Raw genomic sequence first — 72,089 nt, forward strand, 5'->3', positions numbered from 1 at the left:
AGCGGCCGCTCCTGGTCTCGGCGGGCTGGAAGCACCGGCGCTCCTGCGGGGACTACTTCCAGCTGGAGCGCTCCCAAGAGCAGGCGCCGGCCCTGCGGCCTCCCCTAGCCACGGGAAGGGACGGCTCCTTCCAGGCGCTGGGGCTGGAGCCGGCGCTGGTGTCCGCCCTGCAGGCCCTCTCCATCACCCAGCCCACGGCCGTGCAGCGCCGCGCCATTCCCGCCCTGCTGCGCGGGGGCAACGCGCTCTGCGCCGCCGAGACGGGCAGCGGCAAGACCCTGGCCTATCTCCTCCCGCTGTTCCAGAAACTCCTGTCTCGGACCTCGCTGGGCCCGACCTGGCCGCCCTCCCCTCGCAGCCTGGTGCTGCTCCCCTCCCGGGAGCTGGCGGAGCAGGTGCGCACCGTGGCCTCCTCCCTGGGCCGTTCCGTGGGACTGCGGGTGCGGGAGATTGGCGGTGGCCGGGGCATGGCCAGCGTGAAAAACCAGCTCCGCTCGGATCCCGATGCCGACTTGCTGGTGTCCACGCCTGGGGCCCTGTGCAAGGCGCTGCGGAAGCGGATGGTGAGGCTGGAGCGGCTGTGCTGTCTGGTGCTGGATGAGGCTGACACCTTGCTGGACCCCACTTTCCTGGATCTGGTGGAGGAGGTGCTCATGCAAGCCCCCATCGCCCACAGCCCCAAGGAGGTGGCCGACCAGTGGGACACCAAAACCCAGCTAGTGATCGTCGGAGCCACCTTCCCTGAAGGGCTAGGTCAGTTGCTGAGCAAGGTCACCAGCCTGGGCCACTTCACCACCCTCACCAGCAAGAGCTTGCACCACCTCCTGCCCCATGTCCAGCAGAAATTCATCCGCATCAAAGGCAGTGACAAGGCATCTGAGCTACTGCAGCTCATCAAAGACCAGGGCCCCTCTAACGGAGCCCTTCTCATCTTCTGCAACAATGCCAGCACCGTCAACTGGCTAGGCTACATCCTAGATGATCACAAAATCAAGCACCTGAGGCTACAGGGACAGATGCCTGCAGCAATGAGAGCAGGCATTTTTAACACCTTCCAGAAGGGACAAAGGGATGTCCTCATCTGCACTGACTTAGCCTCCCGTGGACTGGATACCAGCCGTGTGGAGCTAGTAGTCAACTATGACTTCCCATCCACGTTGCAAGACTATCTCCATCGGGTAGGGCGGGTTGGGCGTGTAGGCAGCAAGGTGCCTGGGACTGTGGTTAGTTTTGTAACCCATCGTTGGGATGTTGATCTGGTGCGGAAGATAGAGACTGCAGCCCGGAGAAGGACCACTCTCCCTGGGATGGAGTCTGCCATTAAGGAGCCTTTGCCTAAAACAGACCTGACTCAGGCTGACAAACAATGAAATGCTAATGTTCAAATTGGATTTAGGGTGCTGATAATGACTTCTATTGAAGACTAAATCAGCTAAACTTCGTTTCATGAGTCAGAATGAGGATATGTGCAAAGAAACAACATAACAAAAGTGTTAAAGTTGCCAGTTCTGCCTGGTTAGTTACTGGCAAGTGCACTGATGCATATCAGTATGACCTGCTACTTCATGCTTTTCTAAATCTAAACAGATGTAACAGACCCCACGACTAACAAATAAATACTAAATTTTTCCTCTGTTTAGTAAGGGCTGCATTGCATTTGTTCTGTTCCTGAAATCTAGTAATTTTCATTTCAATTTAAATTGTGCATGAGTTGAAAGAATTACATATTAATTGATTTATTAGTCTTGAACATGGAACACGGTAAGGTATCTATGCGTAATTACAATATTCCCCATTATCCTCAAGTAGGCAGTGATTATTAGATGCAACTTATTTAAAAGTTGCAGAAATAACAGTTGACTTCTTTAGAGTGTTAATGTACTTTCTTTGAATGCATTATTTCATGGGTGAAGGTATTTGGCTTGACTGTGGAAATTAAGTCCTGTTTATTTACAGAATAGGTAAAACAGAGGTTGAGGTAGTGTAGCCTTGGTCTATTTTCTTTCTCAACCCTCATGGAAATACTCAGATCTGAATGTGGTTTTGTTTTGAGATCTTTCAGAGAAATGAGACCAGCTATTTCTAAGGGGAAGGAGCAACATAAAATAGGAAAGGAAGACACCTTTCAAGCTTGCGTTCTACATCACTTTTAGGTTACCTTCCAGTGGGGGAGGAATGAGGGGATGAATTTAAGTGCTATTTGTTGCACGAAGGTAAGGTGACCATATTTCCCTAAACTGAAAATGGGACAATGGTGTATTGCCACCTTTACTTATGTGCTGCTGCTGGTGGTGGCACTGCCTTCAGAGCTGGGCTGTTGGAAAGCGATGGCTGCTGGCCAGACACCTGGCTCTGAAGGTAGTGGCAACACCAGGTGGCTCAGGCCAGCCCTGCGGGGGCCGCTGACCTGAGAGGGCTGGCGTCACTACTGGCCAGAGGGGCTGCTGCAACTTTTTTTGCAAAACTGGGCATTTGTCCTGTTTGCTCTTGCCCAAACATTGATCTTACCCCACAGGGGCGCAGAGGAAATAGGACAAATGCCCAGATTTACCAAAAATGTCATGATGTCCGGGACAGAGCTTAAAAATGGGACTGTCCTGGCAAAAACAGGATGTATGGTCACTGTGGCAGGCCCTAATGCCCCCTGATTGAGACCTCGCGACCCTGCCACACCTCACCCTAGAGAAGGGCTATGGAGAGGGTCCTCCAAGCTGCTTAGAGTGGCTGTGTGGGAAACAGCCAATCAGAAAGGGGCTGCAGGGAGCAGCCCATCAGGGCCCAGCAGTCTAGTGTAAGAAGAGCTGCAGGGCCAGAGTGAGACTAGTTCCTTGCTGGAGTTGGAGGAGCGTAGATGGTGTGCCTGGCTGGCTGAAGGAGCTCTGTGCTGGTGGCTGAGACTCAACCAGGATAAGGTCCTGAGGTAAGGATGAAGAACGTGCTGGGCCGTGGGGAAGTGGCCAGGGAATCATAGCAGCAACGCATCTTAGTTAAAGGGGCACGGCGGACAGCTGCTATCTTTAGGTTCCCTGGACTGGGATCCGGAGTAGAGAATGGGCCTGGGTCCCCCCCCAGAATCCACTAGGAAAGTGTCCTCGACTTTGATGCATCCCATAAGGGGAAATGAACTCTTTTAGAGCCCCAGCAGGAGAGCTGGGGCCCAAAAGGGCAGAGAAGGCGAGGACATTGCCTCCAGGGAGAGAGCCTTAAAGCAGTGGTTCTCAGCCGGGGGTACGCAGAGATCTTCCAGGGGGTACATCAACTCATCTAGATATTTGCCTAGTTTTACAACAGGCTACATAAAACACACTAGCGAAGTCAGTACAAACTAAAATTTCATACAATCACTTGTTTATACTGTTCTACATACTATACACTGAAATGTAAGAACAATATTTTACAGTTTGTTGATTTATTTTATAATTATATGGTAAAAATGACAGCAGTTTTTCAGTAATAGTATTGTGACACTTTTGTATTTTTATGTCTGATTTTGTAAGCAAGTAGTTTAACAGATGAAATTTGGGGGGGTTCACAAGACAAATCAGACTCCTGAAAGGGGTACAGTAGTCTGGAAAGGTTGAGAGTCACTGCCCTAGAGTACGGCTCAATACCAGGGCCGAGGCCATTTTAAAGACTGATGGACTAATTAAGGGCCTGAGCCCAGGGAGGGCTACCAGGAAAGAGAGGCCAACTGAGGGGTACTGGGATAGGTCCCCCCGGTTGGACTGTTTTCCCAGAAGGGGTTTTTATTTCACGTACAGACTGTGTGAGACTTGGCCAGAGGGCTGAGTCACCATAGACCCACCACAAACTTAGAGAGTGAATGCAGTCACATGCACTTGGACATGGGGCGTTTGCAAGAGATGAATGCGACCCCCATTACAGTCGCCGTGCATAAAGAAAGCCTATAATTCTATGTTTCATGTCACAGTTTGTAATAATAATGTGGTTCTCTAAGATAAATAGGGTACCCCGATTCAAGTTTAATGATTTTTTAGATAAGGAAAATGCAGTTAATATAGTTGGACTTCAGTAAAGCATTTGTTGTGGTATCACATGGGAAACTAGTTACATTAGAGAAGATAGGGATTAGTGAACAAAATTATAAGGTGGGTAAGAAACTGGCTAACTGGCAGAAGGGAGTGTGTTGTGCTGAAAGGTGAACTGTTGGACTGGAGGGAAGTTACTAGTGGAGTTCCTCAAGGATTAGTCTTAGGGCCAGTCTTATTTAATGTTTTCATTAGTGATCTTGGTACAAAAAGTAGGAGTGAGCTGAGGCATTGTCAATACAGAAGAGAATCAGAATATTGTACAGGAGGAACTGGATGACCTAGAAGACTGGAGTAACAGAAATGGGATGCAACTTAATAGGCAAATGTGATCCTAGGATGTATCATGCAAGGCATTTCTAGTAAAGATAGGAAAGTCTTAATGCTGTTGTATAAGGTACTGGTAAGACCTCATTTGGAATACTGTGTACAATTCTGGTCACACATGTTCAAGAAACATGAATTCAAACTGGAACAAGTGCAGAGAAGGGCTACTTATGTTCAGGGGAATGGAAGGCCTGTCTTATAAGAGGAGACTGGAAAGAGCATGGCTTCTTTAGTCTAGCAAAAAGAAGGCTGAGAGGGGATATAATTGGTCTCTATAAATACATTGGGGGATAAACCTCAGAGACAGTGAAGAACTTTTTAAGCTAAATGACAACGTTGGCACAAGAACAAATAGGTATAAACTGGTCATGAACAAATTCAGGCTGGAAATTAGAAGGTTTCTAACCATCAGAAGAGTGAGATTCTGGAGTAGCCTCCTCAGAGGAGCTGTGGGGGCAAACAACTTAACTAGTTTTGAGAGAGCTGGACAAATTTATGAGTGGGATTGTGTGATGGTGGGAGGCAGCCCTGAGGGTTCCTTCTGGTTTATGTCTGATCCTAAAATCTCATGCTTCAGGGCTTCAGCCAGTCACGTACATGCTGGAGTTATCTCCATTCTCTGACGCATCAGATGGCCACAGCTGGCAGCGGGACTCTAGATGGGGTGGGCTGGTGTGCTGAGGTGGTAGTGAGCATTCACACTCTCAGGTGCTTAGCTGACTGGTTCTTGCTTGCATGCTCAAGATCTAATTGATCGTCATATGTGAAGTCGGGAAGTAATTTTCCTTCAGATGAGATTGGCAGTGACCTGTGGGGCGTTTTCACCTTCTTCTACAGGTTGGTGTGCGGGTTGCTTGTCAGGATCATCTGAGTATATCTCATTTAATCCCTTGTTACTGCAATGCCTCCAGCATTGGTGCTCCTCGGTCCTATTCTCTGCCTGTGGTACATAATAGTTTAGTCTTCTTGGGGGTGTAATTAACTTGGTCTAATTTTTGTTGCTGGCTCGGTGTGCAGATGCTAGAAGGTGTTGGTGGTTTCTGATACACGGGAGATCAGATTAGATGATCTGGAGGTCCCTTCTGGCCTTAGATTCTATTATTTGGTTTCAAACTTCTCCTTTTCAGATTCCTGTTTCCAGTGCTTTGTGCTCCATTAAAAGATTACAAGTCCTGTTCTACAGGACCGATGTACCATCAGCATTAGAATGTCTGATGCTAAAGAGGGAGGCTGTATATTTATTTGCTTGGACAATTACATGTCTCTGAAGGCAAAACGCTTAATTAGTACCTGATTCTCTATTACAGTCTATTGTCAGATGTTCACTGAGAAAGGGAGCCATATTCTGAAATTCATGTAGTATCTAAATGTCTTCGATGTAATACAAGACAAGGGACAAAGCTATATTGTAGCAGCTTACTTCATTAGCCTATATATTCAGTTGGCACCAGTCTAATGGAATGTGTTGTCCCCCTTAGGTTTAATGGCTATGTTTACCAGCTGAGCAGATGGAGCAGACTTTTTACTTTTAGTAAAGGCTTTTGTTTTGGATTTGTGATACCAGAGTTTGAATCTTCTTCCCATTATGTAGGTATTGCACACAATGGACTAAACTTCTCATTGTGGAATTAAGTTCTCAGGACAAAATTCATCATTCTTCACTGTTGCAAATCTTGGTTGTGTATAGAACATCTTGTATATTAGCTAAGGCTCTTGAAATTAACCAGTTTAAGCTCCCACCAGGCACTATGGAGGTATATATGGTAGCATCCCCATTGTTACAGGGGAAATTGAGCTACCCTGACTCTCAGTTTACATGAGTTTTGACTCTTGACTTCCAGTCCCATGCTGGAACTACTAGATAATGCTCTTTTTTCCTCATTACACACATTTCCTTGATATCAAGAGTTCTTCAAAGGAAATGAGCGAAGAAGTGTAATAAGGTATCCACTTGGTGGATCAGAGAAGATAATTCTGCCCTCAGGTTATGATGAGGGAAAGTGAAGAGAGCCTTAGTTTTTTGGTGTGGTCTTAAGATCCCAGTAAATTTATGAAGGATGTTTTGCTCCCATATTAAGGTATAAACTGTAAAGGGTTAAGTGATTGACAGGTATTATAACCATATTACAGACATTAGTATATGTTATGATTATAGCAGTAGAAGCTTTTATAGGTGGTTATAAGCAACCTGTTTGGCACATAGGTTAATAAATAAACCATTTATTAACCCTTTGAAAATCATACATGAAACCTTAATAAAGGTAGTTGTTAAAATAAAATCCTTTTCATGAAACATTGCAAGTCCCTTGAGCAGAATACCCTTCTCTTGGGTCATTTCAACACAGCTCAATCTGAATTGCAGGTCACAACGTTTAATGTAATAGTTTTCAAATTACATAACAATGAAAAAAATAAAATTTTCAGCCACACAATGTAAAAAATGAACTAGCATGGCACTTTATATATTTACAAACACCAGGTTTATACAGCAATAATGCTCAGTTCAAAGGCCTCAGAACGATGGTTGCTACGATACAGTTGATGCTTTGGCAAGGCATGCTCACAGTATGTGTACAAACAAAACCTTGTGTAAACAATACCTTTGAACAGAAAGACACTGACACTTAACAATATACTCTTTTAAGACTTTTAGTTTTAAATTTTGCGCTCTCCCCCTCGCTGGTACTAAACAAACCAGCATTAGAGACAATGATTGATAATGTTCTCCTGAATGTAACTGGTACTAACATTCAAGCCAGGAACTATACAGGGCGATAAGAAGCAGACAAATACAAATGCTCAGACCTCTGAGACATAATTTGTGACTTTGGTCAGTTACATGAATGCACTGAGCTCTTTTACTCTGGCAAAGAGGGCTAGGAAAACCTGTCATGAAGAATGGAGACCCAATCACAGCAAATTAATTAAAAATAAATCCAGTTCACATACACTAGAAACACTGACATCCAGATGTGATTTAAGATACAACAGTAACATTAGAGACTTTGCAACAAGACATTTTCCTAACTACTTCAAGCAATCGCTCCAAAATAAACCATACCCCGGTTTGTATTCAGCCCCATCAGTTTGACTGCTCTTTGAAGGACACAGAACTGGATTATTTTCTTATCAGATAAAACTCCACCTTCCATCTAAACTTATGCCTCAGCCTCTTTGTGTGAATCTGGAAGTATTTAGGAGCTTGTGTGGTGTGTCTGAGCACCGCTGCTGTATAGAATCTAGTGGTTAGCAGGCTACAACTGGACCAGCTGTTCCTGTGTGAAGTATGCTAACAGCTGCATTAAGGAATGGCTCATGATTCCATTGACATGATGAATGAGTCACTCTTGAGGCACTCTGCTCCATAATCATATCTATACAAGTGGGGCCCCCCTTACTCTCCCCATCTTCTGTTTTTCCAGTAGATTCTACTGAAATGTATTTTCATTTTTTATGCCCAGGTCACACATTAGTCGTTGAGTGGGTGGTAGAAAAGTTCTCCATGCGTATTCTCACAAGCTTCTCAGCCGGAGCTGGCTGCAGGAGGAACTTGCAGGTGAAGACTTGCCGGCAGGCTTTGCGGAAGTTCTCCGAGAGGAAAGCATAGATGATGGGGTTAATGCAAGAGTTCCCGTAGGCTAAGCAGTGAGAGATGATGCGAAAAGTGAAGGAGATGTTGTTCAGGGGAAACTGACCAAACTCTGCCCACATGGTGATGATGTGGTGCGGCAGCCAGGAAATCAAGAATACAGCAACCACGAGTAGCACTGTCTGCGCTGTCTGGAAAAGACAAAGCCACGTGTTAGATACAGTCAGTGCTGGAGATGATCTGTTGTGTGCATGAATTATAAGGTTTCTTTTCCCCCTGGCCTGCAGCACTGGCCAGTGCTGGACCAGTGATCAAATCCAGTAGGACAAATCCTATGCTTTCAAAATGCCAAAAACAATACCACATTTAGTTCTGTTTCATTTTCTTTGAACTCCGCAGAGCATTAATGAAGTGATACAAACCTGTATCATAAAATAAGCCAACCACATAAACTTAGGAAGAAATATACTGCCCTAATGGACAAGTTATTCTATAAAAATGCAAGAAAACATACAAGGTGCTTTCCTAGAACACATCTAGTACAAGACACTGTCAGAGACAGAATACTAGATTTGATGGAGAATTGGTCTGTTCCAGTACAGCAGTTCATATGGTATGCCAGCCCGCAATGACCTGTACACAAAGCCATTTCTCCCCAAAACTTTGAAATATCCTTGACCTCACTGAAAACAAGATATGGATAGTAAGTTGGTTATTCTGAATTACAAATAAGATAGGGCAGAGAGAGATATTTCCTCACTAGCTCACAGCATCATACATTAAGTAATACTAACTAAGAGAAAAAGATTACAAACAAAACAAAAGTAAAAATATGCTTTCCAGTATCTAAAACGTAGCAATTTACAATCCTGGTCTCAGGCAGTTTCTCGTCTACAACCAGTTTTCAGCATCCTTACCCCACCCTGGCTGAAGGATCTACGTTTACACAGATTCCAAGAGCGCTGGCCTCTTGTCCCTTAAGTGATGGATAACTCAGGGGTTCTCTTCACTTTAATAGTCCAATAAACCTTTCAAATGTATTCTTTTGAAGTGTATCACCAGATAAAATTCTCCCATGCTCATGTGCAATGTATTTTCATTGTCTCTGGCTTACAAAGTTTGACCTGGTAGACTGGTGAATCCACATTTCTTCGTTTAGGACAAACCTGTTTATACGCTATACTTGGAGTGCTCAGTCTAGGGTGACCAGACAGCAAGTGTAAAAAATTGGGACAGGGGTGAGGGATAATAGGTGCCTATATAAGAAAAAGCCCCCAAAATGGGGACTGTCTCTATAAAATCGGGACATCTGGTCACCCTAGCTTAGTCTGACCATATTTAAGGAACATATTTCCAGCACACTTATATAACTGTACATACATAATGCAATGTTGTTAATGATTAAGGCTACGATTTAGTCATGGAGGTCACGGAATCCACGGGCTCCCGCGAGGGCTGGGAAATGCGGGGGTTCCTCCGCTACCCCGAGCTTGGGGGTTCCCCAACCGCCCACAGGGGCAGGGAACTGCAGAGTACCCCCGCCACCTGTGGTGGTCCCCAGAGCTCCAAGCCTCTACTCTGCAGCTCCCTGCCCCTGTGGGCGGTTGGGGAACCCCCAAGCTCGGGGTAGTGGAGGAACCCCCGCATTTCCCAGCCCTCACGGGAGCCCGTGGGTATCCCCAGAGCTGGAGGTGGCAGAGGTACCCCTAGCCCCTGTGCAACTGCCGGGTTCAGGCAGTGGGGGGGGGACCCACAGATCCCCATTTTGTCCCAGATATTTTTAGTAAAAGTCTACTATGGTTTCCTATATGTATTACAAAGTAGGCACACTAGTTAAATATACATTTCTTTGTTTTAAAGTTTAGTAAGTAAGAGACAGGATCTTGTATTGTGTCTATGTTAAGGAGTTTTGAGGAACATTGAAGGCCTGGGCCCCAAAGTGAATTGTTTTGATTATAAGATTTAGGAAGTCTTAATTTATTATGTCTTTTGCTCAATATAAAATGCGGCTGTTTGTATTCTCAAAGGTCTCTGTCAAAGACTGTGTGAATGAGGAATGCATGCATCAGGAAAAGATAAGGTGTGAAGGCCATTGTTATCACCAAATGGTCACGGAAGAAGGAGTGAAGAGACTTAACAACACTAGAGAACCATCAATGCATATCCATAATTAAGGAAGGGTAGATTGACGACCCTGAGGGGAAGGCTGGCACCCCTAAAGACAAGATAATTGATTAAATCAAAACCAGGACAGGATGACCCTCTTCGAGGTGTTTTGGAATGTTAACATCAAAAGATAAAACCAATTAAGAAGTAACCGGTCAGAAACTGACACAGCAAAATCCATAGACTTCAACAGAGGAAAAAAAGACTATAAGAACAGGGTGCTTGGCCATGGGACTTTGGGTTTGTCTTGTCACACTCCAAGAGCATCGGATCGCGACTGACAGAGCCCGGCTCCCCTCTGCAACCAATCTGGTTGGCCACTAGATTGATCCAGACTCTGGACTGGTAACTATAAACATCAACTGGCAGGACTGTGTGCATGGTGTGTGTAACTGAAAAGCATATGCTAACTGCTGTATTCTCAATAAATGCAGTGCTTTAGCCTTCTCCCCATAAAAGATCTCGTGTGCTTTGTATAGCATAACAGGCGGTGACAGAACCCCTTACCAGTCTGGGTGAACCCCCAAAGCATCACAATCCTACCACATGCTGTCTAAATTAAGTTAAAGTAACCCATTTTTTAACCCATAAAGGGAAATGTAGGGCATCTTCCCCTCCAATTGCATAATTTTAGTATTATATAATTATTTACACCTTTTAAACCACCTTAATACCTTATACAACATTGTTTATATACACACAAACATTGAGTTGTCATAAGACACATCATTTTTTGTGAACAGCAAAGCAATGCTTGTTAAAAAGCCAGGTCAGCTAAGCCCAAGCCTTCATTTTGGCTTGATAATATTTAATGCACTGGCCTGATGCAACTTCAATATCCAGTTTCACTGTTCTTTGTTAACACAGATCCCTATTATGTGTTCAAGTGGATTACATGTAATTATTTTCCTAGAAAGGGGGTAATTTTCTAGTGAACTGATTACAAGTGGTGTCATTTACTAGCTATATCTAGTGGCTCTTTAGCACACTGGAGCAGCATCACTATACCTTAATCTCTAGTATTTCACGTGAAACTGTGGGAGAGGCTTGCTATGTTCCTGCCATTAGTTGAAATCTTTAAATAGAAATATTTGAGGAGGCAAAAAGGAACCACAGCTTTAAACTCCACTGACATACCCTGGACTAGAGCTTTTTGGGAGAAGAAAGTGAACAATGTGTATTTTGTTAATGCTGTATAGGAGCCAAGATTTTAAGTAGTGAAGTGATTTTGGGGTGCCAATTTTCCAGAAGTGCTGACCACTAACCCTCTGAAAATTAGGGCTCTTTTAAGTCTCAAGCTGGACACCCACGAGTTTGGGGCACACAACAATCACTAGTCCTTTTTAAAAAATATGGGGCAACTAAAGGCAATTTCTGAGGTACTAAATTTTGCAAAAAAATTTCACAACAAATGCTAGGAGTGCATTTTGCAAACCCATATAATGTCTTACATTTCAGTAAACCTGTTATTTTCCAACTTTTCATTTCCAACTTTTTTTATAGCCACAAAATGTTCATCTAGATGTACTATTCAGAGCAGAATTTACTCTGCTTACAATTAACAGTCTAAGCTGAATGAGTATTTGATGTTATGAAATATTTGGAGCAAAGAAATAACTGAACGAGCATGGACCTTATCAAAAAAAAATTTTTTTTTTTGCTCAGAATGAGTGTTAGACGTGTTCAGTGTTTTATAAAGCTAGTTCAGAACACTAATTTACTGGGGGGGGAATCCTCCATTCTGAGAGTGGGATGTGTTGCTGTTGAGTCAGATGCTTGCAGTAATGACCGCAGCACACCTAAAGTACTTTTATTGTTTAAATATTTCATGACTTTAAAAAGTGTCACCACAAAAATGTCCCAATTTGATTTTTAAGATATGGTCATTTTACATACAGGTTGAATGCAATTAGTTGTGCATGTAAGTTATTTCTGTAAGCTTAAGGATTCCCATTAAATCTTCCCCGAGCTGTCTATTTACGTTCCACTGAACAGCTGCTTGGAAACTAATCCCGACCACAAATGGTTTAAAAGAGCTATAATTACTGCATTATGTTCTGCAAATGTAAGTTTGATTTTAAAGCTATGCAAATCTTTCTCAGAGTCATATGCATTTATGTATTTATTAAAATTAAAGTCAAGAAGTCAAGTAAACATTCTAACATGCCAGCTGGCAGTGACTATATCAGGGTTTGTCTATACCATGAAATAGCCTGGAATAGATGTTGAGGAATAGCTCCCTGTGTGGACACTCGTACTCCATTTTGGAAGTCGATTAAGTTTTCTGGGGTACTCATTTTATCTAAATTTCAATTCAGATGAAGACAGCAATATGTTTCAGCCAGGTTATTCACTCTTGAATATTTGTCTGACATCACTTGAATGTAACATCTGAAACAAATAACCTCTCATTTCTGACTTATCATGAGCCAAGAAATGAAATTAAGACTCTCTCCACTCTCGTCTACCTTGCAGAACAGAACCATACAAGGAAGTAAAGAACAGATGGACCCCGAGATTCCAACCCCAGGAGATTTTAAGAAATGTGGACATTTACATGGACAGCACTCCCTTTAGAAAAGTCTCACACTAAATCTAAATTCCCTTTCCATCTGTGGAAAGTAACTCAACTATCAATCTGTAAGTCTTACGCACACCCAATGCTTACTATAAGAACAAAATTAGGGATGTGTTTGTGTTCAGTTCTGTTCCTACAGCGAAAACATGAGAGAGAAGGGGCATGAGTAGATGAGTAACAAGAGTCACCTCCACAACATCTGTCTCCAATTCTTTAATTTTGAATCTGGAAATAGCGAATACTATGTGTTCTGTAATGGAAGATAATTTTTCCCTAACTTTTTTCTCTCTCTTTTTTTTTTTTTTTTTAATTACTGAGAAAAGTCACATGAACTCTTGGTAGAAGCTATCCTAGAAAAGGCTTTTTTCCCCCCCAGAATTACTAAACAATTCTCAGCTAGAGCCTGTTTTGAACATTTTACTCCGCCCCGACTGACAGTGTGTGCCATGATTCAATATGCTGCTTTCAGGATGAATTGCTTGAATAGGCTGCTAGGGGCAACCAAGAGCAACACAATTACAATCTTCTCCCCAGAGATGAAGAGCCTTAGGCCTTGTCTACACTGGCAAGTTTCTGCGCAGGAAAGCAGCTTTCTGCGGTGTAACTCCTGGGGTGTACACGCTGCCAAGCCACTGAGAGCACAGAAACTGAACAGTCGCAGCGCTGTAAAAACAGCACCCCAACGAGAGGCGTACAGCTTCCTGCACCGGTGCCAGTGTAGACACCCTGGTTGATTACAGCGCTGCAATTGGCCTCCGGGAGGTGTCCCACAATGCCCGTTCTTGCCTCTCTGCTCATTGGTTTGAACGCTACTGCCCTGCCCTCAGGTGACCAACCGTGAGCCCCACCCCTTAAATTTCTTGGGAATTTTGAAAGTCCCCTTCCTGTTTGCTTGGTGATGTGTGCGGTGGTCTGACCGCATCTTTCCAGGTGATCATGCCTGCTCCACGCACCAGGCAATCCCCCGCTTGGAGCAATGCCGAGCTGCTGGACCTCATCAGGATTTGGGGAGAGGAAGCTGTCTGTCTCAGCTGCACTCCAGCCATAGGAATTATGATACCAACGGACAGATTTCACGATGCATGACAGAAAGGGGCCATGACCAGGACACACTGCAATGCAGGGTCAAAGCGAACGCCACAAGGCGCGGAAGGCAAACCGCCGCTCTGGTGCTGCGCCCACGAGCTGCTGGTTCTACAAAGAGCTGGATGCGATACTTGGCGGCGACCCCACCTCCATTGCGAAGGCCACTGTGGATACTTTGGTGGCTCACGTGCCAGTCTAGAATGGACCAAGCCAGGAGGGGGAAATCTTGGACGGGGAGGGGGACCCAGAGGCAGAGGACGACTCAGAGGTCAGAGATGCATGCAACCAGGAGCTCTTCTGTACCCCGGAGGAGGCAAGCCAGTCACAGCTATCGGAGCTTGGCAAAGCGCAAACAGGAGACGAGGCCCCTGGTAAGTGGCTTTGATTTTGGGAATCGCTGAAGCAAGTTGTTGCGGGCAGGAGGGTTGCAGAAAGCAGGCTTGTGTCTGTATGATGTACATACACCACATGCCTAGTCTGAGCGGCGGAACAGGGTGTTGATTGACTCCCTCACTTCACGGGAATCTGCCTCAGAGATCTCCACGAAACTCTCATGGAGATACTGGGCAATCCGCTGCCGCAGGTTCTTTGGCAGAGCTGCTATGTTTCTTGCCTCATTAAGGGTAACCTTCCCATGCCACTCTGCCGTCACTGGGGGTGGGACCATTGCTGCACACAGGCGTGCCGCATAAGGGCCAGGGCAGAAGCTGCAGTCTTGGAGAAGACCCTCCATTGATTCCCTGCTCACCCTCAGCAGTGAGATATCTTCCATAATGAACACAGCCTGTAGAAAGTGTGGGGACAGTAATGATTATAAGGCCCCCCCCTTACAGTGCTGGCTCTCTCTGAGAGCCACGTGTACAGTACAGTCCTGGAACACTGATTTCCCCTGCCCCTGCAGTTACTCACCATTTTGGGGGTCTTGTGGCTCATGTGTGCTTGCCTGGGGTCAGCCAGTTAATGATAGGTATGTGACTAGTGGCTGTGTTTTAAATCACTGAATCAGTGATCTGTGTGTTGCAAACAATACTGCTTCAGTAAAATGTTGCAGATATGACCTTGGGAGCCCAACCTCCCCCTTTATCACCGTGGGCTGAACGGCTGCGCAGAATTAGAAAGTGTCCACGAAGAACTAAAGAGGACTTTCTGTGTGATGTCATGATGCACTCCATTGACGAAAAACAAGAATTGAAGGAGTGACGGGACAGCAAGAAGAGGGACCGAAAGGAGAATGTGGCGTGCCAGAATGAAGCCATGGAGCGGCTCTTAAAAGTTATGGAGCACGAAGCGGACACGCTTCAGGCACTACTAGAACTGCAAACCGAGCAGCTCTGCCCCCACCCTCCCCTGCAGCCCCTATCACAAAACTCTTTCCCATGCACCCCCCAGACACTGCCAACACTCTCTTATCAACCTGCTGGCTCCAGTCTGAACCCGCTGCATTCCACTCCTGCCCCATCACAGTCCAGCCGTGGGGACTCCCAGTATCCAGTGCACTCAACACCCGTCCCTCTGCAGTTTAGCCCTGCTGAAGTACAGTACCTGCTGCACTGTACTCCAAAGGACAAGGCTGCATGATATCTGGACATACACAAATGTTTAACCATCCCAGGACCCCACCTCCTCCTGGGGCCCTCCCTTCCCCAATCCGCCACAGTGCTGATGTGTTTTTTTGTTTGTCTCTCTCCTCCAATTGTTGTTTTTTAATAAAAGAATTGTTTTGGTTTGAAAGCAATCTTTATTCCATTAATTGAAAGCAAACAGAGCCCTCCAAATCAACAGGCAGTTTTCTTAAACCTTCACAGTGCATCATCTGCACCAATCACAGTCACCTCCTAGCATTACAATCACTGCACTCCCAAGCATAGAAACAAATATTAGTGGCTTTCAGCTTCAAATTGCTGCCTCAAAGCATCCCTGATCCTTATGGCCCCGCGCTGCACTCCTCTAGTAGCCCTGGTCTCTGGCTGTTCAAATTCAGCCTCCAGGCACTGAGCCTCAGCGGTCCAGCCCTGAGTGAAGCTTTCACCCTTCCTTCACAAATATTATGGAGCGTACAGCACGCGGCTATAAGCATAGGAATATTGTCATCGGCCAGGTCCAGCCTCCCACATAGGCAGCACCAGCAGGCCTTTAAATGGCCAAAAGCACACTCAACAGCTATTCTGCACTTGCTCAGCCTGTTGTTGAACCACTCCTTGCTGTTGTCAAGGTGCCCCATGTATGGCTTCATAAGCCACGGCATTAACGGGTAGACAGGGTCTCCCAGGATCACAATGGGCATTTCGACTTCCCCTATGGTGATCTTCTGGTCCAGGATGAAAGTCCCTGCTTGCAGCTTCCTGAACAGGCCAGTGTTCCGAAAGATGCATGTGTCATGCACCTTTCCGGACCAGCCTGCATTAATGTCCGTGAAACAGCCACAGTGATGCACAAGCGCCTGAAGAACAATCGAGATATACCCCTTCCGATTAATGTAATCGGTGGCTAGGTGGTCTGGTACCAGAATTGGAATATGCGTGCCATCTATCGCCCCTCCACAGTTACGGAAGCCCATTTGTGCAAAGCCATCCACAATGTCACGTATGTTGCCCAGAGTCACGGTCTTTCGGAGCAGGATGCGATTAATTGCCCTGCGCACTTCTATCAATATGAGTCCAACGGTCAACTTTCCCACTCCGAACTGGCTAGCGACTGATCGGTAGCAGTCTGGAGTAGCCAGCTTCCACAGTGCAATCACCATGTGCTTCTCCAACGACTGGGCAGCTCTCATTCTCGTGTCCCTGCGCCGCAGGGCTGGGGCAAGCTCTTCACATAGTCCCATGAATGTGGCTTTCCTCATCTGAAAGTTCTGCAGCCACTGCTCGTCATCCCAGACGTGCACCACGATGTGATCCCACCACTCAGTGCTTGTTTCCCGAGCCCAAAAGTAGCGTTCCACTGTGGTCAGCACCTCCGTGAATCCCACAAGCAATCTCGTGTCGTAGCAACTACACGTGGCGAGATCAATGTTGAACTGCTCTTGCCTTTGTAGTTTAAGGAATAACTTCACTGCCATTCGTGGTGTGTTAGTAAGAGCAAGCAGCATACTGGTCAACAGTGCGGGATCCATTCCTGCAGACCGAAGAGGCAGAGCATGCAGTACACACCGTTGAAAGATGGTGCCAAATGCGGACAGAAGCACAGGGATTGCTGGGATGCGAAGCAATGCATCACGGGGCATTGGGATAGGACCCCCTCCACCTTCCCACAACTCTTAGCGGCAGAAGAGGAAGAGATGCTCTGTGGGATAGCTGGCCAGAGTGCACCACTCCGAATACCCATGCAAGTGCCACAAGTGTGAACATGTTATTGAACAGGCAGCTGACTGTGAACACACAACAGCGGTTTCCCTTCAGCGCTTTCTGAGCGGCGCTTTAACTGCCAGTGCTGTAACTCTGCCAGTGTAGACGTGCCCTTAGTAGCATTTAACCCACTCTGGTATGCCTTTCTGGGAAGGCAACAAGACTTCCAATTTCATTCTTGCGATGAGACCACTGAATTTCCTAGCACTATGCTCCGACTGTTAACTTTGTGCTTCATGATTACAACACTTGATAAGAGAGGGAATATAGCATTGTGTTGTCCAAAAAAGTTGTTTCAAAGTGTGACTTCTTCAGTTGAGGGCCTGTAGTGTGAACACCTCCTACTGCTAGCCAACACAACTATTATATTTACAAGTATGCCGGGAGCAGTGGGACACAGCACAGGCGTCAGTCTGTCAGAGAAGAGGAACACATATGGTGGTAGCAGGGCAAGTGACTGCTAACTGCTCTCACACTTAACTCTGACAAATGTGTTCCTTACAGCAAATTTATAGTGGTGTGTAAAAAAAAAAAAAAAAAGGTAATTGACTACTTAAACTGAATTGAAAGGACATAAGGGTGGTGGAATAGTTCCCCTCCTGCCTGCCAGCAGTTCGAATCAGTGCCAAGTCCAAATAGGTGGACTTGACACAGACAGGTTTTGTAGGGGATCAAAAGGATTCTTCCCCAAGGTCTTGGCTGTTACAGCTGTTCTTACCAGCCACGCTAGAACAAGGGGCAATGGCAGAAGATCTAGGTAGCGGCAGGTCTACACCCAGATTTGGGTTCTGTGGCACCCAGGAGTAGACCTTCCCCCAGCCCCACGCACTAGCTCTCCTGAAGATTTAAGTGGAAGGAATCATGTGATGAGACCGTATCCATATATAGATGAGATCTGAGAGACTGAGGCATTCCAATGTAAACCTTGAGTCTATCACCATCCTGCAATTTTCAATGTAATTTGGTAACATAATATTTTGAGATCCCCTTTGTTAAGAGCTGCAATAGAAGTGCAAAGTCACAAAGTCATTAAATAAGCCTCACTAAATCTGAGGCATTGTGTGTACTACAGTCCATGTTATTCAAGCGTTACTGCCTTCCCACAGGGGTGAGTCTTTTGCAGGAACTCAAGGTAATCTCAACCCTCAAGAAGTCTCCCTACAGGGAAGTCACTTGGGTGATGTGCGCCGGACACCCATTTTACAAATGGTGACTTGCTCATGGTTTCAGTCAAGACTGGTGGAGCTAGTAAAACCCATAGGTCATCCAGCAGGCCAATGGCCATGTTTTAAGTTTCTGAAACCCTCCCTGCTCCTACCTAGATTGTCTCACATCAGGATAGCAGGGCTAGGAAGGATGTGGCTGTTGTATGCCAGCTCACTGGTAGCCATTAGTACTGAAGAAGTATTTATTAATGTAATGAATTGTCAGATTTGACCACATCCACTGTGGTTGAATGCCCACAATCAACACTGAAACTCAAGTCCTGGCCTAGCAAGGTCTTGGGAAAAACATGGAATGGATTCTTTGGCTGGGCAGGTATCAGGGTCCAGGATAAAGACAAAGAACCAGATTTTGTTGTTGGCTGATGAAAAAGCTCCAGTGAAGTACACCATACATTTTAAGGAAAATAATAATAATACCATAATTATACAGCACTTTTCATTCATAGATCTCAAAGCACTTAAAGGAGGCCAGTATCATTAACCCCATTTCACAGATTGGGAAACTGAGGCACAGAAGGAACCTGGAATCATAGAAATGCAAGGCTGGAAAGAACCTCCAGATGTCATCAAGTCCAGTCTCCTGTGCTGGTGCAAATTTAGACCATTCCTGACAGGTGGTGTTCCAACCTGTTCTTAAAAAGCTCCAGTGATGATACCACAACCTGCCTTGGATGTGCGTTCCAGTGCTTAACTATCTTTATAGTTAGAATTTTTTTCTCTAATATCTAATCGAAATCTCCCTTGCTGCAAATTAAGCCCTTCTTAATTTGCAGACTTCTTGTCCTACCTTCAGTGGATATGGAGAACAATGGTCATAGTCCTCTTTATAATGGATATTCACATATTTGAAGACTGTTACCTGGTCCCCCATCACTCTTCTCCCACTGACATAGCTACCGTTTCTCATGGAGGCAGGTGTTATTAAGCTGACGGGAGAGCTCTCCCGTCGGCTTAGAGCGTCTCCATCACAAGCTGCGCTGTTGTAAGTGCTGTAGTGTACATGTAGCCTTCATAGGCAAAGCAAAAAAGGCCTAGGAATTTCAATAGTGTTTAAAGCACTTGTTTTCTAGACAGACTGGTTTTTCCACTTTCAGAATTGTATGCAGAAGGTACCGAAATTGTTTCAGAATTGGAAGTTTTAAAACATAGTTTGATTTTCAAATAATTCTTGCCAGGTGATTAGGCTGACAATCAGAATTAGCAAAGAGCAGACAGACCCTGGGGACACACAATAAACTGACTGAATGCAAAAAAAAAACCCTAACACTGACAAAAGAGCAAAGAATGTAAATCAAAGAGATGTATCCCATTAAATGAAGCTTGTATTAAATATGCAGAACAGGTCACTCAAGTCCCCAGAAACCTACTACGCTCTGGTATGTTCAGAATTGGAGTATGTGCATCCTTTTGTTAAATCCCAGACTACTGCTTATCATTTCATGTAGGTAGCTAGGGAGTTAGATCAAACCTTTCATATTCTGCCTTTCCTAAGTGACAATATTAGGAGCTAAGCACTGTAGGACACGCAGGCTTATCAAGGTTGTTGTGATTCTTGTTCATGGTGTTCTTGTTCTTTACTCTTATTTCTGACGGATGCAGTCTGAAACTATCTCAAGCATGCTTCATTTGCTAGAATGGCATCTGGTAATTCACAATAGCAATGAACATTTTGGTGCAGATTTTAGACATTTTACTCAAGGTCAGTTTAACCCTGTAGCTGTGTGACCCATGCACATAAACCAACTGCATGGTTGAGACTGTTGTATATCTTCCATGGAGATTGATTCTAAGCTCTTTGGAACAGGGATGATGGTTGCTGGATTTGTGGGCCTCCCACAATGAGCTACTAAAATACACACCTACTTGCTACACACTGAACGGAGCAATGATCTTGCCTTTGGTCTAGAAGCTCTACACATCTGTACTTTGCTAAATGAAAAATAGAGGCAAATTTGAAAGATTTATTAGTAATCTGTACTGCTATATTTGTAGACTGGCTAAGAAAAATCCTCATCAGAACCTGTTCCTTCTTACAAAAAAGGAGAGAAATTAATGCAATATTTTTGGCAAGCTGCAACCATTAATACTTTGATAGAACACCACTTGGTATATATTTTGTTGTTCCTGAACAAGGATGTGGAGTCAGATACCCGTAATACTGTCTGTAAGAAAGTTTTATGCCAAGTACAGTTCTGCTGCCCTCAATTCACACAACAAGGATAACAACCCTTTATTCCTTAACGTAAGGCCTTCTGATGCAGTGCTCCTGTATACTAAATCCTATTCTGTTTTGAAAATACCTGCTGAGGTGCATTGATCCCTGAAGAATGTAAAAGCCTCTGACCAGGAGTCTGTGTCAGTTGAACCCACTGGGCAGAGCTCATGGTGTGAAGCAGGAGTGCTACAGCCCCTAGGCTCAGTCTTGGAGGCCACAAGCCTGCCCCAGTAGAACTGTGTGAATGCTTGGGGTTTGGCACATTAAGGGTGGCGGGGGTGGGGGTGGGGGGGTCATTCCCAAGGGCCTGGTTACAGGCTGGGGCATAGACCAGACCCTGTGGATCTGTGAAACTACTCTGCTCAGGATACTTGCAAATTAACTCACTGAACTGAGATCCTTGACTTTTATTTTTTTGCTGGGACCAGGTTGTGCTACCCAATGTAACGGGAGTGACTTCTCAAAGTCTCCCTACTGCTGTTTGAGGGCTGCCTTTGGAATAGGAGACTGAAAATACTTGAAAATCAGTACTGTAAAGTGACTAATATCCATCATGTGAGACCCTTCAAAGTTCCCCCGTGCCCTAAGTTTGAAATGAAGTATCTGAATAGAAAGACCTTGAGATGTTTCTCTTACATTATAGCCATGGATGGACTTATGCTGTCAGGTATGCTGAGCTAAAGTATTATTCAGTATGAAACACATCTTTGGGCTAATTTCAAAGTAAAACTGGAACTGAACACAAGGCCCTTACTCTAAGCACTCTGTGTGTTGCGCTCCCACCTGTACATGGCAATTGTGCAGAATCAAGCACACAATTTGCTAACCAGCCTACTTGGTGGTGCACAGACAATGACTTGTCATGGTCTGTGTATATGTATAAATGTTCTTACAGAGTTGTAGGATTTACTTGCATTATGCAGGAGGGCAGCTGGAAAGGGACTTTCTGACAATCAACAAGATTCACAGCTAAGACTCCAGAAGTAAAGGAAAGAATACATTTTACCATAAACTGCTGCTGTCAGACCTGACTTATATTTGAGTTTGACCTCATTCAGTCAGGATGGTTACAACAATACTATCACTTCCTGGAGAATGTTCTGTCCTGCAGAAACATGATCAGGTTTTCGCAAATACCTTTCACTGGGTGGGGAAAAAAAGGCTCATGCTGATTTTGCTGCTTCATGATGTGTTAAAAACTTTCTTGCTTATCTTTTACGTTTAAAAAGTTGGGTCTTGCTGGCCCTGAAGAACTAGTGAAATTATGAGTTTGCAAATCAAGAAGAAAAACTAAGCCTTTGAAGAGAAAGGGATTTTTATTCACTGTTTAAAACACTTCAGTTGTGGGGAATTAAACAGACATTAAATTAATGAACTGTTAAGAGGTTTAGAATGTTTCAGTTTCTATTATGTGGGCGTTGGTGGAAGCAACACATATCAGAAAAGCACAGTCACTGTATTAATACTGTGTGCACCTTCAGAAAGTCAGATATGAATGAAATTCCGACATAATCATAACCTGACAACTCTCTTGAATTCGAGAGCAGTCCTTCAATTATAGGGTCAGGCAAATAAAGTGAATTCCCAAATAACTTTTTGGATGGATAATTGGAGATAAATATTTGAACAATGTCAATCCAGACTGTTGTGAAAGGAATCTAATTAAAAATGATGAAGAAAAATGTAGATTTAATAGCAGTAAGATGTGTAGAGCATTTACAGCTCTGGTGACCAGTTTAAACAAAATACTAAATGGAAATAATGAAGTGGAACTGCTTCACTTACACAAAGAATTGCGTAAACAAGGGAATTCCTATACATACCATACACAACAACATGGTATTATCCAAACTTGGTATTATCCTTTCAAAATAATAGCAGTGCCCTCTGGTACGTCTGTACTTATGAACATAAAACGGCTTTTCTTAACTGGATTCCAAGTCCCTCTTTATTGCTTTCCCTTCCCCAGAGAGACACTCAAGCGCTCTCAAAGCTAGATTCTAAGGGTGAGTTGGTACAATAGTGCTGCAAATACCTTGCAAAGCTCTAAATTCTGGCCGTGCTGGGACTTTGCACAGTTTGCTGAAGTGGAAAAAGTTGCTTGTCTTTTGGGGAAAGCATAGCCATCCAAGATCACCTAGTCAGAGCCATCCCGCCACCCGTAGGGAAGGTGGCCATGAACTCCGCCATCCCCAGAACCGACAGCCATCTGTGACTGGACATCGTCATCACCAACGAGGACCAGAAGAAGATCATGATAGTAGACATTACAGTGCCCTTTGAGAACAGGACCCCGGTCTTCTGCAACGCCCAAGCTCGAAAGGTGGACAAATACGCCCCTATGGCCAAAACCTTGAGAGCTCAGGGTTACCAGGTTCAGACACATGTGCTGATTGTCAGAGCCCTGGGCGCATGGGACCCCAGTAATGAGGGAGTGTTGAGAGAATGCGGAATCGGTCAGTGCTACGTTCGACTGATGCGGCAAGTCATGGTGTTGGACGCTATCAGGTAGTTGAGGGACATCTACATAGAACACATCACTGGACATCGGCAATACCAGGAGGGATGAGCTGGAGTGCCGATGAGAAGTGCAGTGGGGAAAGTCACTGAAATACTTTTCTGAGGGAATGTATTTTCTAAATGGACAACCTACGCTATATTCTCAATTACTGAGGGACAATCTTCTTTCATTGCTATATTTGCTTTCTAAAACCAACTCTCTGTATAACTTTTCATGAGTGATGTACCTGAATACTTGGATGCTAATATCTAAACTGTATTCTTAAATTTATTCACCTAAATTTGGATTATTGCTGATTATGCACTATATGTATTTTATAACTTTAAAAATAAACTTTGTATTTGTGGATAATCTAAGCACTATACCCAGATGTACAGACGCTCTTTTCTTAACATAATTTTTTAACATTAGCTTTAATCTTGCTATGATGAGGTTACAGTACTGATATGTAGTCCAAAGGTTCTGATTACGAAGGACATGATTTTCAAAAATGTACACCTAACATGGGTACATGATCATTGTAAGTACATGCGCGAAATGGGTATTTGCTCTTCAACAATGTGAATAGAGGAAGGCATGATCCACTGGTTAGCAAACTAGCCTGGGACTTTGGAGATGTAGGTTCAGTTCCCTGCTCTGCCCCCTATTTCCTATATGAACTTACACAAGTCACTTATTCTCTGTGCCTCAGTTCCCCATCAGTAAAATAGGGGTAGTAGCACTGCCCTACCTCACAGGGATGTTGTGAGTTTAAATGTGTTAAAGATTCTGTGGCCTGCGTTGTGCAGGAGGTCAGACTAGATGGTCTATGATTCTTGACCACTATGGTAATGGGGGCTATAGAAATACTGTAAATAGGATAGCTCAGTGGCCCAGTTTTATGTCTCATCCGGGGCCAATACAACCTACTAGGAATAAGTTCCAGGGTCCGCTCCATTCCTAAATGTCCAAAATCATCATGCAGGGCCCTCATGGCCAGGGCTCTCTACTCTTACTCTGGTAGCACTAATTGCATTCGTTGCTTTTGTAAAGAGTCAGTGGTAATTCAGTGCAGCACTCCCTGAATCAGTTTTAGTTTGTTCCATTCTCTCCATAGGCAGGACAGGGTTATAAGGCTAGTAAGCCGGTTAACTTATGATGCACCTGGGGTGACTAGTGACACTTAGTTCACAGGTTTGTGAAAGCCATAGTGGCTTTCCTGAGGCCCTTTGAGGGAACTAATGAATTTGGTATAATATGGAGCGTGATTTGTCGGGATGACAAATTCTTGGCTTGTGGGAGGATGTAAGCAGAGTCCGTGAGCTCTCCACTGACATCTAGTGATGAGCTGTGGAAGAGGACTTCAGGAGGTAATCTCGTTTGCATGGGCACACCCACCCCGTCTAGGTGCTCAGCATGATAGGATAGCTTGCCCAAATTATCACTTTTGGCTGGTGTTGGATCCCCAGTCTCCTTGTTATTGGGGCAGGAGTAATAAAGGGTTGTTATCTTTGTTGTGTGAATTGCGGGCAGCAGAACTGTACGTGGCATATCCCTATGGAGGGACTCACTCTCAACTTAATGGCATTCGCTAGGCAGGGGACATGGGTTACAAAGCCCAGTGAGTTGAGAGAGGTGGAGGGGATAGGTATTTGTACCTGATGGTGTGGGCCCTGCTTAAGGGTCATAGGCACCACTTGACCCTGCCTTTCTCCACTGTGTAATAAGAGAGTTAATTTAGACTCAATTGAGAGGCTTGTGACACGCTGCAGAGCTGAAATCACAGATACCCAGGTCTGAGTATTAGACCTGCTGTGGGACAGTGTCTCTGATGCAAGAGACTGCCCCGTGTACACCAGCAGTGAGGCTTCCCCACTAAAAGCTGAAATCACTGAGAGCTGTGAAGTGGGGGGCCCTGAAGACATCTCGGCGAGCGGCCAGCAGGGTGGCTGATGGAGAGGCGTGGCAATGTGCCAGCAGGGCATCTGGCGGAGAGGGCCAAAGCAGAGCCCTGCAGAGAGGTGTGATTGGCTGGCAGAAAGGGGCAGCGAGTGAGTGCCTGAGCAGCGGAGCGTGTAAGGTACCGCCTTACCCCCCACCCAGGGTGGGAGGTGAACTCTGCAGCTGCACCTCAGAACTCTGGCTCTGCACTGACCAAGGACAGCAACTGTGAGTGGGGTGCAGCGAAGGGACGGGAACATTAAAGGGACTTTTGGGTTGCTGGACTTAAGAACCTGATAGGAAAAGGATACTGCCCAACTTACTTGTCTTTTGCTCATGGTTTATGTTTATGAACCCTGTTTGGGGTGTTTTCCCAAATTAATGCTGAGTTACTTCCCTCCTTTTATTAAAAGTTTTTTGCTACACTCAGACTCTGTGCTTGTGAGAGGGGAAGTATTGCCTCTTAGAGGTGCCCAGGGGGTCACAAGCGCAAGTCACAGGGTGAGGGCTCGAGCTGGTTTCATGTTGAATTGTTGAAAAGGAACCTCTAGATACTGAACCCGGCCCTTGTTGCTGCTGGCTCCACCTGGAAGACGGATTACAGCTCTGAATGGGAAGCCCAGTGATGCCTGTGACATGCCCAATCCAGGCATTGCCCGCTCTGAGAACATGAGGTCACCTTAGTAGGGTTTTGGGGTTTTTTTTACAACTAAACCTAGTCATAGTTTCTGCACCTCACCCTTTGTTTTTAACCTTGCCTTTCCTCTCACTACTAGTAGATAACTGATAGGGACTCAGCACAACCTCCATTTCTCTTTTGCTGATTTGCATGCTTTCCATAGGCCTCCCCCCCCCAGCTCAATCTCAGTATTTTCGATTTGAGGTGTTTTAGTAAACAGTTTGCCTTCAGCTGTACACCCTGAACATCAAAGTGAATTGAAAGAGTGCTCACAAATATTACATTTGAAAACTCCTGTCTCAATTACTTCATGATTTGATGAGTGGGAGCATGTACTAATCATTTTGGAAGCTAAATGGAATAGAGGATGATGAACAAGCTTTGTACAATAAAGATCCATTTGTTATTCAGAGTACTTCATATTATGTATAGCTCTCTAGTACATTGAAATAAATTATTCTAGCTCTTTTGAATATTAGGAGTGGGAAAAAAGGCTGTATGAACAGTATACATCAGAGACCCTTCAATGAGGCAAATAAAGCATAAATCTAGAGACAGAGAGGGCTTGCATCAAAGCTGCCCTCAAGTATGCAGCAATTTTAGTTTTAGTTTTCAAATGATCTCAAGGAATCTAAAAATAAACCTGTCAAGGTTCCTTCCCCACTCTGAACTTTAGAGTACAGATATGGGGACCTGAATGTGAACCCCTAAACTGAATTACCAGCTTAGATCTGGTTTTGCTGCCACCACTCCCAAGTACTAACTCCCTTCCCTGTGTAGCCTTGAGAGACTTCTTCACCAATTTCCCAGTGAACACCGATCCAAACCCTTGGATTTTAACACAAGGAGAATTTAACCATCCCCCCTCCTTTCCCCCACCAATTCCTGGTGAGTCCAGATCCAATCCCCTTGGATCTTAAAACAAGGAAAAATCAACCAGGTTCTTAAAAAGAAGGCTTTTAATTAAAGAAAGAAAGAAAGGTAAAAATCATCTCTGTAAAATCAGGATGGAAAATAACTTTACAGGGTAATCAGATTCAAAGAGCCCAGAGGAACCCCCTTTAGCCTTAAGTTCAAAGTTACAGCAAACAGAGGTAAACCCTCTAGCAAAAGGGACATTTACAAGTTGAGAAAACAAAGATAAACCTAACACGCCTTGCCTGGCTGTTACTTACAAGTTTGAAATATGAGAGACTTGTTCAGAAAGATTTGGAGAGCATGGATTGATGTCTGGTCCCTCTTAGTCCCAAGAGTGAACAACCCCCAAAACAAAGAGCACAAACAAAAGCCTTCCCCCCACCAAGATTTGAAAGTATCTTGTCCCCTTATTGGTCCTTTGGGTCAGGTGTCAGCCAGGTTACCTGAGCTTCTTAACCCTTTACAGGTAAAAGGATTTTGGTGTCTCTGGTCAGGAGGGATTTTATAGTATTGTACACAGGAGGGCTGTTACCCTTTCCTTTATAGTTATGACAAAACCCTAACTATATAACTAATGCACATTTGCCACTGTGCACAGCTTTGCCCGAATATCAGGTACTATTCCTCCCCTATGATGCAGATTGCACATAATAGGCAAGATGTCAAAGAAGAGAATCAATTCAAACAGCAGCAGTGAAGGAGCAGACACAAGAAAACCACGGAACTCCACACATGACAAAGTAATGGAGGAAGAACTCAGGAAAGGTGGCAAAACAGCAGATGTAGAATCTGTAGAACAGAAAGATGTGGGATGAGCAACAAACATTTAGCAATATTGACTGTGCCAGAAAGTTTCTAAAGAAAAAAGCAGAATTTTTCTAAAGGACACTGATATATACTGCTACAACCATCTGCATTGTTTAAGTGATAGTGGAGGGAAAAGGCTGGTCTGCACTGATATAAGTGTCCAGCACTATTACTGTGCTTCACAACTGATATCAACTTAAATCCATTATTACATAAGAAGGGTGTTTATCAAGTTGGTGTAAAAAAAAATTAAGAAAGTCAAGTATTCACTTGCCCATTTGAAGAATATAAGCAGCATGTTATGAATAACCATTTTACAATTGTTTAATGTCTCTATTAACAATTACCCCAGATCAAACACCTTCTTCCATTCTGATTTGTGTACATTTGCTCCATCCGGATTTAGATATTGATCTGAATTTCACTGGCAAGGCCCAGCTGAGATCTTAGGCCAAATCTCAACTCTCTTCTGATCTTTCCAGTCGTTTGGATACAGACCCAAGTTTAACAACTCAGGACCCAGCTTTTGGGTAGCTTTGAAGCGTTCCCCTCCTGCACACATTCATGCACATGAACTTCTTAAGTCAAATCGGGGGCTGATCCTTTGTTCGAGATGGAGGCAGCTATCCCCCCTAAACCTCTTCTCCTTGCTCTCATTGCCTTCTTTTCAGGGATGATGGACACAAATTCCACTTAGGTCACCGACAGCTGCAGATATTTTCAGGGTGCTAAATAATGCCCCTGAAAAGCATGGAAAGGAGTCTCTGACCCAGCACTGAGCTCTTGGCAGCAACCACTGGAGTTCCATTGGTCAGTGCTCTGAGTGGTGTCCCTCGGCACCCACTTCTCCCCTTACATCCCTACGGCTTACCTTCCTTAGTGTGCTTTTATGGTGTGTTGGCTGTATCCTGCCCTCAGTGTGTTCCTAATCTGAAAGAATATTACCTATGGAATCCACAGTGTTAAACATCTCATTTTGGTAAACTATTGGAATTTGACACTTACCAATGAGTTTTGTTTTAAACAGTAATTCAGGTGAAGATTTGTCCTAGTAAACATTGCAAGGTTTTAGGCCTGCTCCTGAAGCCCTTACTCATGTCTAGACTCACTGAGGTTTGTGAGACTTGCATGAGTCAAGGTTCACAAAGCCAACCCTTTGTTTTCCCACAAAATCAAAAGGGAAGGTTGGATTTTTAAAATTATTTATTTGATTTGATTTGATTTGAATTTTTGCTGGTTCTGCACAAGGGAGGAAAAAACATTGAGCAAAACCATTCTAGCTAATATTGGCTGTAATTATGGTAGTGAGGCAGCAAGGCAGAAGGGAGTTGAGCGTGTTGGTTGGAGTTAAGATAACTGCACTTTGTTTTCCATCTCAATGTGCTAATGGAAGATGCAAATCAAGTCTAGTAATATGTGCATAAAACTGTCACCTCATTCAAAGAGACCATGTTATTATGCTAATTTTACATTTGATAAATCAAGGCAATTAGGCTTTGATCACTGTGAAATTATAAGCATATTTTATAAAACTAGAGGTTCTGCAGCTTCCAAATTATACTTAGACTTTCAGACCTGCAGCAAGCAGCTTTGTGCAGACAGCCTGAAACAAAATAGTAAAGTGAAAGCTGTTCATTTTTTAGAGTTGTTGCCTTTTTTTTTTTGCTAAGACCAGGTTTGTAATAAATCCACTTGTCGCTCTACCAGACCAATTAGTTATATAAGAGGGAAGCTAGTTTAATAAAAACTACAAGAAGTAATTCAATTTCTATCAAGGTCTTTTGTGAAGTGTTCTTTGCAATACCTACTGTGCCAGTGGCTGACACTCTACATGTTTTAAATACATTTTGAAAGAACATGCAGGAATTGAGAACACCTGAGAGAATTGCCTAGTATCGACTGCTTATAAGGGGATAAGAGAAATGGCTGAATCAAAACGGGAAAGAAAATGACAATCCAATCCTGCTTGTGAAAAGAAGGGAGATGTGAGAGCACTTGCTGAGTGAAAAGTACCAAAATGAGAAAGTAAAAGGTGTCATACCACAAGACTGGACTCACATTGAAGAGTAAGTCTGATTTCATGTTAAGTACTAATAGCATAAAAATGGGTGATCACTTTGTGACACTTTCTCAAGATGCCCAGGACTGTGTGTCACTGTTTCCACCCTCTCCTCCCCCCGTGCACACACACCATAGTGAGAGAGAGACTTGCTGGTGCTTAACTGGATGTCAGCTCCCTGACACTTTCAGTCTGTTAGCCACCTAAACAATCTCCTCAGGGATCTGCCAGCCCTTCCTTTGCCTTGCAGGTGAACACTTGTTGTGCCCCAGTCCTCAAGCACCTCTGAAGTGTCCCCTGTAATGTTCAGCCCCTGTCACTGGACACGCACAGAAGCTATCAGGTTCGCTATTTCCAAGGGAATAGAACACACGCAGTTTGATTGGTACAATTCGGGATCAGGTCCTTTATAACATCACAGCACTGACATACAATTAGTAACCAACCATAAGTTTATTATCAAAGGGTAAGTTTTAAGAGATACTGAGTAGGGCTAATAGTGGCAACAGAAATAATTACATCTGAAACAAAAGCAAAACATGCTTCTTAGCGTCTCAATTTAACTTTGTCAGGCTAAAATCCTTGTCTAAAGTAGTTTCTCACCTAAAGCGATCTTCCATCATCACAAACCCACCTGGCTGGGATCCAGTGTTCATGGATACAAAAGCACTGTCCTTTTTGCTTCCTCAGTGATGGATAACCAAGAAATGTATATTGCAATCACACCGCGACTTTCTATAGCAGGAGCTACTGCTGCCACTCTATGGTATGGCACACGTTTTTAGAATGAGAAGTTATCACACTTGTGTGCATAGCTGAGCATTTTACATACACACCCTATCACTGCTATTTGTTCCACTCTTCACACTACATTTAGTTTAATCAGTCACTGTTTGAAACTTCAGAATAACCAGCCTTATTAGGTCCTATGAGCCTTTTCAAATTGCCATGATAGCATGGCAAATGGAACCCCTGTGGACAAAATGTAAGAAAGCAGAGGAGAGAGGAATAGGATAAAAAGGGTATTGGCAAGGTGATTTGTATATTTTCTAGGCATCCACTGAATAGCATCTGTTTACTCATGTTTCTGATTCAGCTTTCAGAACTATGACTGAAGAGTGGAGCAGTAAATTTAGGATAAGGAGAAGAGACTCATGGTCAGAGTGAAAGAAAAGGAGTCTTTTAGCTTTTAAATAGTGGAACTATACCTCAAGTCAGAAACTTGTCCAGTCACTGTTACACTAGCCACCATAGTTCACTTTTGTAAGTAAGAAGGTTCCTGACTACTTAGACAGGACTGGCTATAAAAGCACTATTAAAACAAACACTTAATTCTAAGATAGAATGGATAATAAAATGCAGTTAGCAGTATACAGGCTATTTCTAATAGTGGGAAAACAGCTTGCATCTGAAATGAGCAATTTACTTTAATGGAGCTATTAAAAGCTAATCGGGGGGAGGGCAAAGATCCCAAAGAGAATTATTCTAATATAGTTACTGATCTTCCTTAGCTTCACTTTAGGAAGATTAAGATCATTACCAACCAGCAGGTAAACAGAATTCCCAGGAAACTGGTTGTGTATATTACAGTATTTCTAGAGGATAAGTTTATGTCATTTTATACTCAGCATTACATTTTCAAACCTGGATGCAGTTGGTACCCCTTCAAGTCTGCACAGTTTCACACATAACAGGGGTAAATGTCTACACAAGTAAGTTAATTCGACTTGGATTGTAAACTGTTTGGGGTAGGGAGCATGTACGTTCAGCACCTAGCTACACTGGGGCCCCTAGGCAATAGCGCAGTGCAAATAAACACCACATATACGTAACACTGACTTGATACAAGCTTTTTCCAATTCTCAGTCTCTTTGGGCTGTGAACAGTCAGCACCTTTCCTCCTGCAAGGTGGAGGTCTATCCCTTCATACCCAGTATTCCTCCTTGACAATGGGCAGGAGATAAGCCATGGGTCTTAAGTTTTTGCTCAGATAATTCATGCAGTTTCATATCAAGAAGGAGCAAACCACAAACCTAAATCAGTGTAACTGGAGAAATCTCTCACCGCAGATGGGAGAGTGGCAATTGCTCAATTTGCGATAGGATGTGATACAATTTAATTCCAATCCATTATGTGAAAGGAAATAGGTTGAACCATGGAGTTACACTAAGGAAGAATTTGACCTCTGATGTCCAGTCACGGCAGGCCAGAAAATTCAGTCTTTCAGCACTTAAACCAACGTAGCTGAACACAGGTAAGATAATGGGGGTGCTCTATTAAGTAGAAAGAGTTGTTTTCTAATCATGGACCAGCGTTGTCTAGTGCACATACAGTACCCAAACAGATTGAAGTTTCCCTGAAGTGAGTTTGCTACTGAACACAAAATATGGAAAACAGTAGCTATATATAATGGAAATAATAAGTGCTACATATAGTTAAATGAAAATGGTTATGATGGTTGTGTATTAAAGCCCCAACTCAACAATTTATTCACATAAAGGACTGGCAGAATCTCTGCAATAGCTTCAAATTATGTACTGGTGGGACAGCGGCTGGTTTTGTCTGAATCAGTAGAAATGCCGAGCTACGGGTCTAAAACTCAACTAGAATGTTGTTTTAAGCCTTCATAAACTTTGAGTTTCCACTATAATTATACCAGTGGCATAAAATGATGTAGAGGCAATATGATATTTTCTGTCTTATTCTCTCTCCCTTTCTTAATGATTCCCAACATTCTGTTCGCTTCTCTGACTGCCGCTGCACATTGAGTGGATGATTTCAGAGAACTATCCATGACTCCAAGATCTCTTTCTTGAGTGGTAACAGCTAATTTAGACCCCATCATTTTATATGCAATGCCACACACTCAGATTTCTCATTGGCTGACATTGGCAGCACTAATGCAGGTAAAGAGTGCTTTTATAGTACCGTTTGACTTGCATTTTGAGTAATTTTCCCATTATCTCCTGAACAAATGCACTAGCAACACCAGATAGCAATGTTCTTCTCTCTATTATAAGGGAGGGACTCTAAGTTTAAAAAAAAGCTAAGGTGGGGCATGACTCAAAGGTTGAGGAAAACCCTGGTGTAGACATAAGGATTGCTGAGACTTCAAGCTTGTATATAAATTTATTTCTAATACAGATAATGTTGTTGATTCCTTTCTTCTCTAAAAGTGTTTAATAAAGTAAGCACTCTGTGTAAACTCAGATTGCACATTCTTTTTCAAAAAATATATCAGCAACATCTGTTTGTTTTAAGGGTTGCCCATCTATAAAGAAATCCTTCCACTTATTATATGGATATTTGCCCCAATATCTAAAATCTTCCTGATTCAACGTGGCTTTGAAAGCTCTATTTTTTATTTTTGGTATTTTTGTTTGGTCAAGTGCCTCACATATGCCCAATTAGTCAGTGCACTTTTAAGTAGTGAGTGATATTTCATTGGTGCTAGAATTTTGGGATAAGAGTCCAGCACACAATTAGGTGAGATTGGGTTTTGCCATTTTCTGTTCTATCTGTATTCGTGATGGATTTTCTCTGTGAAATCCCTTCCTGTATCAGTCTAATGTGTGCTATAATATCTCTTGAAGTCTGGTAGCACCAAGGACGTTCCAGCCATTCTGTTTTGATTCTTGGTTTCCAGTTTGACCACAGGAATCTTTGAATAGGTATTTTTTAAAATTTCCTGACTAAATTTTTGGGAGGTGTAAAGGGAACCATGGGGGGAAAAAGAGACAAGACCCTGGACAGGATATTCATTTAAAATACACAACTCTACCCGTCAAAGTCAATGGTAATGCCTACCTTTCTAAGTCTTTTTAAATAATTTTCATTAATGACTCAATATTTGATTTAATACCCCCTCACTCCACTTAAGGTGATTAAAATTACATATTTAGTAATTAATGTATCATCCACTACTTTTCTGTGGGGATTTATCATTTATTGGGTATCTTCTGAAGCCCAGGCATAGTATCTGATCTGGAGTAGTTTAGTCTGTATCCTGATTCCTAACCAAAAGCTTTGATTATTTCTTGTGATACTAGCCAACTTTTATTTATATCTTGTATAAAAAGCATAAGGTCATCAGCATAATGAAATTTTGTTTTCTGTTCCCGGAACACTGATTGCCTGAATTTCTTCAATGCCCCTCAAATAATAAGAGTGATAAGGGACACCCTTGTCTTGTTTCTCTGTAGAATGGTATCAATGGAGCCTTTTTGGTATTTCCCCAAATACATGCTACAGGATTTTTGTAGATTTCAACCCACTTCTGAAAGTGTTCGCCAAAACCGTATTTCTAAACAAAAAAGGGTGTTCTACCAAGTTAAAAGCCTTTTCTGCATCCATAGTTAGAATGCAGGCATCTTTATTAGCACTCTTGGAACGCTATACCACATGTAGGAATTGTCTATGTTATTTAAGGGGCTTATTCCTTTTTTATAAAGGCAGTTTTGCTTTGATGTACTAATTTAGGCATAATTGTCTCTAATCTGGATGCTAATATTTTAGTTAAAATAGTACTATGTTTAAAGAAATGAACCTGTAAAATGCTTGATCTGATAAGTTCTTATTTTGTTTAGGTATCAAAACTATATCTGCTTGATAGAAGGTATTTTGTAAGCACTCTGTTGACCAGGAAGACTGAAATACATTTGCTAACAATGGAGTTACCCATGTTTTAAACATTTTATAGAATTCAATGTGAATCTATCTGGTCCAGGATTTCCCCCCGATTTTAGTGATGAGATTACCATCTTTATTTCTTCCTGTGTTGTTGGGCCATGTAGTACTACTCTTTCATTATGTGTCAGTCTGGGCATTTTAAAATCCTGCAATACATGCTCCTAGTTCTTCCATGTTTGCATATGTGCTAGTATTTCTCTCTCGGGAATATTCCACTAGCACTTCGTTAATAACCCTTGTTTTTTGAGTATTCCATTTTTTGTCCTTAAGGCTGTTCTGGATCTTCTGTTGGAAACCAGTCTGACTAGTAATCTGCCAAATTTGTTCCCTCATTCATAAAGCCTTTGGCTGGCAAATATGAGAGCTGTGTGTATCCCCTTATTCTGATGTAAAGGCCTCCCACCTAGTTTCCAGGGATATATCTTGTAGGGGATTATCCTTAATATAATTATCAATATGGGAATGCTCCTCCAAGCAGAATGGATCTCCCAGTCACTCCATCCTCAGCTTTCTGACAGGAGAACAAAGCCTGTCTCCTGCTGCTGCAACACCAGTGAATTCAGAAGGAAAGAGAGGGAGAGAGTCCTGTCAGGTCTGCAATTCTGCTGCTCCTTGCAATCCTCTCCAGGGACCCAGGGGGAGGATGGGGACCCCCCATTCATTTCTCCTTTCAGCTTCCCAGCAAATAAAGAGAGCTTGACTCCTGCTACTGCCTTTTCAGGGAATTCCAGGAAGGAGGGAGGCAGGTGAAGCCACAGCCTTGCACTGTGTATAGCCCAGCAGTGAGGCGGCTGATCCTCCCATTCACCTACTGAAATGCAGGGCCACCCGGGGGGGCAAGTGGGGCAATTTGCCCCAGGCCCCGGGCCTCGCAGGGCCCCCCACGAGAATATAGTATTCTATAGTATTGCAACTTTTTTTTATGGAAGGGGCCCCCGAAATTGCTTTGCCCCAGGCCCCCTGAATCCTCTGGCGGCCCTGCTGAAATGCTGACAATATCACTCCAGTGGGTGGAGCTCTGATCTTCTCTGCTCCTGCCCCTTCCCTCTTTTCTCACCTGTGCTCCTGGACTGCCCCAGTCTAATCACAGGTATAGCATATAGAGCCATTAGTCAGTTTAAAGATCTGTCCTATGTATTACACTATATTCAGGGTATGATAGAAGTAAAGTTTATAATTAATTGCTTCCACAGACTTAAGGAAGTGTTTTTATTTTACCTTTTTCTTTGATCTCTCCGACTTCTTGGAAATGTTCTTCACTTTTTTATGAAGATGGTATAAAACCTAAACAAAATAAAAATAAACTATTCAGCGGCAGACGCCACATGCACAAATGCTATTACATGCTGTGTGTGTTTGTATATCGATTTGCAACTTGTAGAAACATTTGAGAATGAAAAGAACTGATTTGTAAAGATGTTAGATTTCAACAAAAGTCTACTTCAATGCTTTATTAAATACATTTTGAAATTTTCAGCTCCAGATTTTAACCCTTACTGTTTCTTCTAAAAGCTTGTTTCCTGGGGAAAATTATGGAAAAAAGCTAAGTTTGGACAGGGAGTTGCTCATTATACGTAAACAGCCTGATCCAAAGCTTGTTGAAGTCCATGGCAGTGTTTCCATCAGCTTCGATGGACTTTGGATCAGGTTAACTCAACTACGTTTCTACGTCCCATCAAGATGTAACATGGTCAGTACCCCACTGTCAGTATATCCAGTCAGTATCCAGTATATCCAGTGTATCCAGTCAGTATAGGGCACTTACTGCATAACTGTTAACTGGGCACTCTGAAGTGGTAACTTGAATTTAAAGTTACTTATCTAGGTCTGGTCTACACTAGAAAATAAGGTCAGTTTCACTACGTTGGTCAGGGGTGTGAAAAATCCACACCCCTGAGCTGCGTTGTTAAGCCAATTTAAGTCCCCAGGCAGACAGTGCTAGGCTGATGGAAGAATTCATCCATTGACCTAGCTATTGCCTCTTGGAGAGGTGGATTACCTACGCCGAGGGGAGAACCCCTCTCGTTGGCGTAGATAGAGTCTACACTGAAGTGCTACAGCAGCTGTAGCATTTTAAATGTAGACATACCTGTAGGTTCTGACTTCAAAGAGATGTAGGACCATAAAAAAACAAAACAAACTATTAAGAAGATAATTTCCATTCAGTGCTCTAACAGAATTTAAATTAACCTTTTAAAACACAATTACAGCACTGCTGTAACTAGGCAATTATTATATTCTGGCTATTGGAGCCAGGAGACTAACGTACCTAAATCAATTATTTATAAGAAAATCCATCTATTAAATGTTGTTCACATGCCATTTGCCAGTACACACACCATAAGCAATGAACTGGAAAGAAACCAGCATCAATTTAAGGGGAAGCTAAGCACTTTATTGAAAGATGTTTGTATGTTAGGGCTTTTTTTCCCTCACACACACAAGGACAGAGATTAGAGATTTCAGTATAAACACAGTAGAAGAGTTAAGTGCCTCTTTCTAATGTAAATCCTATTACTGAAATTTCAAGCCTACATTTTAAAAGAAAATTTGTTATACTGGTAGAATATTCAGTTAATCTTAAAGGGACATCAACTTAAGTCACTTTTATTGGAAGCGTTACCTAATACTTTAATTTAACGGTCTGAGAAAAAGGCTCTTAACTGTATTTCCCTTTTTTTGTGGGTCTCACCCAGCAACACAGGGAGGAACATTTTGCAAAAGTAGGAAAACGATTGTAAAGCTACAAGAATCAGCATTGGAGTTAGGGTGGCTGGTAAGGGATGAGTCTCCATCAATCCTGGAGAAGGCATATGCGGGGATTGTTCCAATCCCCTCACCCATCAATCCTGGGGAGGGAATAGGCAAATAAATATTTGGAGATCTGTTATGCTACCCCAATTTTGCCCACTCCCCTCTTTTCATCCCCTCCCAACCTGGTGTGGAATTGGTATCCTCAGCTTTAGGAAAGGAACAAGGAGTGGTGGGGGTTATTTCCATCCATCAGGAACATGGGGTGGATGGACTGATCATGAGTCCTGGTGTAGGAAGTAAGGGAAACTGGCAATTTTGGAACCCCTTATAAGGCCGCCACCCACCTCCCCCTCCTCTCCCTTCACCCACCTTGGCATAGCAGCAGGTAATGAGCACCAGGGGCAGCAGGTACCCCATCACCAGGATGGTCACCTTGTAGGTTTGCTTGGCAGCTGAATCATCAGCCCACTGCTCCCAGCAGAAGGAGCTGTTGGGTGCCTGCTGGTGGCCACTCATGAGGGCCTGGTGCTGGGCCACGGGGATGGCAATGAGCAGCGACAGCAGCCAGATGATGCCCACACCCAGGGAGGCATTGCGTTTGCTGCGGATGCAGGGCGAGCGCTTGGCGTGCACCACGGCGATGTATCTGTCCACAGACATGGCCACTAGGGTGAAGATGCTGACGAGCATGGAGGCCATGGCCAGGTAATGAACCCACTTGCAGAAGAAGGCGCCGAAGACCCACTCTGGCAGGGAGTAGATGGTGGCTTGGAAGGGGACGCAGAAGAGCAGGAATGAGAAATCGGCGATGCTCAAGTTGAGGATGAAGATGTTGGTGGCGCTGCGTGAAGGGCGTCCCCCGGATCGGATTCGCCCCAGCACCACTAACACCAGTGTGTTCCCCACCATGCCCAGCAGGAAGATCAGCCCGAAGAGCACAGGCACAATCACTACCTCTGGGCCACCCCCAGACACTTGCAGCCAACACACGGGGGAGCCTGTCCAGTTAGCCCCGACGCTGCACTCAGTGCTGTTAGCCCTGGGAGACAGTACAGCCTCCTCCTCCTCCATGGAGCCAGGGTAGGTCCAGGGGAGAGACTGGATCCTCCGGGGTGCCTGCTAGGGACCACTCCTGGTGCCCACAGTGGCAGTCTGTCTGAGTTATTTGGTGCTCAGTGGCCCTGCTTCAAAGAGCTCTCTCCTCCTGTCTGTGCCTGGACCCTTTCTTCAGGGGATGAAGAGAAGGGAGGTTCCTCCAGTTGCAGTGTTTGGGCTCCTGGGGGTTTCTTCTCTGGGGCTCTGTTCAGGCTCTGACCCAGCTCCTGGTTGCTGTTGAGAGTGCAGGGGCCCCAGCAGCAGCAGCTGGCGGTGATGTGCCAGAGGCAGAGGGACTAGAGAATGGAGCACATGCCAGAGGGCTGCGGATGCACTGGGAGCTTTGAGTGCAATCCGCTCTGCTCCAGCTCCTCTGCTCCACTCCTCCCCTCTCCCCAGGTCGGCTACCGCCTCCCTCCCGTCCCCAGCTGCGCTCACAGCAATGGAGCGAAGTTAACAGGGGAGCTGTCCGGGACCTGATTCCTGTAGAGGAGAAGCCCCGATCTCCCCCACCCCAGCAGGCATGCACGTGAGGAAGGGGGAGGACAGCAAAGATGAGTGCTGATTTAAAGAGGCTGATCCAACCGCAGTTGCGCAGGGAAAGTCTGCATGGCTCTCCCAAGGAGTAGAGCTGGGGCGGGGGGGGAGCACCTGTTGCAAGGACAGGGAAAGAGGTAAGAGCAGGATTTTATAGCTGTAAAACCTGGATTCTGCCAGCTATTTCTCCCCCTCCCCTCCCCCGCCGTCCTTAAATTGTACTATCAAAACGGACGGGAATTACCTGATACCAGTGCACAAAATATCTGGACCTTGCTGTATCCACGTGTGCAGCAAAAACCCGGAATGAGTAGCTGACAGTTCTTGGATGCTCTCAAAATTCTAACGCCTATATAGAGCATAGGTATAACTGCTCCTAGAGCAAACACATTCAGACCTCAGTGCAACAGGGTCACAAAAATCTGGTAGCTGGAAGCATAGAGCACCTTTTGTTTGGTGGACCAAATTCTGGTTCTCCATATAGGCAGTGGAATTTGTGGTAAAAATTTTTGCTCTGTCCAGTGGGATCCAACTTTGCCTGCACCCCATGGATAGTACATACAGGATCTCCTGCACAATGCAACACAGACATGCACAGACATGCTAGCACAACAGGCTCCTGCTGGAGTTAATGGCAACTTGATTTCACTGGGAGAAGGATGGGGGTCCCTTAGTTTCCAGGAGTGTTAACTGTTGCAGTTTAGAACTGACTTGCTTTTCTGGCTTGTCTCTAATAAGTTACTGAGCTCAGATTGGGAAACCTGGTGCCCCCACACTGACATGCCAGCATCACCTTCCCTTTCTGGGACAATAAGGAATTAAGTTCCCAATGACATTTAATCGGCATTACTCGGAACCAAGGAAACTTGTTCTTTATCCTTAATACCAATGGGAAGAGTCCCATCCATGAAAGCTAAGACCCAATTACATACAATGCTCATTGTACCCACTTTATTCTACAGTTGTGAAATGTGGGTACTGACAAAGCATCTAGAGCAAAAGCTGCAGCCATTTGAATGAGGCATTCTATGAATGGTAAAGCTAGATGGACTAACAAATGATGACCTCAGTAGAAGGTTGAAAGCACAGTGCATGGCTTCAGTCATTAAAACACTCCAGTGACAGTGGTTTTTCCATGTTGCCAGAATGACCAACTGCCTAAAGTTGTTCTTTATAGAAGAGTACACGGAGAGAGAGGCTATGGACATCCAAGGAGACAGTGACAGAACACACTATATGTGACAATCAGGGTCCATATACCCCAAGGGGAGAATAGAAGGTTTAAAGCCTCCCTAAAAACAGTTAAACCAGCTGATTACATACTACTTCGTTGTGTCTTTGGTAAGAAACTTTATCATGTTTAAGCATGACACAGAATCAAGATAGATGACATGGTGACGATGCCTGGCTGGTCAGTTTATGCAAAAAGTTGAATTAGTGAGTTGTAGTTAAGCTAATTTTTGTAAGTGTCTCCCTTGATATCTCCCCTACCTTATGTTTGAGCAGCCTGGTTATTACAAGCATCCAGAGATTATTGTATTACAATGGCATCTAATGGCTCCAAATGAGATCAAGACCCCATTGTGATGAATACTTTATAAACAGTGAGAAATTCTCTACCCTCAAGACCTTACCATTTAAATAGAGGGTGGGGAAACTGAGGCACAGAACTGAAGTGACTTGCCCCAAGTCACAGCCTTTCAGTAGCAGCATCAGGAGTAGAACCCAAGTGTTTTGGCTCTTGTTTGGTTCCCTTACCACTATACTATGGTGCCTCACTAAGGCTTGTGAGTTTCAGCACTTATGATGTTAAAGTGCATTTGAAATAAAATTTGTGAATAGTGAATCATAGCCATGTCTGTAGAATCTGGAGCAAAGGGATCACAGGATATGTCATTTTTCTTTACTGGAAAATATTAACAGCAGGATGAGATGCAATGTCTGATTTGCCATGAGTAGCTAGAGGGTCTAACGATTTTGTAAATTGTATCTGTTTAATCTAAAATCCACTTAGTGCAATTAATATTGCATTAGTTGCCATTGCAAATAATTACTTTATTTATCTTGTTTATGCCATTATGCTTCAGAAATTCCAAAATAACAAAACCCGTACTGGATCAAAATTATAATCTGTTATATTCATTCAATTTGAAATTGCAAAGCAAAAGGAAAAATTGCCTTCCTAGGTGGGAGAATGAGAAGGTGCGAGATTGTGCAACTGTCCTCTGAGACTAGATCGAGAGCATGATACTGGCCGGGAGGCAGCTGCAGCTGTATAGCTTCAGGTTGATGCCAGAGTAAATAAGACTATTAATCTAGACGGCGGCAAGCTCCTTGAGGCAAGGATCTGTGTGCGAGGTGCGTTACAGACAAGGAAGACAATGTTGGAACTGTATAGGTCACTGTGAAGGGACATCTCCTCGCTCTGGCAGAGAAGAGGCTAATGAGTGCCTGTGGGCCTGTTCGACATCACCAAGGCACACCTGCAAGGCTTGTTCTGCCTGGATGGGGGAGCTTAAAAGGGATAACCTGCCGCAGGAAGGGGTGATGAATAGGAAGATGGTTGCTCTGCCTCAGACAGTAGAGACAGCTGTGCTGAGAGGAAGGCAGTGGTAGGCCTCACTGCTCCCAAAGTGACATGATCCAGAAGGAAGGGCTGGAAGTAGGCCCCATTTTAGACTAGGCCTAAAGGGCTAGCCCAGGAAGACTGTTACCTTTGCTTCTCTTTGTTTTTCTATGGACTCCTCTCTTTCATAAGGGAAACCAGAGGGGAAAGGACTTTTCTTTTGTTTGTTTAATTGATTGAAGACCCCCCCACACCCCTTGGGTGTCTGTTGGGGGCAGAAGACATAAAGGAGCAGAAGTGGGTTCTGGAGGGGACTTGAGGGAGCCCCTGCTGCAGGGGCACTGGAACACTTTGTATAGTGGGGGGTGCTGAGAGCCATTGCACCAAACTGTAAACCTTGTATATGATGGAAACCACGTCAAGCCAAGGAGTGCAGCATTCCCAGCAACCCTAGTTCCAGCAACTATACCCTGACCCCCGGTCATAACAATGCATACAATATTAAGAAGGGAAAAAGCAGCATGCCTGTGTTTAAAAAAGTAGTAAAAGTTGAGATCAGATTGGTAGCTTTCATGCAGCCTGTGAATAGGAGTACAGAATCATTTTCCTAGTAGGTGAATGTTAATAGGAGTAACATCTCCTAATTACATTGAATATGAGGTACCTAACAAACCACTTCTTACATTGATGGCTGTGGTTAAATTGTCTGATACCTGTACGTTAGCATTTTAAACCTCTAGACTCTTGGAAAAGCACTTGTAATATAATGACAAGCGCTTGTCCTCTATGTTATACCCTACTTGCTTTCTCTGGGAAAGATAAATCCCTACTAAGGGGCCTTGACAATTTCCCCCTAGTCCTGCTAAGGGGTTATTTAATTTAAAATCCAGTTTTAAGAAAGGGGTTTTAAATTAGGAACAATTGCTGAGATTTCAACCCTTCAAGCTTTTTATTAATGACAATTGACAGTAGAATTGATTTCCTCCCTCCCCCTTAATTATTGCAAGAGGTTATCCTACAAGGGCAAGGTAAGACAGCAGAGTTACAGTACTTTTATTTTTTTACTCGACTCATATAACGTGGCCCATCTTTTCTCAAATCATTAAGTTAATCAGACACGGACATGAAGTGTCATTAATAGTACAGCTGATTATGGAATTGAAATAAATGTATTTTGCATTGGTTCTTTGGATATGTCTATACAGCAGCTGGGAACAAGCCTCCGGCTCCCACACTGGGTAGACTGACTTCTGCTAGCTTGGCTTGAGCTAGTGCACTAAAAATATCAGCGTGGACATTGCGATTCTGGCACAGACTCAGGCTAGCCACTCAAACTCAGACCCAAGGGAATGGGTTGTCTTGAGAGCCAGAGCTGCTGCCGGAGCTGTAATGTCCACACTACTATTTTTAGCATGCTAGCTGGAGCCTGTCCATGGGGGCTAGGAGGCATGCTCCCAGCTGCAGTGCATACCCTTTGAGTTGCTTACACACTGTAGGAGTTACTGGCAGATGGCAAGTCTTACTACATCCATACACGAAGGGCAAAATACTTGCCTATTTATTGTGTAGTGTTATGGTTTGGGTTAATTCTCATTGAAACTGGTGGGTAGAACAACCACCCTTCATTTGGGGTAGATTAAGAAACAGTTAAACTCCTTCATGGAACCACCTAGCTGAAACAATAACAGCCTCTGCTCAGTACACAGGCAAATGTTACTGCCCAAAACAAAGTCCTATGCAGTGCGCCTGGAGGGTGAGGGGTTTCCCTGGGTATTGTTGTGTGAAGGTTTATGGCTGTGAAGGTGAGGCAGACCAGAGAAGCTGAGAGAAGGAAGCACCAGCCAGCCACAGAAGCACTGGAAGTATGACACTGAGGGTACGTCTATAATACCCACTGGATCGACAGGTAGTGTTCGATGTATCGGGGATCTATTTATCGCGTCTTGTCTAGACGCGATAAATCAATCCCCGAATCGATGCCTGTACTCCACCTAGGCAGGAGGAGTAAGTGGAGTCGATGGGGGAGCCGCGGTGGTTGACTCGCCGCCGTGAGGATGGCTAGGTAAGTCAAACTAAGATACTTCGACTTCAGCTACGTGAATAGCATAGGTGAAGTTGCGTATCTTAGTTCAAACCCTCCCGCTAGTGTAGCCCAGGCCTGAGAGAAACCTCAACATGTCCTTTGATTAAGTGCTGTCTGAAAAGTCTTGGAACTATGAACACAGAAACTCTCCTGGTTTGATTCCTCCTGCCTTAAAGGACACAGGGCTTTATACATTCTTTATTTATAAACAGGATTGCATCAAAGTAGTAACTATAATCACCCCCTAATTAGGGTGACCAAATAGCTGTGACGTTGTGCAGTCTATATGGTTTTATAAAAACATGATAATAAGTGAATATAATGTAACTGGGATAGTTTTAGAAAAATATGGTAAAAAGTGAATATAACGTAACTGGGATATGCTTCATGCAAAAGGTCTCTTGTAAGGTATCATTACAAAGCTTATAATCTACTGAGTGTGATCATCCAATTTGTATAAATGTACCACTCTTGTATCTAAAACTAGAAATATAAAATATAACTCTGAGGGCCTATTGTAATTATGTAAAGTGTGGGCCATTAAGGATGGTTTGGAATCTTGATGACTCCCATTGTCTGCAGATGGCTGTGTTTACCTGTGAGTCTTCCTGTATATGTGTGTGCTGGCAAGTGAGTAATGAAGTCTTGCAGTGACATGTGATCATGTCACCTGAACTGGAATCCATCTTTAACCTGGTGCTTTTCCAGTGAGGGGGGGTGGAAACCCAGATGGACAAAGGGTTCCCGCCTTATGCAAAGGGGTGGAAGAGAACAAAGGAGGGAGAGGAGCCATCATGAAGAATCCCCTAGCTACCACCTGAGCTGGAACAAGAGCTGTACCAGGGGAAAGAATTGTGCCCAGGCCTGGAAGGTGTCCAGTCTGAGAAAAAACTTACTGAAGCATCTCTGAGGGTTAGATTATCTGTATTCAGTTTGATTAGACATAGATTTGCGCATTTTATTTTATTTTGCTTGGTGACTTACTTTGTTCTGTCTGTTACTACTTGGAACCACTTAAATCCTACTGTCTGTATTTAATAAAATCACTTTTTATTTAGTAATTTACTCAGAGTATGTATTAATACCTGGGGGAGCAAACAACTGTGCATATCTCTCTATCAGTGTTATAGAGGGCGAACAATTTATGAGTTTGCTCTGCATAAGCTTTATGCAGGGTAAAACGGATTTATCTGGGTTTAGACCCCATTGGGAGTTGGGCATCTGAGTGCTAAAGACAAGCACACTTCTGTGAGCTGTTTTCAGGTAAACTTGCAGCTTTGGGGCAAGTGATTCAGACCCTGGGTCTGTGTTGGAGCAGACTGGAGTGTCTGGCTCAGCAAGACAGGGTGCTGGAGTCCTGAGCTGGCAGGGAAAACAGGAGCAGAGGTACTCTTGGTACGTCAGGTGGCAGCTCCCAAGGGGGTTTCTGTGATCCAACCCATCACAATAGCAATTATGAAAAATCAGGATACTTTTTTTTTCTGGGGGGGGGGAGGTTGGGGTGTGTGAGGGGGAATAGTTGCTTATGTGACACACAGCCCCTAATATCGGGATGTCTGGGCACCCTACTCCTAAAGGACTGTAACTCAGAACCTATACTGTCTCAACTCTTTTGTTACCTTGCTCCTGTATGATAACCTCTTGCAATAATTAGGAAAATCAATTCTAATGTGTAACTGTGGCTGAAACCAGATAATCTCTACACTCTGGAATAAACTTTGTGATACAGGAGGGCCAGGGAGCAGTGGGAGAGGGGAAATATTTAAACCCTAGGCTAATTAAGGCGTGGTTCCCTATAGACTAGGGAGGGTTCCTACAGGTTAATTGGAGCACCCGTAATCAATTAAGGCCCTGTCAGGCACCTAATAAAACCCTCTGCTTAAGGCAGTCAGGGAGGAGGAGGAGGAGAAGGAGAGAGGACTGGAGTTTAGAGGCGTATTGTGAGATTTGAAAGACCAGAGAACCAAAGTAAGGGAGACCCTACCCTGGCAGGGCAGGGAGACTTCCTCCCCCAGCATCTAAGGACTGAGGGTAAGAAACCCGCAGGGGTTGAGAGGGGCTGGGGCTCAGAGTGAGGAGCAAACCCAGACCCCTCCTCTACCACCTTCCCGGGGGCCTTGGCATCCAAGGGCAAGGGGTGATGTCTTAGCTGTCCCCTGCCCCCCAAGAAAAGCATGGGAGCCACCGTCTGAACATTGGCCATCTTGTCACACTTGTACAGAAAAATAGACAAAAACACCATATCATGTGTCTGGGCAAACACTTTTCACAAAGTGCTCACTCCATTTCTGATCTTTCAATGCTTGTCATCATGGGAAACCTACACCACATCTTCAAAAGGTGAGCCTGGGAACTTAAATTCATAGCTCTGCTAGACACCAAGAGCCATAGACTGAAACTGGACAGTGGTTTTATGGCTCATTACAACAATTTGTAACACACCCTGCTACCCTTAATTTGCTCTTCAAATCCTTTATGCATAATTTAATCTCCGATTGCCCACTTCATGTCAAGTGACCATCTCCAACATGTGTTACCCCTTCTGCTTAACAATCTGTCCCAACTTGTATTTAGCTCAGACACTGCTTCTTTCCCCTGTCCTGAAGAAGAGCTCTGTAGCTTGAAAGCTTGTACCTTCCTTCCACCCACAGAATTTGCTCCAATACAAGATATTACTTGTCTCTTTCATATCCTGTGACCAACACACCTCCAACAACACCGAAAACAAGAATTCCCAGTAACTAGGAGCACAATTTAACACCCTCTGTAAAACAATGCTGTGTATTCAATATTACCTGTCGAAATTCACCAGATTTGGAATAGAGGGAACAGCAGTAACCACTACAGAGAAGTATTTTCATCATCTTATTCAGCAGCTCAGCTTTATTAAGTTTATTCAACTTCTCAGGCTGAAATTGTCTAGACATGGCTTCTGCCAAATTTGAACAAAAGATTTTAGCTCTATAAGTATGAATCGTTAAACTTCTTTCTCTGTACAAAAACAAAAAACCACAAAAACCTCTTGATATTGTTTAAACAGCCTCAGTGTCAAAATAGCTACAGGTAGAAAACTTTGATGCCAGGTTTTAGTAATCTTTGAGCAAGTACCCTGAGTCTTGTAGTGCAGTGGTTCTCAACCGGGGTACATGTACCCCTGGGGATACGCAGAGGTCTTCTGGGGGTACATCAACTCATCTAGATATTTGCCTGGTTTTACAACAGGCTACATAAAAGCACTAGCAAAGTCAGTACAAACTAAAATTTCATACAGATGATGACTTGTTTATGCTACTCTATATACTGTATACTGAAATATAAGTACAATATTTATATTGCAATTGATTTATCTTGTATGGTAAAAATGAGAATAAGCAACTTTTCAGTAATAATGTGCTGTGACACCTTTGTATTTTTATGTCTGATTTTGTAAGCAAGTAGTTTTTAAATGAGATGTAACTTGCGGGTACGCACAGGGCCGGCTCCAGCATTTCTGCCGCCCCAAAAAAAAAAAAAAAAGCCGCGATTGGCGCCGGCAGTTCAGCGGCAGGTCCTTTGCTCCTAGAGGGAGTGAGGGACCAGCCGCCCCCGAATTGCCGCAGGTGCCGCCCCAAGCACCTGCTTGTTAAGCTGGTGCCTGGAGCCGGCCCTGGGTACGCAAGACAAAGCAGACTCCTGAAAGAGGTACAGTAGTTTGGAAAGGTTGAGAGCCACTGTTGTAGTGAAAACTGGTTTTGAATTGATAGTGGTGACTGTCACGCTATCTGGAGTGGCTCATGAATGTGGGTGCCAACCTCAGGGCAGATTGTTAAATCAGGGCACAAACTCAATGTCAACTGTGCTATAACAGCCTTAACATGGAGTCACAGACTGTCCCCTTGGGCACTCTGGTCTAGCTTGCCACCCAGGCAAGCCTGCCTTTGTGATAGATGGTCCCTTACACCAAAAATCATGACAATGTTCAGGTTATTCCCAGTCCCAAAGGACCAATCACTTATCCCTGGTAAATTGTACCTTAGCTTTCTCACCAAAGACAATGCTTGTAGCCAATCCGGTAATAAACAACCGAGCTATTTACAATGTTAAAGCAGGTAAAATTTACACACACACACACACACACACACACGAGTTACGGTCTTAGGTTTCAGAAGGTTCTGGAAGCTGCAGTAATGTGCAAGCTCTATATGTCCTTTAGGGCTAACTCAAGCTAAGCAGCTTGAGGATCCCTTGTTTAAGCTTAGAAATATCACCCTCCCCAAATTCTAAGCAGCATAGTGGGGACTCGTCCGGGATTTCAACTGGGAAGTCTCTGAATCTCCGGCCGCACTTCCTCAGCTAGGGGAAGTATGTAACCCACACACCTCCTGGGTGTGGTGTTCTGTCCCATCTAGTGGCATTGAGAGATAGAGATTAAGGAGTCTGCTCTACAACCTTAGCTAACAGTCAGTTGGCTTTTAGCTCATGCATTGAGGTCCCAGGTTTGATCCCGCCCGCCGACGACCAGGGTCTGTCGGCGTTACACTGGCACCTGATCTGCCAGCATCAGTGACCAATTACATTGTACCTGCACATGTGTAGTACATGCTGCATGGCATTCACACTAATCTGATAGCATATACATCTAAGGAAGGCTGTGCTGTATTTTCATGCATAGCTATCTTCATTGCACAATGAAATTAAGTGAATTAGGGACCAGTACTGTCTTCTATTGAAGTGAACGAGCACTTTTCCATTAACTTCAATATAACAAGATTAAGCTTTCACTATCTGGTAAGGTACAAAGTCCAGTGTTGCCTACTGCACTAGAACCTCAGAGTTACAAACCCCTCAGGAATGGAGGTTGTTCGTAATTCTGAACAAAATGTTACGATTGTTCTTTCAAAAGTTTACAGCTGAACATTGACTTAATACAGCTTTGAAACTTTACTGTGCAGAAGAACAATGCTGCTTTTAACCATCTTGCTTTAAATGAAACAAGCACAGAAATATTTCCTTACCTTGTCAAAAAAAAATTTAATTTCCCCTTTTTTTAGTAGTTTACATTAACACAGTACTGTACTGTGGGTTTTTTTGTTTGTTTCTGTTGCCACCTGATTGCGTACTTCTAGTTCCATATGAGGCATGCGGTTGACGGATCAGCTTGTAACTCTGGGGTTCGTAACTTTGAGGTTCTAGTGTATCATGTTTTTAATGTGAGACCATGTCTACACTTACCAAGCATTGATGCTGCTGTGATCAACTGCAGAGCGCTCTCTGATCCATCAGAACGAGAGGAGTAAGGTAAGTTGATGGGAGAGCGTCTCCCATCGACGCAGCGGGGTGTAGATACTGTGGTAAGTCGACCTAAGCTACGTCGATTCCAGCTACGGTATTCACATAGCTGGAGTAGTGTAACGTAGGTCGACTTACCCTAGTAGTGTAGACAAGGCCTGAGTCATGATACATGGTGTGTGGGGTTTTTTTTTGTTTGTTTTGTTTTTTTAAATCTGCAGCTGCTGGGATCAGATAACATGCCCATTGTCTCATTTGAAAAATAAGTTTCTACCCCTCACGTTTACAGAGGGGGAAAAAAGCTTGAAAACATGCAGCAAGAGTTCTCTAAAATCTCAGGAATGAGAAAGCACTTCACTTCTCAACTCCTTTTCCTATTTACTTGGCGTCAGAGGTGCCCATGATTCTTGGCCCGTGCCACATGTTTGTAGTTCTTGGAGTTCTAGTCCTTTTCTCTTCAAACTTCTGACAGAACCTTTCCTTCAGATACTTGGTCTTCCATGTCTTTTCTTGCTGTCCTCTTCCTCCCATGCTATCTTCGCTTCCTTTTCCCATTCTTAGCACATGTTCAGCCCTTCTCAAAACTAGAAGGCAAACGATCCACTTTTAAAACATCTCATTTTGGGGGCCTGATTTGAATTTTGAACATTTGGGGTTAACAATACTGAAAGCCCACGGGAAAGGGAACTTTTCCTTGTGACTTGCTAAGAAGTTCCCAGTACTATCTAGCAGATGATTTTTTTAGAGAGAAAATCCCAGACTTGGAATGTTATGGTTACAAAGTGAAGCACTCAATTGTCAGGAAGTCACCTAGAAGGATGCAGGTGTCACTTCAGCTCTGCCCCTCAGACAAGCATATTACACTATTGCATGCTTTCAAGTACAAAATAGTGTGACGTTGCACTCTATATGATTTTATGAAAATATGCTAATGAGTGTGAATATAATGTAACTGGAATATGCTTCATGCAAAAGGTATCTTGTAAGGTATCATTACAGAACTTATAATCTACTGAGTGTGGTCATCCTATTTGTATGTATGTATCATTCTTGTATCTGAAACTAGAAATATGAAATATAACTCAGAGGGCCTATTGTTAATTGTGCAAAGTGTGGGCCATTAATGGTGGTTTGGAATCTTGATAGCTCCCATCAACCAGAACAATGACTGTGGATGGCTCTGTTTGCTTGCAGGCCTTCCTGTGAGTCAGGCTGGGAGGAATGAAGGCTTGGGGTCTTACAGTGACGTGATCAAGTCACCTGAACTGGAATCCATCTTTAACCTGGTGCTTTTCCTTTTAGAAGGAGGGGTGGGGACCCAGAGAGACAAGATTCCCGCCTTGTGCCAAAGCTATATAAGGGGGTGGAACAGAACAAAGGGGGCTGCAATCATGAGAAATCCCCTAGCTACCAACTGAGCTGGAACAGGGCTGTATTGGGGAAAGGATTGTGCCCAGACTAGGAAGGCATCCAGTCTGTGATAGAAGCTTATTGAAACATCTGAGCAGGGCTTTGGAGCGGAGCCTGGAGTTGGAGCGTGGAGCAGCTCCGGAACAGTGGAGCTGCAGGTTTTTGCCTGGAGCTGGAGTGGAGCCAGAGCACAGCTCCAAAGCCCTGCATCTGAGGGGGAGGTTTTATCTGTATTCAGTTTTCTTACTGTACTAGGCTTAGACTTGTGTGTTTTATTTTATTTTGCTTGGTAATTCACTTTGTTCTGTCTGCTATTACTTGGAACCACTTAAATCCTACTTTTTGTATTTAATAAAATCACTTTTTACTTATTAATTAACCCAGCGTATGTATTAATACCTGGGGGTGGGGGAGGGCAAACAGCTGTGCATATCTCTCTCTATCAGTGTTAGAGGGCAAACAATTTATGAGTTTACCCTGTATAAGCTTTATACAGGGTAAAACGGATTTATTTGGGGTTTGGACCCCATTGGGAACTGGGCATCTGGGTGCTGGAGACAGGAACACTTCTTAAGCTGTTTTCAGTTTAGCTGGCAGCTTTTGGTGGATGTAGTTTAGACCTGGGTCTGTGCTTGTAGCAGGCTAGCGTGTCCGGCACAACCAGGCAGGGTTCTGAAGTCCCAAGCTGCCAGGGAAAACGGGCTCAGGGGTAGTCTCAGCACATCAGTTGGCAGTTCCCAAGGGGTTTTCTGTGATCCAAATCCCAGACTCGGAATGTTATGGTTCCAAAGCGAAGCACCCAACTGTCAGGAAGTCACATAGAAGGATGCAGGTGTCACCTCAGCTCTGCCCCTCAGACAAGTATATTACACTAATGCATGCTTTCATATACAAAATAGAACTTCTAAAATTAGGATATATGCATCATCTTGTCATGACACTTTAACTCTTGTACACTTTTTATAATCCTGGATTATTTTTCAGTGGCCTAATACTTTCTGATATTTGGTGTCAGAAGTTTTATTTTAAAAATTTGAGCAAGAACTGTTCAATAATTTTCAGTACAATGAAGGAAATTCTCTTCAATTTAAGATTTGTGGTATAAACTCAGTTTATTAGGGACAGAATTGCTAGGTTGCTGCTAAGCATCTCAATTGTCTAATAAAAGTGAGATTTGATTTGGCAGAAATAAGGTTATTGAAGTATTTATGTATATATAGCAGTAGGTTAGTAAAACCCCTTAATTTCTAAGACCTAATGTTTTATTAACTTCTACACATGTGTGGGTAAAAGTTGAGTGCAATTTCTCATTTAGCGCCTAATCCAGCAGAGATTTATTCAAATGCAAAGCTTTAGGCACAGTGACTTCAGTGGGACTGCTCAGTGCATAAAGTTAAGCACATGCTTAAGTTTTTCAATATGCTGATGTGTGGAACGATCTATGTGCAACCTGCTGAAGCAAGACTCTGCCGAAGCCTTCGCATGTGGTCTCTTTCAGGCCACTAGTGTAAAATAAAGACCCCAGTGACACTTGAAGTTAATCTAATACAGGAACTGTAATCCTGTTCTGCGAATTGCAGTGTTCCACTGCAAAACATTAATCTTGCAAACTTCTGCAGTTTTATGATGACTCAATATTTAATGTTTTCCTCAGAGCTCCGGATCCTGAAATGAATTGGTGAGAATCTCTACTTTCATGTAGAAGTTTTCTAGCTCTCATGGTTGTGAAGAAAAGCATGTGAGTGTAATCCAAGGGTTTGGCTACATGGTGTATTAGTTTGCACCAGTGTAAATGCTACTGTGCACTAGCATGTCACACACTAAATGGCCCTGCTAGTGCACACTAACAGTTCCTTAGTGCGTGCTGATGTAGTATGGTGGCACTCTCTCAGTGTGCGCTAGGGAATTTTTAGTGTGCACCAGCAGGGTCGCCTCAGCAGCTAATGCGAGACATGCTAGTACACATTAGGATTTACACTGCTCTGGTCTGGACTAATCCACCATGTAGACAAACGCCAACGAGTGTATCCTAAACTTTCAAAACCCACAAGGCAAATCAAGAGCCATTTTTTAAAACGGCATTTTAAAATCTTGTGGTTTTTAAATGCTCAAGGATGGCAGTTCTAAACCATCCCTGCCAACCCAGTAAAAACAGCCCCCCCCCATGGATAAATATACCTATGTACAGCCTGGAAGAATGAAGCAAGGAGGGAGAAACCCCAGGTTTAATTCCCCCCCCCCCCCCCCACGGTATTTAATTTTAGCACCCCAGCTGGAGCATTAGAGGTGGGAGGAGAAAAGAGACTGCTGCAGAACCAGTAGGAGCTGATGCACCCTAACCAGGCCTGTGCTGGGAGGGAAGAAGGGTCCTTTGCCTGCTGCAGCTCTGACAGCACGTCTGGACAACGGGGGAGGCAGCAGAGTGTCACTCACAAATTCCCACAGCCCATTCTGATTGGATGTCATTCATCCAGCTGGGCTTGGCACCAGCAGCAGGGTGCCAGCTGTAGTGTAGCCTGATAGCCACCACAGGCTGCTGTAGCACCTGCTGAGACTTAGTGCCCAGCCCAGGAGGGTGGAGGTGCTGGGCGAGCTGGGGCTGTTGGGGAGCTGAATGGGGTTGACAGGACAGAGCTAATCTATTGATCTCGATCTAAGGGTTTATCCTGCTGCCCATCATCCTAGTATCTGGGTGTCTCCCGTGTAAAATCAGCCTCAGGAGCTAGTTCCCCAGTGCCTTCACTGAGTCTCCAGCACGTCTCTCCTTATGGAGTCAGAACTCTGCTTGAGGTAGGTGTTTAGGATTTTGGGTTTTTTTTGGGGGGGGGGGGAAATAAAAGGGCTGTTCATATTGTGAGTGTCACTTATGGTGGAAAGGCTTTCTCAGACAGGATGGCTTTGCAAGATTCCTAAAGATGATCAGGCTCTGGATTCTTCTCATCTCCTCTGCAAGTTGGATCTAGAGCCCATCCACTCGACTGAGAACACTTTGCCCCTGGCTCACATCCTTCATCCTGGGCAGTGGTGGTGCCAGACATAAGCAGACTAAACAATTGCTTAGGGACCCAAGCTGCTCAAGGAGCCCCCGATTTAGTATTACCCCCAAAATACCATTCATCTTATTTAATGTGGATATTTTAACAGGTGTATTAGCATATTTTTTGGTTTGTGGAAATAATACAATTATTGTATTAGGGTGTGTGAGAAGGTCAGAGGGGTCCCGATAATATTCTTGCATAGGGCCCTCAGTGGGCTAGCACCACCTGTGATCTGCATTGCCCCAGAGAGCACAGCTGGCCTAAGAGGACATGGGCTCATGGGGCTACTGCCAGCCTCTGGCAATCCTAATATGTACCCCCTGCCCAGTAACCATCCCCTCAGCCTCCCCTGGTTATCCCATCTGCTCCCTTCACATGCTCCCATTGCTCTGAAAGAGAAATAGAGTCTCAATATGACAACTTTCACCAGCATGAAATACACAGTTCTAACAAAATTATTTGTGGTCATATGCAAATTTGTAAATGCTACTTTGCTGATTAAATAACTTGTTACCATCATCCTAATGAAACTGACAGAACTATTCAATGGAGTTTGGGAAAAAGAGACCCCTGCTGACCAGTGCTCAAATGATGGGTGGGAAGGGGGGAACTAGGGGGCTCTTAATAAATGTGGGCAGTCCTGGAGGTTGTGTGGAGCAAGGTGCCAGGGTCTCCCTTGGCCAGTGCCTGTGTTAACATCCTCTGTGTTGCTGAGCTGAGCCGAGCTGCAGCAAGAGTGTCTTGTCCCCTCTGCCATGATCTCCCCATACCCTTTTCCCCTATCTTCTCTCCTTCTGCACCCACCACAACATCCCTTCTACCTGCTGTAATAGAATGCTGAACTGTATTATACTGTTCGGCCACTACGTGGTGCTGTGTGTAACACACCTTATTTAAGCTAACCTCAGCCATACCTGGCAGTGCATTAAAAAAAATCTTATGAAAGACATATCTCTGGTGTATCGCTCTGACAATGAAGCTCTGTAGCCAGCCCTGCAACTTACCATGTACAATGTGTATATGACATGGTGTCTAAAGTAAAACTGGTGCCAGAGGAGAACAAAAACAGAAGGAAAGCAGCAGAAAAGGTTGCAAACGGATGGAACAAAGGAGCAAAATTTGCAGGATCAATCTAATCAACGTTCCACTCTTCAGTGCTCCAGAGAACTTCAGTTTTGAGACACCATCAGAGTGGATAGAATGGAAGCAATATTTTACAAGATTGCACATTGCTACTAAACTCCACAAGGATACTGGAGATATTCAGGCATCATCATTAATTTATGCTTTGGGGAAGCAGGCAGAGTATATCTTTAAATCCTTTGACTTTACTGAAGACAGTCACAAAAATGCCGGTGAAAGGATTTTGGCAATGTTTGATGCATACTTTATACCTCAGAGAAATGTGGTTAATGAAAGAGCATGTTTTCACCAGAGAATTCAGGAAACAAGAGAAAATTGTTGAATTTTTTAATAAGAGCATTACATATACTGTAATTGTCAATAACTGCAGTTTTGGGAATGCAAATCATGAAAATATCTTAGGCTAATTATGGGTCTTGTAGACAAGAACCTTTCACAGCAACTACAATAGAATACAGACTTAACTCTACGCACAGCTATGCAAATATCAAATCAGTCTGAATTTAAGAAACAAGGAACTAGTTTAGAAGTGGCAAGTACTAAAAGTAATTATCATAACTCTAATTATGGAAGAGTAGTGTCTGCCCTTTGTGTCAACATTGGTATGGGAAGGATGTAGTAATAATAATAATTAATAAAGGCTCGTTGTTGGGAGCTGTGGGCCTGGCGAGTTATAAGGAATTATGTGATAGTGGAGAACCAGATGGACTGTTTGCCTGAACGCTTGATAACATACAGGTTTTTAAAAAACACTAGTTACTTCATAAAGTGTAAACCTGGCTTCAAAGTGTCAACTGGACTTCATTGAAAAATACTTTGTCTTCTTAATGTTTTTTGCTAAAAAATGTAACATGTTGACTGAACAACAGTGGCCACAATTAGATACTGATTTTTAGTCAAATATTTTCATTTCACTTGTAAAATTATGTCCCTACTCTTGCCTAATTCCAAGTGTTTTCAGCTGTTTCATGTTGATTGTTCGATGAAAGAACAGCCAGTGTTATTCAGAACTGAGAGACAGCCTTTTATGAGCAATTCAGCTTAACTGTAGAAAAGACAGTAATGTGTCACCATTCTGTCACTGAGCTAGCTTCAGTGCTAAGTAAGGTCACTGAGAATTAAACACCAGACTGTGGGGAAATGAGAGCTATCACTGCCATCAAATTAGCAAGACAGCCATTGCCTGAACACATTAAATTATGCCTGGAATTTGTTGATGCGTTAACTGAAGCAAATAGTCTTCCTTTAATTACTGTATAAATAAATCTCATTAGACTTCCAAACTTGGAAGTGACTAATTACAGTGCTCTGTAAAAAGTCCACCTTTTCAGTGGGATGCATGTTTAAGTGCCCAATTTAGTAGGCCCTTCCTGAGCACTCCCATTAACTCATGCAGGTACTGCTGTAGTCAAGGGATTGCAGAATCAGAACCTAAAGCAGGATGTAAGTTTTGGCCCTAAGTTTGTAGATCCTGTAAATCGTATTCATTAGTATTATCATTCAGTTCAGGGCGGCTCTCATGTGAGTAGGACTACTAGTGTGTGTAGGACTACTACCTGCGTTGTCAGGTGTTAGGTCTTCATACCAATAACAAGTCATAAGCCAATAAGTTAAACTTGGATGAGGTAGGAGAAACATAAGTTCTGAGTAACTATTTTATACAAATTTTTATATGTGCCTAAGAACTAAACCTTTTTGGTGGGGGGGGGGGGGGGGGAATTAATCTTTTCAGTGAGATCTGACCTGAACTCTAATTTCTCAGCTACTTCTTTGCACGATTATTACTCTTTGCTCTTCTGTCTTCCTGCATTGGTGAATCCTCTTACTACACATATAAAGAGGCCTTATCATGTCAATCCCTTGTCCTCTCTGCACACTGAATTTTCATGGGTTAGGGGAGGTAACTGTCCTGTAACTGTCCTAGAGATCTGACAGGCTGTCCAGACGTTCAAGCCTTGTGAAGAACAACCTTTTAGGCCTGTGCCTCCCTGTCTGTAGTTCTACAAGAAGAATCATTCATAGCTGTGTGAAGGTTCTGATCTACCCTGCTGATTGACCCTGGGGGCCTCCAGCTCTTAATGAAGATGAACTTTGCCTAGAACCATGATTTAACTATGCTTGTCATGTATATACTGTTATTTGCATAAACACAAATTGATCATGGAAATTAGTCAGTCCCTAAATTCTGCTAACGTGGTTGACTGTGACCCTCTGCTATAATTAATTAATTCCGCCAATTGACTGCTGGTTATTTAAAGTACCCAATCAGCTACAAGCAGTTAATTTTAAAGACTAAATCTTCTGATTTAAAACTTCTAATTTAAAACATGTAAAATTGGTTTGTTTTCTCCCAGGAAAATCAGTAATTAGTCAAGGCAAAATTCAAATCTTGTTTGCATAAATTTCTCATTTTTCAAGGAGATTAAGCCTATTGTAAAATCTATTCTCTGCTTTACCTATTTCACCACTAATTGGTTCAAAATTCTGGTGTCACAGAATCATAGGACTGGAAGGGACCTTGAGAGGTCATCTAGTCCACTCCCCTGCACTCATGGCAGGACTAAGTATTATCTAGGCCACCCCTGCCACGTGTTTGTCTAATCCAGGGGAGGGCAAACTATGGCCCGTGGGCTGGATCCGGCCCATCAGGTCTTTCAATCCAGCCTGGGGGATTCCAGCCCCGTGGTGCTGCGGGGCTAAGGCAGGGTCACTGCCTGCCCTGGCCCTGCGCCACTCCCGGAAGCGGTCGGCACCATGTCCCTGGGGAAGGGGGCGGGCAGAGGGCTCTGTGCGCTGCCTTTGCCTGCAGGCACCACCCCCTGCAGTTGCCATTGGCTAGGAACGGGGAACCACAGCCAATGGGAGCTTCGGGGGTGGTACCCACAGGCGAGGGCAGCGTGCGGTGGAGCTGCCTGCCCTCAGGAGCCAGCCCCCGGGAGCCACTGCTGGACATGCTGGCCACTTCCAGGAGCGGCATTGGGCCAGGGCAGGAAGGGAGCTTGCCTTAGCCCTGCTGCGTGCCGCTGCCACCCCGGAGCCGCTCGAGGTAAGCAGCTCCGGGCTGGAGTGCACACCCCAACCCCCTGCCTTGAGCCCCCTAACCTCCTGACTTGAGCCCCCACTGCACCCCTTCCTGCACCCCAACCCCCTGCTCTGAGCCCCCCCCACACTCCGCACCCCTTCCTGCACCCCAACCCCTGCCCTGAGCCCCATCCTGCACCCCACACCCACACCCCCTCCCACACCCCGCACTCCCTTCTGCACCCCAACCCCCTGCCCCAGCCCTACATTCATGGCCCTGCATACAATTTCCCCTCCCAGATGTGGCCCTCAGGCCAAAAAGTTTGCTCACTCCTGGTCTAACCTGCTCTTAAAAATCTCCAGTGATGGGGATTCCACAACCTCCCTAGGCAATTTATTCCAGTGCTTAACCACCCTGACAGTTAGGAAGTTTTTCCTGATATCCCTCCTAAGCCTCCCTTGCTGCAATTTTAAGCCCATTGCTTCTTGTCCTATCCTCAGTGGTTAAGAACAACAATTTTTTCCCCTCCTCCTTGTAACAACTTTTTATGTACTTGAAAACTGTTATCATGTCCCCTCTCAGTCTTCTCTTTTCCAGACTAAACAAACCCACATTTTTCAATCTTCCCTCATAGGTCAAGGGTAGATAAAGGTAACAGCAACTGGCAAGGTGTCATTGGGAAAAATGGTAGTGGAAAAATGAACTTGCTACTCCTAAGCAAGTGTGGCAGAACATAGTCTGACAATTACAAACACCATTTTCAGACAGGCAGACAAATATAAAACTACATGGATGCACCCCCAGATCCAAACAATGGCATCTAATAGATTACATCATTGTCCGACAATGTGACATAAGGGATGTCAGGATCACCAGAGCCATGCGTGGAGCAGAATATTGGATGGCTCATAAAATGATTAGGTCAATACTGAATCTACACATTGTACCCCCACACCTGAAACACCCAAAAACAATCAAGATGCCCCCTGATATTGTTAAACTAAACCACGCATCCTATCGAGACAAGCTACAACGTGCACTAGAAATCAACCTTGGTGCTAACCCTGTCTCATGGGAGGAATTCAGAGAGACATTACAAAAAACTGCAACTGAAGTCCTTGGATGGAAGAAAAGGGCTCACCATGACTGGTTTGAGAAAATGATGAGGAAATTGCAGTATTCTTGAAATTAAAAAATTAGGCTTTCCAAATCTGGCAAAATTATATTCAGTCCACCTCAAAGAGAAACAGATTTAAACACCTGCAAAGCAAGGCACAAAGACAACTATGCTTAATACAGATTAATGGTGGGAAAAGGTAGCAAGAGACACTCAAATGTATGCAGAAACAAATGAAACAAAGAAGTTCTTTGATTCGTTGAAGCTAGTCTATGGACTTTCAAAGGGCACAGGTTTGCTCATGTTGGCTGCTGGCAGGACAGTCATCAAAGACAAACATGGCATGGAACAGAGATGGGTTGAACATTTCAGCCAACTGCTGAACAGACATCCTCAATTGAAACAAGTGCTATTAATCAGATACCTCAAAAGCCTATTCAGCAACTCCTTGACTCATCACCCTCACCTGAAGAAATAGAAAAGGCACTCAGTTTGATAAGCTCAGGAAAGCCCTTGGGCAGAGATGGAATACTGGCAGAAATATATAAATCTGCAGGTCCAAAGGTGGTAACAATATTCCAGAAGATCCTTACTGACATCTGGAACAACAAAGAAATGCCACAAGACTTCAAAGATGCCACAATTATTCCTTTATTTAAAAATAAAGGCAGCAAAATGGTTTGTGATAACTACCATGGGCTATCTCTCCTATCTGTCGCTGGAAAAATCTTTGCTCGTGTCCTCTTGAACTGACTGATTTCATCTGTCTCAGAAGCCAATGTACCTGAGACTCTGTGCAGATTCAGACCTGGTCGTAGCACCATAGATGTGATTTTCAGTATCAGGAAAATACAAGAAAAATGTATTTAACAAAACATGAATCTGTTCAGTGTTTTCATTGATCTGACAAAATCATTTTATACAGTCAATAGAGAAGGATTATGGATGATCCTCAGCAAACTTGGTTGCCCACCAAAACTGGTAAAGATCATTCATTTATTTCATGAGGGGATACAAGGTTAGGTACTTTTAAATGGAGATCTCACTGATTCCTTTCCCATTTCAAATGGAGTCAAACAAGGCTGTGTCCTTGCCCCTGTACTGTTCAACCTCTTCTTCACCCAAGTTCTCAACCATGCTACAAATGGGCTCAACAGAGGCATATACATCAGGTACAGACACAATAGCTCAATCTTCAATCTTACAAGGCTTAAAGCAAAAACAAAAGTAACAGAACTACTAATACGAGAAGCACTCTTTGTGGATGATTGTGCCCTCCTAGCACACAGAGAGAGATCTCCAGTGCATCGTATATCACTTCACTGAAAAATCAAAATTGTTTGGCCTCACAGTCAGCCTGGAGAAAACTGTGGTGTTGCACCAATCATCTTCACCGCTCCGTGCCATATCCTCTAGCATATCCATTAGTGGACTCCAACTAAGGTAAAACTGTCAACTTGGTTATCTCGGCAGCAACATCTCCAATGATGGATCTCTTGACAAAGAGATCACAAACAGGATATAGAAAGCTTCTCAGTCATTAGGAAAGCTACCTAACAAAATCCTGAAATCCCACAACATAACCCTCTCAACAAAAATAAAACTTTATAGTGCTTTTGTGCTCACACATCTCCTCTACAGCTCTGAGACCTGGACCTGGACAAATGGCATATCAAATAGCTAGAGGCCTTCCATATGTGGTCTCTGCATGCCATTATGGGGATACACTGGCAGGACAAAATTACCAACTTGGAGGTTCTCCAAAAGTCAAATGCCATAAGCATCGAGGCCATGCTGATAAAAAAGCCCAACTACGCTGGGTTGGACACATCATTAGGATGCCTGAATATCGACTCCCCAGAAAATTTTTCTATGGAGAATTGGCACAAGGACACCAGAATAAGGGCTACCCCAGAAAGCGCTCCAAGCACAGCCTCAAGAACAGCATACACTTTGGTGCACTAAAACCGGATGATCTTGAGTCGGCTGCGTTAAATAGATCAGCATGGCAACACGCAACACTCAGAGCTTTCCAAGCCTTTGAAGAGGACACAAATAACCGATTGTTAGCTGCAAGGGAAAAGCGTCATACTACTGCTATAGCTACCAAGATGCTCACCAATGACTTTATCTGCCCAATCTGCTCATGAGCATGCGTGTCACGTTTTGGATTTCAGTCACTTCAGAACCTACAAAAAGAGAGAGCATGAAAACGTCATCGTCGAACTGACGGACTACACACACATACCTTGCATCTAAAATACTTGTAAATGTATATACCAACTAGTTGGGTATTATTATTTATTTTATTGTTTTATTATTGATTTGATTCAGCACAAGATGGAAACAAATGTTTGCTTCGATTTTTCAGGAGCTATGTTGTGTTGTGGAAGTTGGAGGCAAACTTAAGATTGGAGATGTGATAATTCTTTTGTTAGATGCCCAGGTACTGTGCTGGTATGAGCAGCATAGATACCCAGATAAATAGAAGTAGTGATGCTATTTAAAGTTTCACTTAAAGTGCTGAGATTTCCCCTTCACTTGTGATTCTGACTTCTGCACCAGCTTTCTGGTGTGACCTGTCCTGAATGTTGCACTTTGGTCAGGGCAGGTGCTTGAAGTAGAGGATCAGGCTTAGTCAGTATTGACTCCAGAGCAGGACGTTTTCTGATAGCTTAAGCAGGGATGAAAGGCACAGCAGGTCCATAACATCTGCTTTAGCTGAGACAGCAGCCATGGCAAAAAGTTACAAGTTTTTGTGGTAATTTGTCAGGTATATTTTTTGTTATTCACATAGTTAAAGTGTGAGCAAAAAAATCTTTCCTGCTTGTGTTCTGGGCTCCCATTCTTGGATTAATTTGGAAATCATGAAACTAAGTGCGTATACTGAGTTAAGCCATAGTACTAACATTAATATATGGTACCGAAGACGAGCGTCCGCTATCCCATTCCTCTGTTAAAACTTCCCTTTCTTGCAACAGGATATATCCTGGCAACTGTCTGTCTTTGAAACATAATAAAATTCTGTACTAACTCCACTAAATAAGTGACAGGCTTTTACCATGTAACTAATCCTTTTATTCAGTTTTTCCAGACAATACCATAATATACCACTTAAGGCAAAAAGATACAGATATAAGTGGTCACACTGTGCTTTAATGGCTTCTGCACTGAAAAGTTACCATGGTGACTATCTCGGCTACATTTAAGAGGGAGCATTACAACGGACCCACTGCAATTTTCTATCCATTTTCCTATTCATGTTACTGGTGAGTAAAGTAACCTGTTTCTATACATCACTAGATAATGCACAGATGATGAGGTACCTCAGAAGTAATGCAGACATTGTATAGCGGTGAATTTTGTTGACCCAAAAAAGACACACCCCTGACACACACACAATCATAAATTAAAGTCTTTTAAAGTCTGACATCTGTAACACAATCTTAACTATGCTGTTGTGAAAAACTCCCACATAATGCACATTAACCCTTTTTTATACATAATTCCCATTATAAGAGCTCAGGTCTGGTTCATTTAATATTTAGAACAGTAGCTATCAGAGCTGCCTGACTTTTCACTGTGAGTTATCTGAATTTTACCCTGAATTGGATGAATAATTTAGAGTTTATGCCAAATTTTTACCTTATTTGCTGCAGGCTATAAGTCATGGTGTGACTAGTCACACCATTTCAGGTCCCTGATTCAGTCAATGAAACTTTCTAAATAGGAGAATAACAAATGACTTTCCGCACAAATACCCTTGTCTGCATGAAGGTATTAGAATCAGTGTAAAGACCAGCCATTTCCCAAACACCTGTGTGGAGAAAAAAAAAAAAAGCTAATCAAATGGCACCAACATGAAACCAATGAATAATGTGGAAATTGAATGACCATTCATGAACAGCTTTGAAATAGTGAAATAATCCAGTAAGAATATATTCCTAAATGGAGGATTTGCCTTATGTTTTAGCTATATCATGCGATTTTTGTGGGTCAGAACCAAATATAAATAATACTTTGTAGTTTTTGATAGTGATCTGGCTAAATAAGGCAAATCCCTTTAGTTTTATCCTTGCTGTGTTCTTTCCACTCCAAATCCTGTGAAATGCATTAGCTCAATTTCTTAAACTGATACCATTGGGTTTTATATTCCTTATAGTATTAACTTCTGCATATTCACTGCTCTGTGATAAATAGCAGTGCCTGCATTTTCTAGTTAATTGCACTTAGGTTTGATATTGTGCCCTGGTTCTTGAACCTACTCTGACCAATTAGGAATAGTTTCTCATTGTGAATTATCAAATAATTTGATAATTTATGAATAAATCTTCCCATAAGAATCATCAGCCACAATGACTTTCTCCCTGACAAAATTATTCAGGATAGATCCTAAAGAGCCTGAATCCCCTAAACTTCAGTCACAGTCAATGGGAATTAAGTGCCCTCACCATCTCACAGATTTGGCACTAGAGAAGTGAAACAGCTCTCTGTTCAGCTGACTCTTTTTTGCATTGATAGTGTAAACAACATTGGAGCTTTTGTAACTCAAGTCTTGGGCTACATTTGATTCATGTAACGTTTTTAGTTTGCTAGTGTTCTCTGTTGCATCTTGTAACCTGCTACAAATATCATAGGAGCTTCTACTCTTGGCTCAATGAGTCTGTACCATGCTGCATTAGATTATTAGTAAACATGTATATTACAATATAGTTTAAAGGCTTTAACTGGGTTTGGGAGCTCTTTTGTGCTTGGAGCCTTACAAATAAAGATGAAACAATCCCTGTCCCTGGAAGGCTTAGTCTGACTCAGAACTGACTCTGGGAAGGGGAGGAGGATATAACATACAAGTATATTGGTTCAGAATTTACATGGTTTTGGTTTTGTTAATTTTTTTTACATTGGCGTAAAGGTAGGGTGAGGAATGGCTGTAAGAATAGGAAGGAAGATGGAAACTCATGGCTCCTCATATGTCCACCATAGATTCACAGAGGCTATTGGCCATTACATTTCATCTAGTTTCCTCTGTCCTGAGCCTGATAACTTGTGTTTGACTCAAGAAGGGCATTAAGAGATGGAGAATTCATCACTTCCCTTGGAAATTTGTTCCAATACTTAATCATTTGAGCCTTATTTCCTGTTTGAATTTGTCTGGCTTCAGCTTCCAGACGTGGTTCTTGTTATGCCTTTCTCCACTAGATTAAAGAACCACTTAGTATTCAGTGTTTTCTTCCCATGAAGCTTCATATGCACTGTAATCAGTCACCTCTCAATCTTTTTGAGAAGCTAAACAGATTGAGCTCTTTAAGTATTTCACTGCATGGCATTTTTTCCAGCTCTCAAATAATTTTGTGGCTCTTTCCTGTCCCCTCTCCAGTTTTTCCAACATGCTTTTTAAAATGCAGACACCAGAATTAGACTCAGTATTCCAGTATTTGTGGCACCTTAGAGACTAACAAATTTATTAGAGCATAAGCTTTCGTGGGCTACAACCCACTTCTTCGGATCCATATAGAGTGAAACATTGAGGAGATATATATACACACATACAGAGAGCATGAACAGGTGGGAGTTGTCTTACCAACTCTGAGAGGCCAATTAAGTAAGAGAAAAAAAACTTTTGAAGTGATAATCAAGATAGCCCAGTACAGACAGTTTGATAAGAAGCAAGTGTGAGAGTACTTACAAGGGGAGATAGATTCAATATATACCTTCAAGTCAGCGGCACTGCTATGGGTACCCGCATGGCCCCACAGTATGCCAACATTTTTATGGCTGACTTAGAACAACGCTTCCTTAGCTCTCGTCCCCTAACGCCCCTACTCTACTTGCGCTACATTGATGACATCTTCATCATCTGGACCCATGGAAAAGAAGCCCTTGAGGAATTCCACCATGATTTCAATAATTTCCATCCTACCATCAACCTCAGCCTAGATCAATCCACACAAGCGGTCCATTTCCTGGACACTACTGTGGTAATAAGCGATGGTCACATAAATACCACCCTGTACCGGAAACCTACTGACCGCTACACTTACCTACATGCCTCCAGCTTCCATCCAGGACACACCACACGATCCATTGTCTACAGCCAAGCTCTAAGATATAACTGCATTTGCTCCAATCCCTCAGATAGAGACAAGCACCTACAAGATCTCTATCAAGCATTCTTAAAACTACAATACCCACCTGCTGAAGTGAAAAAACAGATTGACAGAGCCAGACGAGTACCCAGAAGTCACCTCCTACAAGACAGGGCCAACAAAGAAAATAACAGAACACCATTAGCTGTCACCTTCAGCCCCCAACTAAAACCTCTCCAGCGCATCATCAGAGATCTACAACCTATCCTGAAAGATGATCCTTTACTCTCACAGAACTTGGGAGACAGACCTGTCCTCGCTTACAGACAACCCCCCAACCTAAAGCAAATACTCACCAGCAACCACACATCACTGAACAAAAACACTGACCCTGGAACCTATCCTTGTAACAAAGCCCGATGCCAACTCTGTCCACATATCTATTCAAGTGACACCATCATAGGGCCTAATCACATCAGCCATACCATCAGGGGCTCGTTCACCTGCACATCTACCAATGTGATATATGCCATCATGTGCCAGCAATGCCCCTCTGCCATGTACATTGGCCAAACCGGACAGTCTCTACGCAAAAGAATTAATGGACACAAATCTGACATCAGGAATCATAATACTCAAAAACCAGTGGGAGAACACTTTAACCTGTCTGGCCATTCTATGACAGACCTGCGGGTGGCTATCTTAAAACAGAAAAACTTCAAAAACAGACTCCAACGAGAGACTGCTGAGCTGGAATTGATATGCAAACTAGACACAATCAACTCAGGGTTAAACAGGGATTGGGAATGGCTGAGCCATTACAAACATTGAATCTATCTCCCCTTGTAAGTACTCTCACACTTGCTTCTTATCAAACTGTCTGTACTGGGCTATCTTGATTATCACTTCAAAAGTTTTTTTTCTCTTACTTAATTGGCCTCTCAGAGTTGGTAAGACAACTCCCACCTGTTCATGCTCTCTGTATGTGTGTATATATATCTCCTCAATGTTTCACTCTATATGCATCCGAAGAAGTGGGTTGTAGCCCACGAAAGCTTATGCTCTAATAAATTTGTTAGTCTCTAAGGTGCCACAAGTACTCCTGTTCTTTTTGCGGATACAGACTAACACGGCTGCTATTCTGAAACCTATTCCAGTATTGGTTCCCATCAATGCCATATACAGAGGTAAAATCACCTCCTGACAATTTTTCACTCCTCTCCTCATTCAAGAATTGCACATCCTTTTTGCCACAACATTGCACTGAGAGCACCTGTTGAGTTGCTTTTCCATTGTGACCCCTAAATCATTTTCAGAATCACTGTGCTCCAGGATACAGTTCTGCATTCTGTAGGTATAGCCTGCATTCCTTGTTCCTAGATGCATAACTTTGCATTTGACGTTATTGGAACGCATTTGGTTTGAATAAGTCCAGCTTACCAAGTGAACCAGATCACTCTTTATGATTGCCCTGTCCTCATCATTTACCCCTCCATCAATCTTTGTGTCTTCCACAGATTTTATTAGCAGTGATTTTATATTTACTTCCAGATCATTGATGAAAAATGTTGAAAAGTGTTAGACTTAGTATGGATGTGTGAAAACATTCCCCCCACCCCCGACTATTGTCAGATCGGTCAGTTAGCCAACTCTTCATCCGTTTAACTTGTGTTGTATTGGTATTTTATAGTGCACATTTTTAAATCAGAATGTCATGTGGTACTAAGTCAAATACCTCACAGAAGTTTATAAAATCCACTACGTTACCATGATCAGTGCAAACAGATATTTCATGCTCTTGTTACTTCAAGTGGTTTTCTGCTTATTAAATTCCTGTATCCTTCACATGAGGAAATTGTTGACATTTTTGGTAAAATAACTTTCCTTATTTTATTAATCATGACTGTATTTCACTGTAGTTCCCCCAGGTGGTCTGTGAGAACCTGGCTTTTGTATGCACTTATTCTAGCACACAGGCAATGCTAATGTGAGCATGATTTTGGTGTGGCTAGCTGTTGGCATATAACTGTAGTGCCTTTCATGTCTGATTTGTTCAGGTCAGCATTTAGGATGGCCCCATGTGGTGACATTAGGCAGCACAAGTTGTGTTATCTGGGATCTGGAGAGTCAAAGAACTATAGGGTGCAGCAGCATGAATAAATTTACTTTTAAACTGGTTAGACCTCTCTTTCTTTCCTACGGGGAAGAATCCTACAAAAGGAACCCTCTTTGCTCACTGTTAACTGATTGCATAGCCAGCATGTAGGATTTCTTTGCAAGTAACAGAAATACATTAAAATCAGACGTTTGTAGAAGATTACTGGGACGACTGCAAAAAAAATCCAAAAAACAACAACAAAATCCTTACGTTTTGGAAATATTTTCTCTTTATCAAGGTCAAGATGAGAAACAAATTCCTCTCTTACCTCTTGAGGATCCTTGGAGCTGAGGCTGCACATTTTGTAAAGACTTGAGGCCTAGTTGCCAGTTCATACTTGTTTTTTGTCTTGATTGGTGTAGGTACAAGTCTCAGATCCACTTCTGTCAAGGCACTAGAGGAGGCATGAAATTGAGAGATTGCATAAGAATCATCTTCTTGAGAGAAGCTAAAGGAAATGGCCTATTGCTTTCTGTCTGTCTCCCGTTGCTGGAAGAGTGACTGACTTTTTAGCATTAAATGCAATCTGGAGAACCATAAGGAGATCATCACTCTCTGTCTTTTGTCTACTGACTTTCAAAACTTCGTCCTGTTTGTCTGGCTCTTTCTCTTAACTTAAAGCTGCAGGGACCATTGCTGGCACCGTGTAGTGTGAAAGGATGCATAACATCAGACAGTCATTTGGGGGTCTGGAGGATGAGGGAAATGATAACACAGTATGCTGTCTGAGCAGTTGTATTTTCTTTCTCCACAAAAAAGCAACCCAGGGCTGGGTGAAACGGCATTACCAGGGTGGGATGGAGAAAAGGAGCTGCTCTAAAGCAATGGGCTTAAACTGCAGCAAGGGAGGTCTAGGTTGGACATTAGGAAAAAGTTCCTAACTGTCAGGGTGGTTAAACACTGGAATAAATTGCCTAGGGAGGTTGTGGAATCTCCATCTCTGGAGATATTTAAGAGTAGGTTAGATAAATGTCTATCAGGGATGGTCTAGACAGTATTTGGTCCTGCCATGCGGGCAGGGGACTGGACTCGATGACCTCTCGAGGTCCCGTCCAGTCCTAGAATCTATGAATCTATGAAAGGCTCTCTCTCAAGAACTGTGGAAGAATGAGTGTAAAAAGCTGTGGAAGGTTAAAGATGCTTGAAGCGCATTAACTGCCCTGCATACTCTGCTCTTCATCTCTCGGGGGTTTCAGAGCACTGTGGAAAGGGCAATAGCCAGTGGCAACATGCCTACTGGCATGGCTGGGTTGCAGAGCAAAGTGGAGATGGCTCTTGACAGCTGCATGGCCTGTGGCTTTTGACAACTCAACATCCTTGAGGACCCAGATGAGGAAAAGGAACTTATGGCTCTGAAAGCTAACAGATTGTATGTTGGCTTGTTATCACAATGTGTTGCCCAAGGGGCTCATGTGGGCCTTCATGTGCCTCTTCATACCAGACCAATTCAGTCTGGCCTAGTGAAATGAAAGCAATGGCAAGCAGAAGGCACAAGATGCCTAATCCAACATAGCACATAGTCCTGTGATGCAGAATTTTGCAGCAGTAAGAACTGCAAGCCCACCACGGGGAATAAAGGCTGGTCTATACTTAGAAGTTTTACCAATATAACTCTGTGTGTTAGAGATGTATAATAATAATAAATAATAATTTTATTTATTATTTATTTGTTAGTATGGTTATACCAGTAAAAGCCCCAGGGTGTATGTAGTTATATTTGTATAAAGGTACCTTGTACCAGAATCGTTTGTTTTGGTTCCTGTACTGGAATGAGCTATACTGCTATAAGCACTCTTATACCAGTAGAACTGTGGGCATGTCTACACTTGCCATTTAAAGTGGAAAAATTCCCTTTTTTGCGCAGAAACCGTGGGAGCATCTACACTTGCCAAGGACTTTTTGCGGTGAAACTCAGAAGTTTCACCACAAAAAGAAAACCACCTCCATGAGAGGCGTACAGCTCTTACCGGTGATGTGCAAGTGAAGACACGTTCTTCCTGTTTACAGAGCTTTTAGCCTCCGCAGGATATCCCCCAGTGGCTAGGTGACCACTCTGGCCAGCAGCTCTGCTGCTCTGATGCAAGGTAAACAGACACCCCTCCCCCTGTAAAGCCCTGGGAACTTTGAAAATCCCCTTCCTGTTTTCTTTGCAAGTGCTCACTTATCATCTGGCCAGGTGACAATACCTGCTCCACAGAGCAAAGGATCCCCTGCTTGGAACAATGCTGAGCTACTGGAGCTTATCAGTGTTTGGGGAGAGGAGGCTGTGCAGGGACCCAGGATGCCCTGCGATCACGCCCCCCTTTCCCACAAGACCTATTGTCAAAATGGAGAGGAAGTGGAAGTAAGTGAATACACAAACCAGCGCTTTTCTTTCACCAGTTCACTATCACAGTTGAAACCAACAGCGCAAAAACTCTGCAAGGGTAGACATAGCCTATGTCCACGCAAGAAGGGGTTTGCTGCTTTAGCTGTATCAGTATAGTTAAAGCAGCAAAACTTTCTAGTGTAGTCAAGCTCTAAATTTGAGCATTTACAGTGCTTTACATCTTCAAAGCAAGGTACAAGTAGTAGCTAATTAAGATCCTCATTAACTATTACAAATCATTCAAGGAGTTAAGCTTCTGTATATAACTTTGAGTACAGTAAAACATGCTAAATGAAATCTTGAACTTTGCAAATATATTTGTAATGTTGTTCAGTTCCATCAGTTTTGGGTCCTCAGCTAGACCTGTGCAAAACTAAACATACTGTGTTCACTGGGACTTGTGTGAATTTTTCAATTTTGATTCACTTGAGTTGCTGAGAGGCCTCTGGGTTGTTGCAAATAAAGTATTGATTGGCTTCCTTGCCTGGTCTTGAGGAGGTGAGTGTTTTCTGCCACCATACTTCATTGTATTATCCAGTTCTTGGTTTTAGGGTTTATGGATAATGTTCCTTAGGTTTCACTTAACTAAATGCAGCTGTTTTCCTAAAACAGTGATTTGCATGCATAGCAAATGTGCTGTTTGTCTCTGCATAGGTGGAGAATGAATTTTCATAAGACAAATTATTCAGGTTTGTATTTTTTCCCCATTACTGTTTTTATTACTCTGCTTCCAATGTGAATCAGGCTTCAGATTTAGTCATATGTGCTGTGAAACAGCATATGGTAGTGAGTTTTGAAATACCATCGCAGCAGTTATAAGTAAACACTCTAATCCTAATGCTTTTCACTCAGATATTCTTGCGTCAGCAGGACCATGCCTATTCCTTGCATCACTCAGGTTGGATTTAGGTAAGGGCATGAACTACTCAGAGTATCAGAGAGAGAAAATAGAATACTATAGCAAAGGTGTTAATGAAATGTGTGTTCTAAGTACTCAATGTGAAACACTCCATAGAACAGTGGTTCTCCACCAGGGACACGTATAACCCTGGGGATACGCAGAGGTATCCCAGGGGGTACATCAACTCATCTATGACAGGTTTCAGAGTAGCAGCCGTGTTAGTCTGTATCCGCAAAAAGAACAGGAGTACTTGTGGCACCTTAGAGACTAACAAATTTATTAGAGCATAAGCTTTCGTGGGCTACAACCCACTTCTTCGGATGCATATTGAGTGAAACATATCGAAGAGATATATATATCTATATATATATATATATCAACTCATCTAGATACTTGCCTAGTTTTATAACAGGCTACATAAAAAGTACTAGTGAAGTCAGTACAAACTAAAATTTCATATAGACAATGACTTGTTTATACTGCTCTATATACTATACACTGAAATGTAAGTACAATGTTTATATTCCAGTTGATTTATTTTATAATTATATGGTAAAAATGAGGAAGTAAGCAATTTTTCAGTAACGTGGGCTGTGACACTTCTGTATTTTTATGTCTGATTTTTGTAAGCAAGTAGTTTTTAAGTGAGGTGAAATTTGGGGTATGCAAGACAAATCAAACTCCTGAAAGGGGTACAGTAGTCTGGAAAGGTTGAGAGCCACTCCCATAGAAGATTTAAGCATAGAAGGAACCCTAGAAGACTGTGGGCTAAGCAGTCTCTCACCTCGATGGGGACTAATAGAGGAACTCCTTTGTCACAGCACAGCTGCCCACAAAGGAGGGCTAACACTCACATCCGTCCAAAGTAGTCCACACAATGAAGAGTTAGTGACTAAAGGGTTTCCTACGAGAAGAGGACAGGGCACACACAGGAAAGAACATGTTCTAACAAGATAGTGATCAAGGGAGGCAGAAAATTGAACTGTTTCTTGGCAACAAGATTAATTTGATGCTTTAGCTGGAGTTTCTGCAACTGGAATTGACTGAAACTGCACTGTTCAAGGTAACCCAAACTTCTGTACATCTTGTAAATTACCTTAGAAAATTCTGTTACTAATTTCTCTTCAGTTGCAAACTGATGAACTGCAAAGTCTCCAAATCCTATATTGCCTCTTTCCATTAACTCTTGAAAATATTATCCTCAAAACAATTTACTATAAAACCATATTCCAAGTACTCTTTGAATCTTCAGAATAAAAAAACCTAGTTAGCCAAAGCATTAAATAAAGTTTCTAAGCATCCCATAATAAAAATAATAAAGTTGCCTGGGATTTCTGTTTGCTGAATGATTTATCCTTAAACTTCAGAAAGACGCATAGGCACCGACTCTGTGGGTGCTTCGGGGCTGGAGCACCCATGGGGAAAAATTAGTGGGTGCTCTGCACCCACCGGCAGTCAAGCTCCCCGCCCCGCCTCACCTCCGCCTCCGCCCCTGAGCGCGCTGTGTCTCCGCTCCTCCCTCCCTCCCTCCCAGCACTTGCTGCCACCAAACAGCTGTAGCAAGCTCTGGGAGGGAGGGGGTAGGAGTGGGAATGTGGTGCGCTCAGGGGAAGAGGCGGGGCCAGGGTGAGGATTTAGGGAAGGAGTCAAATAGGGGCAGGGAGGGGGCAGAGTTGGGGCAGGGACTTTGGGGAAGGGGTTGGAATGGGGACAGGATGGGGCAGGGCAGGGGTGGAGTAGGGGGCCTGGGGCAGAAGGGGATCGAGCACCCACTGGCACCAGAAGCAGTCGGCACCTATGGAAAGAGAAGTTTCTGTTTGTGAATCTGATCATTTCTAATTGTGGATATCTATTGTGTGTTTGATCAGGTACCATTTTATTCTAAGACTGAAGGGCTGTGCATCCATCACAGTGAAGACCAGTGTGGCGTTATCTGATAAAATATGACCATGTAGATCATTGTTGCTACCACTGTTCTAGAATTGCAACAGATCTCAGAGAAAGTATGTCAAGTAGTAAAGTGTCTATGGAAAGGTTAAGATTTGCTGAATAAGATTATGCTGTTTGTATGCATTTATCATTTTTGTACTTGAAGTTATGAGTATTGGCTCTATACCTGTATTTCAAATATGTTTGCTCCTGTGGTAATGCCCACAAGGTATTTAGCCTACACATCTTGAAGGGACTATTCAAGTTAAGTGGCCTATCAAGGAACAGTGAACTCACAATGGACCATGGAAGACACCCATTAACGCCCGATGGACTTTCATGTGAACAACTAGAGTATGGATAATGGCTTCTGCTGTGACTAAGCGAAATCGTGCATGGACCTGTGACTTGCCCATGTGACTTCAACAGGGCCGGCTCCAG

The 72,089-nt window shown here is 43.4% G+C and overlaps 2 protein-coding genes across 2 annotated transcripts in view; one reads left to right on the forward strand and one right to left on the reverse strand.

Annotated features, from left to right (window-relative positions):
- DDX28 (DEAD-box helicase 28) overlaps positions 1 to 1,639 on the forward strand; it is a 1,979-nt gene extending 340 nt beyond the window's left edge. The window contains exon 1 of the mRNA XM_024221815.2: positions 1 to 1,639. This exon is cut by the window's left edge and continues 340 nt beyond it. Coding sequence (XP_024077583.2) covers positions 1 to 1,370 — 1,370 coding nt within the window. The 3' untranslated portion in view covers positions 1,371 to 1,639.
- A 5,541-nt stretch (positions 1,640 to 7,180) lies between these two features.
- Positions 7,181 to 37,998, reverse strand: LOC112120377 (galanin receptor type 1-like). Its single transcript, XM_024219433.3, has 3 exons — positions 37,297 to 37,998; positions 35,392 to 35,457; positions 7,181 to 8,156 (listed from the first exon to the last, which is right to left on the reverse strand). Exons 1-3 carry the CDS (start codon positions 37,996 to 37,998, stop codon positions 7,839 to 7,841), a joined length of 1,086 nt encoding a protein of 361 aa, XP_024075201.2. The 3' UTR covers positions 7,181 to 7,838.
- Between the last annotated feature and the right edge of the window lie 34,091 nt (positions 37,999 to 72,089).

Source organism: Terrapene carolina, unplaced genomic scaffold (genome assembly GCF_002925995.2).
Source record: "Terrapene carolina triunguis isolate 2854851 unplaced genomic scaffold, T_m_triunguis-2.0 Scaffold130, whole genome shotgun sequence".
Lineage (NCBI taxonomy): Eukaryota > Metazoa > Chordata > Testudines > Emydidae > Terrapene > Terrapene triunguis.

Bases quoted from the DNA above. Each gene is read 5' to 3' on its own strand.
- LOC112120377 (XM_024219433.3), bottom strand. From the start codon at position 37,998: ATGGAGGAGGAGGAGGCTGTACTGTCTCCCAGGGCTAACAGCACTGAG. The intron at 35,458-37,296 runs GTGGGTGAAGGG...TATTTTGTTTAG, and splicing joins TTACCTGCTGCTATGCCAAG to GTTTTATACCATCTTCATAA. The intron at 8,157-35,391 runs GTAAAATAAAAA...TGTCTTTTCCAG, and splicing joins CGGAGAGATCAAAGAAAAAG to ACAGCGCAGACAGTGCTACT.